Genomic DNA, 67,760 nt, shown 5'->3' with positions numbered 1-67,760 from the left:
GGTTGAAAAGAACAAACCAGTAGTTCTGGAATTTGTGTCTGGCGTGTAGAAAGACATGTCATGGAGAAAAGTCAGGCTTGTTTGGGCAGGAGGTGTGCACTCACTGGGCTGGAACTTAGTGGGACCAAAGTTATGGGTCCTGATCTTACAAATCATCTCTGATGGACTTAAGTGGACACACACACTACATATTTTTGGTGAGTTTTCTCAGAGTGGTTAGTCATCAAATAACCCTAAAAACTGTGGTTCCCTGAATGTATGCGTGTATGTATGTATTTCACTGAACATCTTTTTCGCCAATGAAATGATCCATAGAGTTTCCTTCCTTGACTCTATTCCCACCTCCAGCTGGCAGCAGAAATGGAGAAATCAAAGTATCCAGTACTGGTCTGTCAATCAGACAGACCTGCACAGGGGTTTCCTTCCCCCCCTCCTTTTTTTTTAATGCAGAGTGAGAAAGAGCTGAGAATACACATTTGTATGCCACAGGCCTTCTCTAGACTGTTATTTAAAAAGGACATTCACACACACTGTACTCATCTTTTGCAAAAGCTAATGAGAATGTTTACTGACTCCTAAGCTGTAATTTCAAAGACACGATGGTGGGAAAATTGATCTACAAGTATTAAAGTATTCTTGGTCTTGTGGCATGAAGGTGACAGGGAAAGATCACATATTCCCCTTGACTCAAATCTATTAAGTACTCAGTCTGGCCTATTACAGAGATTTGAATTTCTCTTTCAAAAATCTTGCTGACAAAGCTAGGTGCCACTAACAATGGGATTTCAAAACTTCCACTTAGATGGACTTAGAACAAATTTAAAAGAGAAGTTGAGTATTCCTTTTTATTTGTGATTATCTTGGTAACCAAGAGTTGAAGAAGGCTCCATCACATGGCCAGGGCATCAAAATCACTGCTGCTCCCCGGTACTTACTCCCCAAGTTTTCATACATATTAAAACTTGGCTACTAACATGGTTATTCCATGCTGAGGCCAAATTCAGGATGTTTATAAAGAGATTATTATTCAATAGGCTGAGTTTTGGGAAGGAGTTTGTTTTACCTTGTGGACTGAATTGCTTATAAGAAAATGAGGCTATTTTTGGATCTCTTTTCATTCTATTAATATCAGCTCTGTTGAAGCTCTTTGATTCTTCCACTCTGTTGCTTAGAAACATTTTATTAAATATTGTCAGTGCTTCAGTCTGATCTGATTTAAAATGTTGCTTTTATCTGTCAATGTAGAATGAACTTTTGCTTTGCCATTTTTTCCAGCAATTGTATTCCGTTATTTATAGTTACTGTTTTATTGGCAGAAGAATGATAGATCAGGGTTAGCCAATATCTCTGGCATATCTATTTTAGGGGCATTGGATGGGGGTTGGTCTGGAAAAAGTTTGTGATAGGCAAAAACAGTAATGATGGGGTATTCTTAATATTCTTCATCTCTGACCTTTAGAACATAAGGGGAGACAGATGGGGTATTCAAAATTCCCATTTCAAAGTCCTTCCAACCACTCCTACTGGATTCAATTACCATCCTGGCCTGTCACCATCTACCTGAATTTGTACTGTTAGTGATATTTCTTTGATCTTGTTTAAAAAGTTATCAGGTTCAAACTTACTTGGAGGTTTGTTGAATAGCTGGATGGGCATAAGACCTAGGAGAGGGTGCTTGGGTGGCTCAGTGGGTTAAAGCCTCTGCCTTCGGCTCAGGTCATGATCCCAGGGTCCTGGGATCGAGCCCCACATTGGGCTCTCTGCTCCGAAGAGAGCCTGCTTCCTCCTCTCTCTCTGCCTGCCTCCCTGCCTACTTGTGATTTCTGTCTGTCGAATAAATAAATAAAATCTTAAAAAAAAAAAAAAAGACCTAGGAGAAGCGGGGTATAAGATAGGAAGCTGGTGAAAGCAGGAGCATCAGGAATGAGGAGGAAAAACTGAAAGGGAAAGTGGAGAACTGACAAAACCAAGATTACATGTTTTGCCTCTCCTATCCCACATTTAATTTGGCCTGATTCCCTCAAATTGCTGCATCGTAAAAGGATTAATTGGGCCAATAACTTATGTTAAATCTGAACTGCTAGTCTAGGAAAACTCCAAATGCTGTCTTTAAAAGTAATAACCCAGCTTATACTCTCTCAAAAATGAAACACCGTTTGTTATTAATAGATACATTTCAAATTAATATACTTATATTGTCTACCATTAGAAAGGATTTTAGGGGGTGCCTGGGTGGCTCAGTGGGTTAAGCATCTGCCTTGGGCTCCGGTCGTGATCTTGGGGTCCTGGGATTGAGCCCTGCGTCTGGCTCCCTGCTCAGCAGCTCCCTGCTTCTCCCTCTGCATTTCTCCCCGTCTTGTACTCCCTCTCTCTCTCAAATAAATAAATAAAATCTTAAAAAAAAAAAAAAAGGATTTTAGGTGTTTTAGAATTGTTACCTTAACACTTTACACTTATTTAAAACCAAATGAAATAAAACTTCCCAAATAGCCACTCCAACTAATATACACACATTTCATGTTTATATAGTATTTCACGCTCCCCATTAGAGAAAGGGCATTGTTATGTAATACCATGGACTGACTGTTCTGATTCTAATACTGTGTGTAATATTTAATTCTTACTATTTCAGAATCTCTTAGTCTGCTGGCTGATTGTTTTCAACTTTAGAGCCCTATATATATTTATATACATATAAATATATATATTTAGAGCCCTAAATAATAGTTAGTAGCCAAGTCTAAAACTAATGTTTTATACTTAAAAAGTTCATTACTATAACATACACAGTAGGTCAGACTTCCTGAAAGGATCAGGTGGTATGGGTAAACTGATAATGCTTAAGGAAGAATACTTTGTCCATTCATGAAAAGATTTCTGAGAGCTGCTAAGGGGGCACAAGCTGGAAAGAAAATATTCAAATTAATTATAATCTGATTATGTCAATATCACTTCTAAAAACAAATAGATCTCAAGCCATGATTCAGGCAGCAAAAGCTAATAATAACTTAGTGTGGAACTACTATTTTTGCCCATATACATCTGGGTGGTTGAAGCAATCTGATTGTATGATTAGGCACAAGGCCAAGCTGTAAAAATACTATGCTCCAAAATAGTTATGTGGGAAACCATTGGAAATGTGTCTCAGCCTCTGAGAGAGGTGAATCAGTACTTTTTTTCCCCAACCTGGTGAATCAGTACTTTTTTTCCCCTGATACTTGATGTTCACACTTCATTGGCAAACAAACACACGAACAAACAAACAAACAAACAAACAGAAAAGCATGTTTTCTAGCATTTTATACTAATAGCCATAATCATGATGGATAATATTACAGAACTCTAATATTCTGGGGAGCTCATGATGTTTGATGATTATATTTGCCCCCCACCCCGATCTTTAAGACAGCTGGGAAACGCAAAGGCAATGTTTCTAGACAAAACGTGGGCCATCTAAGTAGAAAGCTATTCATAAATAACAAATCTGTAGATATGTGGGACTTAAAAACCTGAGTGTCCCTGTTAAATGTTTCTCTTTGTATATGATAAGCCTCAACTTTTAAATTTCATAGATAGTCAAAATGTATAGCATGTACTCTTAGTTTCTTTTCTTCTTCTTTATCTCTTCCTCCTCCCCCTCCACTTCCTTCTCTTCTTCCTTCTTCTTCTTGTGTTGTTGTTGTTTCAACTGATTGCCAGTTTCAGTGCCCTAAGATCTAGGAGTCTGAAAAGAATTGTCCTTTGATAACTTTAGTGAGGTACTGCTTATGTAGCCCGACATACTAAAGATAGATGGGGATTTCAAATTCCTTTGGGGCTTCTGGAAATTTCTTCCTCTCTAACTGCAACTGGGGCCATCAGCATGCTGGATCAGAAAAAAGAAAAAAATGTGTATGAATGTAATTTTCATAGACCCAAGATTCTATGGTTACAAACACCATAGACTGATTTCAGGGATGAAAACAGTAATAGGAATGCTTTAAGTTTAGAGAATTCAAGTCTTTTCCATGCATATATAGTCAATTAATTTGTGACAAAACAGCCAAGAATATAAAATGGTGAAAAGGATAACCTGTTTACTAAATGGTGCTAGGAAAACTGGACAGCCATATGCAAAAGAATGAAAGTGGATCTCTATCTTATATCATATACAAAAATGAATTCAAAATGAATTAATGACTTGAACATAAGACCGAAAACCAGAAAACTCATAGAAGAAAACATAAGGAGTAAACCCCTTGTTATCAGTCTTGGCAGTGATTTTTTTGAATTTGACACCAAAAGTAAAGGAAACGAAAGAAAGAATAAAGAATTGGGACTACATCAAATTAAAAAGCTTCTGTACTGCAAAGGAAACATCAGCAAAATGAAGATAACCTATGGAATGGAAGAAAGTATTTATAAGTCATATCTCTGATAAGAGGTTAATATCCAAAACACATAAAGAACTCATACAGCTGAATTTTTAAAAACCAAAAATAATCCAGTTTAAAAATAGGCAGAGGGCCTGAATAGACATTTTTCCACAGGAGACATACAAATGGCCAACATGTACATGAAAAGATGCTCAACATCACTAGTAGTCAGGGAAATGCAAATCAAAACTACATTGAGATATCAGCTCAATCAAGAGATAACAAGTGTTGGCAAGAATGTGGAGAAAGGGAAACCACGGGCACTATTGGTGGGAATGTGAATTGGTGCAGCCACTATGGAAAACATCACGGAGGTTCCTGAAAATTTTAAAAATTGAACTACCATATGATCCACCAATTCCACTACTGGGTATTTATCCACAGGAAACAAAATCACTATCTCAAAGAGATATATACACCCTCAAGTTCATTGCAGTATTATTTGTAATAGCTAAGATATGGAAACAACTTCAGTGTTTACCAACATATAAATGGATAAAGAAATGTGAGAAGTAGGTGGAGGGGAAAATGGCAGCAGAGTAGGAGGACCCTAGGCTTGCTTCATCTCATGAATAAACCATGTAACTATCAAATCATCCTAAATACCCCAGAAATTGATCTGAAAACTGGCAGAACAAACTCCACCACTAACGGTAGAAAAGAAACCACATCAAAGAAGGTAGGAAATGCTGAGCCACCATTTGGGAGAGAAGTGGATTATGGCTGTTGTGGTGAGGAAGCCACAGTTACAGAGAAGGAAGAGAGACAGACTGACACACAGGGTAGCACCAGGGGAAAACAAATCCCCACAGCAATTGGCCTGGGAAGCGAGACGGCCTGAGTTCTGTGAATTCTTGAAACTAGTGGGACTCAAAGCCTAAAGTTTTAAAGGTCATCATGCTTGTCTCTAGGGGAGCTTGGAAGACATTGGGGGTGCTCTTGGAGAGAAGGAAGGGCAAATAACCCATGGACATACAGTGCGGAAACAGCAATCCATAGAGTGCCTGGGGCACACAGTGGGGATGTTATTTATTCATCTTGGAGTGTGTTCCAGAAAGGCAGCATGCATGGAGAGATGCCCCCTGGGAACAAAGGAACTGGTAGGCAACATTTCCCTGTCCTGCACCCCAAAATAAACAGAGGGCCACCTGTGGAAACCAGTGCAGTGCCGACACTCATTACCTGACTGACTTTCATTAAACCCTGCCCCTCCGTGCTCAGTTGGAACTGCCTTTCCCAGTCACACTTACCTCAGTCCCAGTGTAGTGGGTCCCCTCCCCAGAAGACTGGCCCAAACCCCCACCAACAAAACATCTCCTGACCTAGGAGTTTTGTGAGGCCACAGTTCTTGTGGCAACAGCAACAGGTTTCATTCCACAAGCAGACCAGAGAACACCTAGTTAAAACATGCCATATTTAGGCCAGGGACCAAACACTACCCACAACAGACAAAGAGAGCATCTTTAGTCTGTTGGCCTAAGGGATAAAGCAGCCAGGGCACAACACCAGAATATAAGCAGCACACATTGGAGACACTTCAGGGAGGCTTGGGAGTTCTGGAGAACAGAAAATACTTAACTGCAGGGCACTACAGGACCTCTTCTTAAAGCCATTCCTTCCAGAACAGGAGACATAGCTGACTTTCCTAATACAAAGAAACAGGCACAGAGACTAAGACAAAATGAGAAGACAGAAGAATTTGTTCTGATTAAAAGAACAAGACAAGGCCATGGCCAGAAATCTAAGTGAAACAGATGTAAGAAACATGCCTGATGAAGAACTTAAAGCAATGATCATAAGGATACTCTCTGGACTTGAGAAAAGAGGAGAGAACATCAACGAGAGCATTAATACAGAGGTAAGGAATAACATAGCAGAGATAAAGACCTCAATAAATGAAATGAGAAGCACACTCGATGGAATGAACAGCAGGCTGGAGGAAGCAGAGGGATGAATTAATGACCTACAAGAAAGAGTAATGCAAAATAATCATGCTGCACAAAAGACAGGAAAAAAGAATTTCACAAAATGAGAATAGACTTAGGGAACTCAGTGACCCCATCTAACATAATAACATATATATTATAAGAGTCCCAGAAGAAGAGCAAGAAAAGAGGCAGAGAATGTATTTGAAGAAATAATAGCTGAAAATTTCCCAAATCTGGGGAAGGACTCATACGTCGATTAGGAGGCACAGAAAACCCTCAAGAAAATCAACAAAAGCATGTCCACACTGAGCCATCTTATACTTAAAAAATGACAAAATGTAGTGATAAGGGGAAAATATTGAAAGCACCCAGAGAAAAGAAGACAGTTATGTACAAAGGAAACCCTTTAAGTCTACCAGTGTATTTTTCGGCAGGAACTTTCCAACCCAGAAATGAGTGGCATGATAGATTCAAAGTACGGCAGGGAAAAATCTGTAGCCAAGAATACTCTATCCAGCAAAATTAACATTCAAAATAGAAGGAGAGATAAAGAGTTTCCCTGACAAACAAAAACTAAAGGAGTCTGTGACCACTAAGCCCTGCAAGAAATATTAAAGAGGACACTTTGAGTGGAAAGGAATGACAAAAAGTCACAATATAAAACTAGAAAACACAAAAGCAGTAAAAATGAATATTTCTGTAAAAAAATCCATCAAAGAATTCACAAAATAAAAGGATGTAAAATATGACACCATGTACCTAAATTGTGGGGAGGAGAGGAGTAAGGAATGGGTTCAAACTTAAAAGACCATCAACTTAATATAGATTGCAATATGCAGAAGATACTACATACAAACCAAATGGTAATGACAAAACAAAAACCACTAATAAATGTGCAAAGAATATAGAGAAAGAAATCCAAATATATCACTAAAGAAAGCCAGCAAACCATGAAAGAGAGAAAGACAAGAAAGGATAAGAGAAAATCTTCAGAAACAACCACAAACCCAGTAATCAAATGGCAATAAATGCTTATCTATCAATAATTACTTTGAATGTAAATGGACTAAATATTCTAATCAAAAGCTACAGGGTGACAGAATAGATAAAACAAACAAAGAAAAAGCCCCCCAAAACCAACCAAGATCCATCTATATGCTGCCTACAAAAGACTCATTTTAGACCCAAAAAACCTGAAGATTGAAAGTGAGGGGATGAGATACACGAAAGTAAATTCAGAATGAATTAAAGACCAAAATGTGGGACCTGAAACCATAAAAATCCTAGAAGAGAGCACAGGCCATAACTTCTTTGACAGTGGCTATAGCAGCTTCTTTCTAGATGTCTCCTGAGGCTAGGGAAACAAAAGCAAAAATAAACTATTGGTATTACAGCAAAATAAAAAGCTTCTTAAAAAAAAAACAAAACCCTTCTACACAGTGAAGGAAACAATCAGTAAAACTAAAAGACAACCTACAGAATGGGAGAAGACATTTGCAAATGACATATTCAATAAAGGGTTAGTATCCAAAATATATAAAGGACTTGCCAAACCAAACACCCCAAAAATGAATAATCCAATTAAAAATGGGCAGAAGACATGAATAAACATTTCTCCAAAGAAGACATACAGATGGCTAACAGGCACATGAAAAGATGCTCATCATCGCTTACCATAAGGGAAATGCAAATAACAACTACAATAAGATATCACCCCACACCTGTCAGAATGTCTAAAATCAATGGCACAAAAACCAACAGGTGTTGGTGAGAATGTGGAGGAAGGAGAACCCTCTTGCATTGTTGGTAGGAATGTGCAATCTGGTACAGCCACTCTGGAAAGCAATATGGAGGTTCCTCAAAAAATTAAAAATAGGGGCACCTGGGTGGCTCAGTTGGTTAAGCATCTGACTCTTGATTTCAGCTCAGGTCATGATCTCAAGGTTGTAAGATTGAGCCGCATACCTAGCTCTATGCAGGGTGTGGAGCCTGCTTAAGTTTATCTCTCTTCCTCTTCCTCTGCCTGCCACTGCCTTAAAAAATGTTCAAAATGGAACTACTGTATGACCCAACAATTGTACTACTAAGCATTTACCCAAAGAGTACAAAACACTAATTCAAAGGGATACATGCACCCCTCTGCTTACAGCAGCATTATTTACAATAGCCAAGATATAGAAGCAGCCCAAGTGTCCATTGACAGATGAATGGATAAAGATTTGGTATATATATATATACAATGGATGGTATATAATGTGTGTGTGTGTGTGTGTGTATAATTATATATATAATATATATATAATATAATATATATATAATATATATAAGTAAATATTCCATTGTGTGTATATATATATTTATATTTATATATATAAATATTCCATTGTATATATATATGTGTGTGTGTGTATATATATTTATGGCTGAGTAAATATTCCATTGTGTGTGTGTGTATATATATATGTGTGTATATATATATATACACATATATATGTGTATATATGTGTATATATATACATATATATGTGTGTATATATATGTGTATATATATTATATATATAAATATACACACACATATATATATACACATATATATATACACACACACACAATGGAATATTTACTCAGCCATAAAAAAGAATGAAATCTTGCCATTGACAGTGATATGGATGGAGCTAGAAAGCTTTATGCTAATTGAAATAAGTCAGAGAAAGAGAAGTATCATATGACTTCACTCATATGTGGAATTTTAGGAACAAAACAAACAAGTGAAGGGGGGGGCAATGAGAGAGAGGAAGTCAAACCAAGAAACAAACTCTTAACTATAGAGTAACCATCAGTAACCAAACTGATGGTTACCAGAGGATGGGTGAGGGTGAGGGGATGGGTGAAATAGGTGATGGGGATTAAGGAGTGCACTTGTTGTGATGAGCACCAGGTGACTAAAATAAAAACTTTAAAAAAGAGCAAGAGAGATTTGCCACAGAAGGCATTGAGGCAGAAATTGGACTGATGCACCAGAAGCCAAGGAATGCCAGTAACCACCAGAAGCTGAAAGGTATAAGGAACATATTCTCCCCCAGAAGTTCCAGAGGAGCCTGGCCCCTGCTGACACCTTGATTTTGATCCAGTGAAATTGATTCCAGACTTCTGGCTTTCAGAACTGTGAAAGAACAGACACTGGTTTGTATGCATTTTTAAACATTTTGTGTACAAATTGTTACGTGGATATTTGTTTCATTTCTACTGAGTTTGTATTTGGAGTTGAATTACTGGTCACGCGGTAAGTGTAGAAACTGCTGGACTGTTTTACAGTTGATTTCAGACTTCTGGCCTCTGGAACTGTGAAATAAAATAATAAATTTCTGTTGTTTTAAACCACCAAAAAATAGAAAGCTTTCCAAAAAAAAAAAAAGGAAAAAAATGTGAGAAGTAGAATATTATTCAGTCATAATAAGAAAGAAGGGAACCCTGCCATTTGTGACAACATGGATAAACCTTGAGGGCATTATGCTAAACAAAATAAATGAGACAGAGATATATATATAGAGAGAGAATATATTTAAAAAACTGTAGAAATAAAAAACAGATTGGTGGTTGCCAGAGTTGGGGGATCTAAGCACGAATGAAGAGAAAAGGTACAAACCTCCAGTTACAAGAGAAGTAAGCCCTGGAGAGGTAATTTACAGTGTAGTGTCTGTAGGTAGTAATACTTTATTGGGTATTTTGGGTATTTTGAAAGTGTGCATATAGAGTGTTTTTTTGTGCAGCAATCAATAAGCAGAACAAGGCACTACCCCAGCGGGAATAGACACTGCATCTCGTACCACTATGATCACATGGGCTAGCATGAGCGGTCTCACCAAACCTCTGCCATTGCTGGCCCTGGAGGAAGGAAGGAAGGATGGCGAGTCCATGACCCCTGCTTCCACAGGCCACCACCTTCCTAATGGACGTCTAAATATGCTATGTCTTCTTTGCGAAGCCATGTTCTCTCTGCAAGGGAAACTGGTAGAGTATTGGGCTTTTTAAGCTTCTGGAGCTGCCCTCTATCTCGAGGTGGAGGATTCCTCAAACACAAGAAGGGAGTTTAGGTAGTGGCAGAAGACCACCACAGCATGCGCTGCCAGCCAGAGTGGAGATGGGCACATTGAGCTGCTTTCGGCCGGACTCTGCCGGACTCTGCCGAGAGCACAGACTCTGTGCTGCTGAAGAGTGGTGAGAAGGAATCAGGGTCAGAAAGGAGGTGCTGTGCTCTACTGAAGGCATGCCTTTAGGGTCGTTACACCACACAATTTCATTTGAGTCCTGGGACTTTAAGTTAGTATTGAATTTCCTCATTTTGCTGATTTCCTAAATCCTATCATTACTGTGACCTAAGTCCTCCAGGGTATCCCATTTCAAATTAGAATCACAGACCTTTAAGTTGCCATCCAGGGCCTGGGAAATTTGCCTCTTCCTCCCTGTCTTATGTCCTGGGGGCTCCCTGTCACTAGCTCACACTGGATCCTTGCTGCTCCTGGGACACACTGAGCACTCTTCTCTCTCGGCATTTTGTACTCATTCCTCCCCCTACCTATAATTTCCTTGTTCAGATACCCACTTTGGCTTGTTCTCTCTAAATTTCCTCAGGGTTTTTCTTCAATATTACCCTATTATTGAGGCCTTCACCTAAAGACCGCTACATACGGACTAGGGCCCTGTCCTCATCGACCACACTTCATTTTCTCTTTACCCTGCATTGCTGTTTTTGCCTTGGCAAAAATAAATATCATACGATATTTTTGCCTTGTTCACTGCTGCACTTCTAACACCTAGAATAGTTCCTAGCATATAAATTAGCAGGCATTTAATAACACTTGTTAAGTGAATGATTATTGTTCTCATGATCATCACCATTATTCTGTGGTATCATATTTGATTTAGGTATATTGATATATATTCTTTATATTGATTTAAAAGAACATGAATAGAGGAGAATGGAGAACAGTAGAGCTCACAAACAGGCCAGGGTGTCCTTGATCACTGGCTTGGTAGTGTTTGTGTATGATCCAGTGATTTGATAACTTGGCTGGTAAGTTATAGGTGTCTTGCATCTGTTAACTTGCTGGTAAGGATAGTTGCTTTAGACACGTGAGCATGAATTTTTCAAGGTTTTCATATTGCCTTGAGATGGCAAATGCACAGATTTATTGAATTGACAGGCTAAAAGTACCATGTGCATTGACATAAAGATACAAAGAACTCAGCTGTGTTGGCAGTATTTATCTTACCCAAACCTCAGACATGTATCAGCCATCCCTAATTGAGTAAGAAAATTCCCAGAGGCATGACAAATGGAAATGAAAATTGGATTCATGGGTAAATACTTTCATGAATCTGCGATGGTCTGGTTTAAACAAACTCAAGACACTCTAATTTATTGGGATGCTTTTATCAAGTGAGTGTAAAGGGAACATCACAGCAGATAGGACCAGTAGTTCTTTGGGCTGCAGAACTTGTATTTCTATTCGAAACCACACCATAATGATTAGTCATTCATGATAGAAATCAATGATTCTACTTTTCTGACAGGATTTGTTCACTGTTCCCAGGAACTGCCTTCTCTCTTCTCTCAAGAGGGCATTTAGGACTTGAAGCTCTTTCTCTTGGCTTGTTTATTGTGTACTGTTCATTTGCAGAGTGGCTGCAGTATCCTGTGCCAGTTTGGCATCGTGAGGAGGGTTCATGCTCACATTCTCCCAAGAATCAGTGCTAGCTCTCCGGTGACTTTGAATTCCCTTCCAAATGTTGGTTGTGGCTGGAGAGGCCAGGAACTTTATTCTAATCAATGCTAGTTTCTATGGCTACAAAAGTCCCCTGAAAGAGTGACAGAAAATAAGGACAGATTGTTCTCAGTTTCTGAATTCATTGATATAAAGTGTTAAAAAAAATTCACCCTTTTAATCCATTCTTAAGTGGATTATTCTCTTTCTCTCTCTCTCTCTCCCCCTCCCTCCTCCTCTTTCTCTCCCTCTCTCCTGCCCTTGAGATTATGGCAGTTACCACTGGTTGTCACCCAACTTCATCTGTATTGTCTTCCTTTTTACTAGAACCCTGATTTTGCTCACCCCTCTTAATAGTTGAGGATTTCAGGGGGAGGTTGGCCCTATCAACAGGGTATGTGTTTTGGTTGCTATAAGCCGGTGACTGATTTAAGGATGGGCATTTCACTCCGTGCCAGAAATGAGATGTGAGATGAAGTATGCTGGGTGCACTGATGAGATAGATTTTCCTTCCTTAAAACAAAGCAAACTAACAGGAATAAGAAGAAGTGGGCTTTTTAATTTTCTGTTTCCAAATGGCAAGTACGAACAGACCATACCTGCAGTTGCTTTTACTAGTTGGATAATCATGAGGGAACCCAGCTGAAGGACTGAGGAGAAAATGGAACTGTTGAAGCCTGGAGAAATCTTAGTACTCAATTATGCTGATGATTTAGTCAATCTGGGAAACTCTCCAGCGTTCTTGTTATGTGAGATTTAAAAAAAAAAAAAAAATCCTAACATTGTTTAAATCATTTGGAGTTGGGTTTTCTCCTAGGGCAGCCAAAAGCATCCTAATGGAGCCATTTCACTTCTGGTTGTTTGCTCAACATGTCTTTAGAATTCTCCTCTCTTCGTTGGTTTGGGGCCTTTTGAACAACAATAAGACTTCCTAGGAATTAATTAGTTAAGATAATAAATGTGATGGGTTTCTATTTTCAACAGAAGACAAAGTATTGATTCTATTTTTTTTTAAAGATTTTTAAATTTATTTATCAGATAGAGATCACAAGTAGGCAGAGAGGGAAGGGGAAGCAGGCTCCCCGCTGAGCAGAGAGCCCGATGCGGGGCTGGATCCTGGGACCCTGGGATCATGATCTGAGCCAAAGGCAGAGGCTTTAACCCACTGAGCCACCCAGGCGCCCCTTGATTCTATTTTTAAGTTTTAGAAAAATCAGTGTTATTTGAATTTTATTTTCAATATACAAAAATGCCTTGCATATTTTCATATCATAGCAGGCTCTTAAAGTTCTGCTGTGTGAGGGAATCTTTCTTGCTGGTGGGAGAGATTGCATCATGTGAATGGAGATTGATTCTTGAATTCCCCACAAAAGATTTATGCTCAAATAAAGCAGCCAGAGGAAGGTAGCAAGCACAAAGCAGTTTATTAAGGACAGTACACTCTCAGGAGGAGAAGCAGGCAGGCCCAGGGGTGGCAACTGCCCTGAGGTTATAGGGGTCTTTTCTTTTTATGTGAGCCGAATCTTGGGTCATGGACTGGGTTGGTCTCTAATGGAGTCTGCTTCTAATCATTTGGAGGACTCTTCCCAAAGGACAGACTCTTCCCAAAGGACGGACCCTGCAAGTTTTGTACTAGAACTGTCATGGCAGCCTTTCCCCAGGGGAGTGGGAGCTCAAATCATAATACAAATGCATTATAATGAGTCTAGGGGTTACCCTGGGGGCAGAGGTGGAAGAGGAGAGCATATGCTCTGTACCTGTGCCTCTTGGTCTCTTAGCCCCCAGGGTCTTAGAAGCCACAAAGTCAGCATATTGTGCCTTAGGGCTTCTAATGTGTCACCTGTTTATCACTGCTTTTGCCCAAGCTCATGTCTAACTAACTGCCTACTCTATCAAGTCCAAGGACAAGAAGATATTTAATAATTCCAAATGTACTGAGAGAAAACATTTCTGTCATATTGCATGTTTATATACTCATCTATGTGAATTTTGAGGTACTAGAAGGACTTTAAAGATCACATTAATAATTACAATTGTTTCAAATGTTCCATTTTCTTTATGTTCTCCCCGCTATTTCTGCTAATGGCACTATAATTCTCTTAGTCATCCAGGCTTAAAATCTCCAATTTATTTTTGGCTCCTCCTACTCTCTTACTCCAGAAACAATCTGTTGTCAGGCCCTCAATAATGTCATTTTAGAAATACTCTTACATCCCTTCCATTTGCTCTAATTTCACTGCCACTAACTTAGTTCATCAAAAGCCTTCTGAACTGCTTTGCAGAGAGGTTCCATGTTCTCTCCAGTCTTCTTTCTTTTTTCTTAAATTTTATTTATTTATTTAGAGAGAAAGTGGGCGAACAGGGGGAAGGGTAGAGAGAGAGGGAGAGAGAGAATCCCAGCAGACTCCACACTCAATGTGGAGACTGATGTGGGCCTCGATCCCACCACCCTGAGATCATGACCTGAGCCAAAAATCCAAAGCCAGAGGCTCAGCCGACTGGGCCACCCAGGTGTCCCTCCATTCTTCTTTCGAAAGTAGAGATCTGTCATGCTTACTTTTTCCTTAGTGTGTCCACATTGATCAAGGATAAAGCCTGATCTTTACATGCTGGCATACAAGGTCCCAATAGCGGCTCCATCCGACTGACCTCTCAACCTTCCTTGTCACCATTGTCCTCTTCACATTCTATGTTCTAGTCCAAGACAAGGTCCTTTATTGTCCTTTATTGACTTGACCCCTCATCTCACATTGAGTTTCTTGTCTTCATCTGTTCAAATCCTAACTACCAGTCACAGGTTATCTGAAATTACCGTTTTCTTTACAAAGATCTCTTGATTTCTCCCAGTCAAAACTATTGTGCTCTTCATCCCTTGGATTTCACTGGGATTTTATCTCTCTATTAATGAAGGCATTTATTACTTTTTAACCATCTATTATAATTATTTACTATATATCTTATGTCCTTTTTAAAAAAGGTGAAGTTCTTGAGGACAGGAACCAGATCTTGTTCATTTTTGTGTTCATCTTAGAGACTGGTATTTCCTTGATTGTAACAAATACCCAATAAATAGAGTTGAATTACTAATGAGTGACCAGCTTTTTGTTCAATCCTTTTCTTATCACTATCTGATCAATGAAAATGTAATAAAATTTTGGAAAAAAGGGAAATTATTTGGTTCAGATGGTCAGTAATGGACTACATGAGGGAGAATTCTTTAAGAGCAATGAATTCAGAATTATATTAACTACAAAGAGGATAGATAACTTAGTTTTCCATTTCAGAAATATTCCTGTCTGGACGAGAGTTTGAATAACAAATATGCTTCAGCATTATTCTCCAAATTTGTAATAGCTTTTGATCTTTCATTTGAAGATTATTATTTGAATTTTACAAAAAGATGGTTGTTTTGTTTTACTGGAAAACACCACTTTTCAATGAGTCAAGAGTCATATGCATCAATATCAAGATGAAGGATACCTTTATTTAAAAAAAAAAAAAAAATGCCTAGTTCTTCCTGAGGCAGACTTTCCTGCTTATCAAGTTTAGTGTACTGCATTTCACTTGTAAGTATTGTGATGAGATGCATAATTACCTCGTTAAAAATTAACACAAGGGAGATTCTATTGAACTTCTGGAATCTCTAATCTGCTGGCCTGCAGAAAAACAATGCAATACATACCCATGCGTGGGGGAATTCTGAGAAATATTTAGGATTACTCTCCACATTTTCTCACCCTTAATTTTTTCTTGCTGTTTAGCTTAAATTTATACACAGTGTAAAACAGAAGTAGACCTAGATGTTATTAGATCAGAGAAACTGTAAATGCACCCCGTTCATTTCCAATATTGCTTATTGGCTAAGAAGATAATGTAACCCAATTCCACAGTAGGATTTGTTCTGACTCAGTTAGTTTAAGGACAGATTACAAAGTAAGCACTTGAAAATTGGTAAAATTGAATTCCCTAGTACTTAGCAAGAACAATTAAGATTTGATTTGTACAATAGTCTCATAAAAGTAAAAAACACCTGGGCCCACCTTCAATCCATAGCTGGATCTGACAGTTCCTTCATCAAGTGGTGATAAAGAGGTCAAATGGAGCTCAGAGAAACACAGCAAATAAGGAGAGAGAAGTGACTTACAAAGAGGGTTCAAAAGGATTTTTACTCTGCCGTTAAATAATACCTAGGGTCCAGCCTCTCATGACTCTGCAAATGCCAGAAAAGAGGATTTACAGTGAGATTGGGCAGAGCAAGATTACATAAGAAGGCAGCAGCTGAGCCACCCTGCCAGATGCCGGGTCAGTGGAGCACTCTGGGATCCCAGAACTTTCTCACATTCATGCAACAGCAATTATGGAAGTAGGCATTTAGGGGAGCATGAAGAGTGGCCGCAAATGGACTCTAGCAGAGACAAGTTTGGAATCTGGCTCTGAATTCCGCCTTTGCCACTGCCTCTAGAATGTTATTAAACTTCAGGATGGAGGGTAGTATTAGAAGCAGGACAAAGAACTGTTTTATTTGGTTATGAGTGTGTTTCTTTCTGGATGGGGCATCAGGATATGAGAGGGGATAGGTAGATTTTCATGGTTGCAGCTATCAGTCCTTCTGTTGCAAGATCACATGTGTATTGAACTATGACGTGGTTCTGCCATTCTAAGACCTATCCTTTTGATGATCTGTATTTACTGTTTCTGAGAATGGCCAGAATGGCTCACATCATTGTTGACACTTCTTTTTCTTCCTTGCTTGCCTCTGGTGGCCAATAGGATGCTGGTGCTGGGTTGTATGTACACGTGTGTATTGACGTGAACACATGCGCAGGGGTGATGGGGGAAGTGGGGCACGTTCGTACATAAGCAGTTTATCACTTAAGGAAGCAGTTCAGGGCCTAATAGCCCAAGGCCTCTAAGACAAGTTTGCTCAGTGTCCCAGAGAACAAGGACGAACAATGATGATAATATTCTGAAGGCGGTAACTTGTTCAGGGTGTGGGTCAGTGGAAGGTAGGCTTAGGAAGGGGAGAATGAGAATGAGTTTGAGAGGTCCGGGGATCAGAACAGTAAGGCAGAGTCAGGCAAGCGGAGATAAATTGAGCCTAATCAGTTATGAAGTTTGGAAAGAGGTGGAATTAAGGAAATATGCAGCTTATCTTTCAAAGGCCTTTGTAAAATATGGAAGAAAAGTTAACCCTCTGAAGGTAATTCATGTTTGGGCATTTTTGTGTCTCAGTGAAGACATTTGGTGACCAAGAATGGGTGGAGGGGCCAGAGATAATTAAGGTGGAAATATGAGTAAATGCCAGTATGTCTTGGAGTGTATTCAGAAGTTGCCTGTGTAAATTTGAGCACCTGGTTATGAGAAGCAACTGGCTAATTTCAAGACAGGAGGAAAACGAAAGTGTTCATTACCCACAGGGGCTGAGGCCAGGCTGGCATATAAAAAGACCAAGATGCAGGGGCATAAAAAGATAAGGGAAAACTGGGTTTCTTTGGGAAAAGAGGAGGAGGGAGGGAAACAGTGGTGAGTCCTCGAGAAAATGAAGCAGCAGCAAGCTGCAGAAGGCCTCTGTCTCCCAACGAGTGGTCAATAGTGGCTCTTCACATAGACACTGGCTTTCGTGTAAGCGAAATGCATCCTGGCAACACCAGGATGTTCAGGCTCACGATTTCTGAGTCAATATATGTATCAGTTGGTATATTATGCCGGTTGTGTCTCTCTCTGCTGTCTTCTTGATCTTGAAATAATCCCCTCACCTAATGCAACCCATTTTTTTTGCTCCTACAATGAGGTCCATGTGCAGCACTGCCCTGTTTGTGCCTTGAGAGCAAATCGGGGAAGACAAACACCTTACCATTTAGGAAAGGAAAATTTAAACTTGTTAGCTGTTTGGAGATTCTTTTTCTGTCAGAGCTAGTCTGCCTGGGTAAAGACTTTTTTTTTTAAGATTTTTATTTATTTGTCAGAGAGAGAGAGTACACACAAGCAGGCAGAGAGGCAGGCAGAGAGAGAGGGGGAGGCAGGCTTCCTGCTGAGCAAGGAGCCTGATGTGGAACTCGATCCCAGGACCCCAGGATCATGACCTGAGCAGAAGGTAGCGGCTTAACCAACTGAGCCACCCAGGCATCCCATGCCTGGGTAAAGATTTAAGGAGGAGGTAGCACGAGCTCCAGGAACTGGATTCTCTAGAATTTTCTTTTTTCTTTTTTTCTTTTTTTTTTTTATGAGGGAAAAGAAACCTAGAACAAAACGAGGGCAATCTGTACAGGCAATGTATTAACCTTTTGGGATGCATGGACCATCCTGGCCAATCTCTGCACTGCAGAAAGGACAGGGTTCGATTCTGCTCCATCTTCCAGTGACTATAAAGTTCTTGCAGAGAACATGACATGTGATGACATAGAAGTAATTTCAATGTCATAATTCACTTCTCTTGGATTTGCTGCAGATTTTTAATTGGAGAAAATCGTCTTACCATGACACCACTGGAGAGGACCAAAGACTCTTAAGCAGCCCTTTTAAATAGTAGGTTAAAGTGTGAAAGAAGAGAACACGGGAAGAAATTTACAGCTTTAAGCTATATGCTGTTCACAAAAAAAGAAATCTACCCAGAAAAACCATCCTGAGATCATGGGAGTCTGTACAAGTATGGTTTTAGGTTCAAAGAGATTCTTCAAAATGTACTTTTTACCCTTCATTGGCCCCTGTAAATGAGGACATTTAATCCAATCCTAATAAGTCTTAATTAGCTAGAAGACATAGGAGTTTTTATTTAATTAACACTTACTAAAGGCCAGATATCCTTAAGGTTCTGCAGGAAGCACTTTGACAATATGGCAATTTGGGTGTGATTCCTGTTTGGAGAGAGCTCACAGGCTGAAGACTCTAGTATGGTCTTGGGAAAATTACTTTTTTGGTTTTTTAGAATGCAGGATCATCTATTAAGCTAATTTGCCTGTAAGATCGAGGAAGGGTATTATGGAGGGAAGACCAAAGAAAAATCATAAGGGTTTTTACCCTGCTTTATCTAACTACTCTGACCAAAAAAAAAAAAAAAAAAAAGACAGGAAATGTTACATCCCACTGTTGATGAATGACTAGAAACAACTCTGTAAGACTGTGAAATCCAGCATGTGCAGAGAAAACAGAGCAAAACTTAGGTAGAACAGGATAAAATTGAGCATTATAATTAGAGTGTGGTGTGCAAATTTTGTGTTTAATCTTGGGGTTTGAGTGGAAAATACAGAATCGTAGTGTTACTGATCTGGCAATTGTAAAGAACATTTTTTAACATGATTGAAATAAAACATCCTAATTAATATATCACATTCAAACCAACAAGTATTTCAAAGATGCTTCAATGTTGCTACTCAGCTGAAAGTCTGCCACTTTCACTGGTAATAATTTCTTGGAAATGATTTAATAACTCGATTTTTTATAACAGGACACTGCTGATCAGCTTAGAACAAAATGCTTTAAGCACTGAGGTTCGTGTCATTGAGGAGGGAAGAAGGATTAAAACAAGAGATTTTGGCCATTCCTACTGGTGTAGGGTGGTATCTCAATGTGGTTTTGATCTGAATCTCCCTGATGGCTAGTGATGATGAACATTTTTTCATGTGTCTGTTAGCTATTTGTATGTCTTCTTTGGAGAAGTGTCTGTTCATGTCTTCTGCCCATTTTGTGACATGATTATCAGTTAGAATGGCCAAAATTAACAAGACAGTAAACAACATGTGTTGGAGAGGATGTGGAGGAAGGGAAACCATCTTACTCTGTTGGTGGGAATGCAAGTTTGTGCAGCCACTTTGGAAAACAGTGTGGAGATTCCTTAAGAAATTAAACAGGGAGTTACCCTATGACCCTGCAATTGCACTACTGGGTATTTACCCCAAAGATACAGATGTGAAAAGAAGGGCCATCTGTACCCCAATGTTCATAGCAGCAATGGCCACAGTTGCCAAACTGTGGAAAGAACCAAGATGCCCTTCAGTGGACGAATGGATAAAGAAGATCTGGTCCATATATACAATGGAGTATTATGCCTCCATCAGAAAGGATGAATACCCGATTTTTGTATCAACATGGACAGGACTGGAAGAGATTATGCTGAGTGAAATAAGTCAAGCAGAGAGAGTCAATTATATGGTTTTGCTTATTTGTGGAATGTAAGGAATAACACGGAGGACATGGGGAGATGGAGAGGAGAGGTGAGTTGGGGGAAATTGGAGAGGGCGACGAACCATGAGAGACTGTGGACTCTGAGAAACAAACTGAGGGTTTTATAGGGGAGGGGAGTGGGAGGTTGGGTGAGCCTGGTGGTGGGTATTAAGGAGGACATGTATTGCATGGAGCACTGGGTGTGGTGCATAAACAATGAATTCTGGAACACTGAAAAGAAATTTAAAAAAATAAATAAAATTTTTTTTAAAACTGGAGAGTTTTTTTTGGACTAGATATTAGATGAGTATAATTTTCCATGATTTTAATGACTGATTTGTATTAAGCTAGTGCATATACTGTTTGCCATATTTTAAAAATTCACTGATCATCTGGGCATGGCTTGTCCTGGGGAATAGTATGACATTTTTATATTTCTCATACTTATTTTTTTATTTTTAGTTTTCTTGTACTTCCCTTAGGCAACTTCTCTCATATTTCTGTGAGGTCAGCATTCAGCTTTTTGGCTGCTCTGGACCTCTGTCTAGGTCTGTCCTTCTGAAAGTCTCCTTGGAGTCAACATTCTTCTCCTCTATCCTTTAAACACTTCTCACCCCAGGTGCTCAGATCTCAGCTGGTTGTTAGGTAGAGTCATAGGATTAAACCAGTTCCTTCTCTGTATTCATGATGACTGACAGAGGCTAAAAGTGATTACAAGCCTAGGGTATTTGTGTAATAAGAGAAAATGTTACTCTGAAGGAATGAATTTTTCATGATGCCATTTCAGTGGCTTTGAATGAGGATCTTTTAAGACTCAAGTGACCCTGCTTAGGAATCTGCCTCCTGCACATTCCCTCAGGCTGGGTAGGTAGAGAATCTTTTTCCTCAACAGTGTGGCCAGTTGTCTTGATTTCAATACTTGAATGGTAACTGTCATTACTAGGGTTTTACTAAGGCCTTTGATGCTTATGGTAACATAAGAATCAATATCTCATTACGGCCTAGGTGCTGGGCTTTGAAATTCTAAGTCCTGTCTTACCTAAGAGAGACGAATACAAGGCTATCAAGACCACCAGTATCACAGAGGTGGTTTGAATCTTCACTCATGATTTTCTATCACCCTTAGTTTTAGAATTTCTGGAGTACTAGACATTTTAGATACTGGAGTGACTACTTTTTCTTCCCTTGAGACTTGCAAAGACATGTAAAAATCATGCCTTTGTTCTATGTTTGCTATCTTTTGGCTACAGGAACAGCTTGGTATGGATGGGATGTCCAAGAGTTCCCCCACCAACACACTGTGACCTGTTGCTACTCAGACCCCTACTTCTCAAGCGTTTTCTAGAATTCCAATATATGTGGCTGTCCTTCCTTTGTGTTTCAGAAACCAACTCTCTGTCTTCACCGTGTGAATCCTTCAAAAGGGACAGGAAACCATATATCAAGAAACTGATAAATTTGAACATATTTCTGTGGAAAAACACACTTATTACAGTTGGTTCCCCAGGCACATTTTAGTTATCTAATTGAGTTTACTGATTTACAGTAAATGCGTTCTGGGGTGGGATGGGGGTAGATGTAGTTGTAAGAGAGCCACACAGGGATCCTTGTGGTGATGGAATGGTTCCATATCTTGATTATGGTGGTAGATACACAAAATACACACATGCAGATGTGTGCATGTAAACCTGGGAAAATCTGAATAAGACTGGTAATTGTGTCAGTTGATATCCTGATCGTGATAGTATACTGTAGTTTTGTGAAATGTTACCATTGCAGGGCCCTGGGTAAAGGGTACATGAGATCTCTCCGTACTGATTCTTACAACTGCAAGTGAATCTACAATTATCTCAAAACAAAGTCTAATTAAAATGTGTTTGCTGTTCTAGCGTCAGAGTATTTAGGAAGATAAAATTCATACGTGCAACACAGAAGCAAACACACATGTTCTCAAACAGTAGCAAGGTTCATCCTGCCATTGTAGGTACATATACATTTTTGCTACCAGTTGGAGACAATTTTGTGTTTAGGTAAAGGATTGAATCTAAATTTGGTGTCATAAGGCATAGTTATCTTCTTTAGATCTCATACAAAGAAGACAATCATGACTATCTTATAATTTTCCTATCCTGGTGAATGTACATGTTTAATAAAGAAGAAAAATAATTGAAAGTTCATAATTCTATATTTGTATTGATTTTTATATTGAAGTGTTAAAAAAATTATAAGGATAATGTTTAAAAAGGCAATCCAAATCCATACTTAAGGACTTGGAGGAAATAAGCTGCATGCTTTATGTTTTCCTACATTGCATTGTTTTACACTGTTCATGCTGTCTTGGTCCATTCAGGCTACTAGACAAAAATACCTTAGACTGAGTGGCATAAACCACAAAGGTTTGTTTTTGTTTTGTTTTGTTTTATGTCCTGGAAGCTGGAAGTCTAAGATCAAGGCAGTGGAAGATTCAGTGTCTGGTGGGAGCCTGCTTCCTGGTTCATAGACACTGACCTCTGTGTCCTCATATGGCAGAAGAGGTGAGGGAGTAGTGTGGGGTCTTTTTTAATAAGGGCACTAATCCCATTGATGAGGGCTGCATCTTTCATGACCTAATCCCCTACCAAAGGCCCCACCTCCAAATAACCTCACATTGGGGATTAGGATTTCAACATAGAATTTTAGGTGGACACGAACGTTTGGCCTATATGGAAGCATAGCATAATTATGTCTTATTCTTGTGTTACAGCAGAAAGCCTTCCATTTTTAGCTTCAGATAAAGCATTTATAGATCATCTAGCTGTTGTGCTTTTTTAATCATACCGTAAAGGTCTCTTGATCAAAATAATTGGGAGTAAGGTATTTGGTTAATAAAGTATTCTTGTTACTGAGAATTAGTGAGCTTGTTTGAAACACAGCAATTTCCAATTTCAAAGGACTCACAGAATATACAATATATTTAACCCAATCACATAAAACTCACTCTGGAATGAAAGGTAACAAAATAGTTAACATGATACAAGAATAGTACATATATTTAGAATTGGGGGATTAAATTTTTTTCACTATCTGGCAGGGTTTCAGAAATTTATTAATTACAGTAATTACTCTAATGACCAAAAAATTAGGAACGTTACATTCTGCACATTAAAAAATTTAATGATCGCAAATGGTCTACATTGGCTGTCATTTCTCCCCCCCACACAAATAGAATGTATTTAAATCATCTGCAATTTCTAAGGACTTAACACTTTCAAATTTCTTTAGTTGAAGACATTTCTACAAAGATGCCAACTCATAATCTTTGTAATGTTTGTTTTAAAATAATTTCAAACATAACCAGCATTAAAATTTACTTCTTTTAGGGGCATCTGGGTGGCTCAGTGGGTTGAAGCCTCTGCCTTCGGCTCAGGTCATGATCCCGGGGTCCAGGGATCAAGCCCAAAATCGGGCTTTCTGCTCGGCCGGGGGCCTGCTTCCTCCTCTCTCTCTGCCTGCCTCTCTGCCTACTTGTGATCTCTGTCCGTCAAATAAAATCTTTAAAAAGAAATTTTATTTCTCTTAGGTTACACTGATACAATGACTACTATGTGGTAGATGATTTTTTTTTCATAGACTCTCTTCTGTAATCAAGCATTTTACTTCACGCACAGTAACCTGGTTCTCTTGGCAGAACAGCTGAGGTATTGCTAGAGGGGATGAGAGTGGGAAACATCACCGACAGTGGGGATGTTCTGTACAGCCAGGACAGAGAGTTGTACCTCTTTCTTCACACACACTTTTTATTTCTTTCCTTGATGGTTTGAATTAGGAAGCTTCTTACAGCTTTGGGACAACTTTATTCACCTCACCATTTGCCTAGTTGGAAGAATTGTGCAGCCCCAGCAGACACGAGAGGCAATCAGACTTCAAACCAGAGGCTCCGAACACCTCAGGGGTCTCCAGTACACATCAGCGTCCTATGAATCATGAAAAATTTCAGAAAATAGGTGCTGTACAGCATTTGCACTGAACAAAATGTCCCCTAATGCTGTTAGAGTTTTAGGTGCAGGTGATTTTTCTGCATAATTCACTGGGACGCCTAATCCATAATGAACTTTAAAACATGAATAATTGTAAGGAAACCCACTCCACTGGTAGTGAGAAATTTTTTTGAAAAATTCATATGGCTTTATCAATCTTCATATTTTTACCTTACTCATTAGTTATTTAATATCTTAGCAAAATTGTTATTTTACCCTGGGTATCTTCATTTTACCTAATAGCATAAATGCAATTGGGGACAGCTCTAATTCAATTGGTGTTTTAAAATACCTCAATATGCCACCTAACACATATATATACTTCTCTCAGTAGTCAGTTCTAATAGTCTTTCCAAAGTATACTAATAGACTGAGGCAATTAATCTGCTGCTTGGTACACTTCTTCCTTCTGGCTGCCAACCATCCTTTTATTTAGTGAGCTGCCGCCTTAGGACATCTCAGGCTGGGAGGGGGAGCACCTGATTCACCGGACTTCGGCCTCTACTACCCACTGGCAGAAGCTATTCACTCAAAAGGGTGTTTGCCACATGGCACATTAATGTAGTGGCTTCAGGGCGCCCCACATTTTTGTAATCCTTTTACATGAATACATTTACAATTTTAGTGTTGACAGTAAAAAGGCAATTTTATTGTGGCAAGACTAACTCACACTTTCAGCTCCACGTAGCTCAAGGACCAGTGTGGTACCACTTTAACTTGACTCATCACTTAAAACCCAGCCACGGCGGAATATGCTACTGCAGGAGGAAATGAGCTCCCCATTTATCAGAGATTTTCAAGCCATGCTGAATGACTACCTGTAGGCACATTGTAAAACAGATATGTACATCAGGTAACTTCACATTTATTTTCCCACTCAGTGACTATATGCTTATTTGAAAATCACCCCAATTCATATTAATCTTTACCTGGCTCCTTTGATTAAGGTCCATAGCACTCCAAAACCTGCAAAAAATTGAGCAACTCTTTGCTCCGGGTCTGAAAATATGCACCAGTCAAAGTTACCCAGTTAGCACAAAACTTTCCTATTTTCTCTTTCGTAATGACACAATTGTTTATTTTTCCATTAATGCCAGCATAATTCTTAGACTGTTTTTGTTTTTGTTTGTTTTTTGCTTGGGAGAACCTGGGGATGGTTAGTTATATGCACAGCTTATTGGATAATTCAGTTATTTTGTTTGCCTCTTCAGTCTGCTGTAAATTACTTTCTGCCCTTTTTGTCTTGCTTTCCCGTTTGGTAGTGCCCTTTCTTGTTTTCTTTATATGTTATATCTCATCTGAGAGGGACTCCGCTTTTGAAGCTTAGGGATTGTCAAAATGAACCTACTTAGCATGTTCTTGGATTTGACCTGGATTTGGTTGTTGTCTAGGTTGTGTCTAGGCAGATCTATTACTCATACCTTCTGTGGAATGTTGAGTATATGAGTTTCCTGGCCATTTACTCTCTACAGAATGCTTGATGTTACATGTTAAAAATGATTTCTTGATAAAGATAAAAAGGCACTGCTATGAAGTTTGTTAAGATCGAGTTGAAGTCTCTGAATTTGGATAAATTTTGCAGTTTTACATAAAAATTATTTCATTTTTCCTTTTTTTCTCTCCAGATATGTCCTGGATGTAAAAGGTAGGGAAAAGAATTGGTGTCAGATGCCCTACCACTGGAAAGAGTAAATCAGGCCACAGTCAAATGCCCTTCAGGTGGGACATGACACATAATCCACACACCTGCGCAAATCCTTTATTAAAGCAACAATCAAAATACAGGATGGAACACATGGTTTTTGTTTTGCTACTATAACATCAACTTAAAAGTCATTTGTTTATATCTTTAAATTATTTTTAAAAAGTGAACATTCATAGTTCACGAAATCAACAGTTTGACATTTTGCCCAGATTAAGTTTTTCATCTTATTTTCCAATTTTAACAAAGGACATCCAGAACTAGAGCTATAGCAAGCCAAAACCTAAGTGCAAGCAAGCATCTTCTTTGATCCTAACTCATTGTAAGCAGCTCTATGGTGTCTGACAGATACATCTGAAGGTTTTCATTACTGGTTAAATAAAATCAATTTATGCCAGAATATTCTTAGAGCTATTTGTTTTCTATTTTTACATTCCCTAACAGCTTCGGTTTTGATTGTGGTATTCTAAGTATTAGCCCCCTTAAAATTGGTATCTCTAAAAAAATCTCAAAGATCATTATCCCCCTCAGATCATTCTTTCTTGTGTACCAGACACACCCTCAGTCCTTTGGAAAACATACTAAGCAATTCTCTTTTGATTTCCCCCCCCCCCCCACCATTGATTTGTTGAATCCAAACCTGGTTAATCTCTGTAGAAACCCTAAAAAAAAAGTCATTAGGAAAATGAACTTTGTTATCTACTGAGGATTTTTAACTGAATAGGTGAATGTCAAAATGTCTAGTTTCTTGAAGGTATCAGGTGCTCAAAATATGTGTGCGAATATACAATGAAATTTGGTAGGCTGAAAGAGTACCAGTAAATTAGTTTAAAAGGGAAGACTAGAAACAGGGATTATAATCTTAAGGGAATGCCAAAAGGAGCTGTGAAGATAGGTGCAGAAGAGTCACTGAGCGACTGTGCTGATTATAAAATAGAGTATCTGAAAGATAAGTTAAATGTCCCATTTTCTTCCCAAATGAAACACTGAGAGGAAATCCCCTGTTAACAGAACCATAGGGGCCGCCATTAAAGAGTTTTAGCACAGATACAACACTGTATTTCAATCTGCGAATAAAAGGTGGCGGTTTGCCTTTCTAAAACCGTGTCTCCAGAGGCTCGGATGGGTGTTTCTATAGTTAGGCTGATTTGTGTTGGCTGCACTACACTGAGAGGGTGCCTGTTCACAACATGCAAATACTCTTTGTGCCTTACATTTTCTTCATGTGCTAAAGAGCTGAGCAGATCCTAGATCACCGACAAGTAACAATCTAAGCATTAGACTTCAAACATGTCATCAGTCCATTAAATAATTTACATAGCCGTAGTTCAATTCAGTTTTTTTGTCAAATTGCTTTCTTATCTCACCTTTGCCCTTCAGAAGGAAACGTAAACAACACAGACTTCTACAGTTAAAAATGAAACAAACACTACAAAAGGTAAGGGAAGGACGGAGATTCCAGAATCCCTTGTGGGATGTCAGGCCTTTTAACCTTACTTTTGAAAAAAAAGGAATGTTCACAAGCATCTGAGACAAATCATTCTGGATGTAATGGCACAATAATGGTTGGGATGAGTGAGAACATTCAGATATTTTTAGAGCAATTTCTATATGTTATATGTCACATTTGGTTCCTAGAGATTTTAGTCAAGTATTCGTATTTCTTTTTGCCGAGTATGATATACAAAAAGATGAGAACAGTAGATGTGCCCTAAATATATGAAAATATAATATATAAAACAAAACCATTATAAATTACATAGATTTTTCAGTATAAAATTGTTTTTTTTTTCCATTTAGAATAAATACCGTCCAAGTTTACAGGTCATCTAAGTGAATTAAATATGCACATGTATCTGAATCATTTTCAGAATTTCAAGAAAAAAAGTTGTTAGAGTTATGACTCAGAAACCAGAAACTGTTTGATATTGAGAATGACTACATAAGACCCAAAGGACATGGCTTGGGATTTAGTGTTAAGGTTTTAAAACTGCCCAAATGAGCCTGATGCGCATGCGTGCACACAAGCACACACACCTATAGCCATACTTCTATGCATTTCTATGAAGCTGAACAGTTTATCTTTGAAAAATCAGCTGAAAGTCACGAGGTCTTTCTGCATTTTATATTCTAGAAGGAGAGCCTTTCTCATTTCATAAAGAAGCTGTAAGATGGATAGGAAGAGCGCAGAATTTCAGGAAGGAGAAATCTCCATTGTAAACCAACCTCCTTTTAGGTTGGCTATTATTGTGTCAAGAGCTTCTTGATGCCTCAGAAGGGAAAAGTTTGGAAAATCTGTATAATCATCTCCCCAGTCTTAAGAAGCTAAAACCAATCTGGAACATTCTTTGGTCACACATTTCTGCTCCTGCTTCATAAAAAATCTGCTGATTTTACATTTTTAATTCCTAATCAATGTTTAGATAGCGCTGATGCCTTCTCCTGTAATTTCCATGTGGAAATCTGCACATGGGTTTAAATGGAATGAGAACTGAACAGAATGGGGAAAAGTTCACATAATATCACAAAGTGAGCTTAAATCTCTGTTCTTGTTTTGGACACAGATCCATACTAAGAATCTGCTGACCTCCATGACAAGTGGATAATGTTTATATTCTGAGAGTTGGAGATAAAGCTGGTTTGCAACACGAATACATAAAACCCTAGCCGAGAGAGCCCATTGGGAGTCATGGTTTCTCCTGACTGCTGGACTACTAGTTACTTTCCATGATCACCCAAGACACTTCTAACTGGACGCCAGCGGTTCTTTCCTGGCCAAGTGATGTCTGACCAAACTCCAGGTCTTGTCAGATTGCCTTCCACACCAGTTATCTATGAATGAAGAAGCCACCCCTAAAGCCAAACCCACTGTCCTCTGGCTCCAGAGCCGGACACATTTGTTGTAAAATCGGGACCACAAAAGCAACCAATCTCCTGTCTCTGTGTTTTGCTCCCAATGTTGTTTGTCTATTGCAGTGGGGGCCATTCCATCTTGGCAGATTACAAACTTTCTAGAAAGCAGTAAATGTCTGAGCTAGAAGGGATTTTGTGACTCATCAAGCACAACCCCCATATTCTGCAGAAGAAAAAGACTAAACCCTGGAGAGGGGAAAGGAGTTGGCCAAGGTCATTCATCCAGATAGTGACGGAGTGAGGACTAAACATCTGGGTCTGCTCTCAGTACCAGTGTGGCCTGTGTAACCTCCAGTGTCATGACCCCATCACTTGATGTGGCCATGACCCTTACAACTTTAAGGTTCTAAGTGAAAATGAAACACCACTCATTCTCACCATGATTAAATTTCAACTATGGAAGTGATCCTAATGACGGTTTGGGAGAGAAGAGCCACAACTTGCTTAAAATGCTATGATTATTTGAAATCGATCCTCTTTGAGTAAGTCATGCAGCATAAACAATGTGAGCTGAACCCCAGAGTAGAAAGTAAAAACCTGTTAAGTACCTGGAAAGAGAAAAGCACGATGATATTGATTTGGTTCTCTGAGACAGTGAGACCATTTAGATGGTGCTCAGAGTACATCTAGTCTCTCTCCTCTGACAAAAGGAAACTGAGACCCAGACCTGCCCAAAGTCTGGCAGTTGGTTATTGGCACGGTCAGGTAAGGTGTTGGCCTTTACATAGACCAACTTTTTCTTCTTTCCATAACATCATTCAGTCTCACGTATAACTGCTTTCTTGTGAGACTAAAAAATAATTCCACAATCTGGCATGAAATTTGATGACACAGTAACACCATTTTTCTAACCTTTTACTCTCCCCTTCAAGACTAATGAGTTAGCTCTGTGGTTCACAAAAGTGGACCTGGTTACACGGCCTCACAGATCTTTCTTTTGCTGCCCCAGATCCAGTGTTTGAGTCACCCAAAGGCATATGTCCCTGCAAGCCCTTCGGGGAAGCCAAAACTCTACAACCTGCAGGGATTCATCAAATGCCTCTGTCCTTGGAAGCAATACATTTTCCAAATAATCAGTTTTTGTTTGTAGGATGATGTTATGTAGCCATAAAAAGAGCAGTTTTCATGGGTAATATGGGTATATTCAACCTTTTACCATCTCCCTCCATACTTCAGTTGAGCTCACCAAAAGGCTCTCAGAACTGGACAGGTAAACACATTTTTATTTGGCTATTAAAGTGCTATTCCTGGACAAGGGTTTTCTCAGTTTCACAATAGCAGCTTCATTGGAAACCAAAAAAAAAGTGATGTATGAAAGTGGGCTTGGGAAGTGACAAAAATAATGAGCCTAGTAACTATGGAACATTACAACTTGACTTATAGATACCAGCCCTGCTACTAGAGTGACTGATACCAAAGTCTGTGAGGTACATGTTCGAGGGGAAAATAAGGACAAAGTGGCCAAGAGGACTAAACCGGAAAGAGCAATTAGTATTTCTATAACGACTACTCCATTATAAAGGAACAATGATAGGAATAAAAACTGAGAAGAAAGTGCAACAAACCCATGTACGTGCATTTGCTATTGTAGCAGACCTATAATTTTTTTTTTAAAGGAAAAGCAATGCAGTGTGCATTGGACAGGGCTCTTGAGCTCAGAATATCTTATAGTAATATTCTCTTTGCCAAAAGGGCATCACCCATTAAGGTATTTGGCAGAGAAGAGCCTCTAAAATTCGTATCATGTGGACAGACGCCTTCTGTCCAATATTATCGATTCTGCACCCTGATGTTTCTCGCATCCTTTTCTACTGGGGAAATTCCAGTCACATAATACCTGCACTCAGGAGTTTCCCCTTTGAAAATGGCATCACTCCTACCTAAGGGATGAGAGTCTCCTGGTAAGGCTTAGCGGCAAGTGCGTACTACATCTGCACTACAAGGAGCAGCCCCTGATTTTCTTGATATGCATAGCTTTTCATAGTTGATATTAGACATGGCTTTCATAAATAATGCAGGTGTTTCTGTCATGTGCCACCGCTGGCTCTGCAGTTTCCAGGTGAGCTGGTGGCAGGACTCGATCTAATACCTCAACAGGCGTTGGCTCTTCAGATGTTAGCTCCGTGGATGTTATATCCGTAGAAGGCTCTGCAGTTTCTGGGGAATGTTCAGCAGACGGTTCTGTCTCCTCTTCATCTTTGACTTCAAACTGTACACCATCTGCGTCACCCACGGGATCTTTTTTGGACTGCGGGTGCACAGACACCTTGATGGCAATTTGCTGGGGCTGCTCGTGCAGCGACGAGGCGTCCGAGTCCGCGGTGGGCGAGTCACTTCTCTTCAGGGAGTTGGGGATCGTGTAAACCTCATCCCTGTCGGAGGCCTCCTGGCCTTCTGGAGTATGCCGCACAAAATTCTGCCCCTGCTCCTCCAGCCCAACCACTTCCATGATTTCCTCCATGATAGTCCTACAGTTCATAATGAGGGGAGGCAGAGGCACACTCCTGGCAAGCTCTTCAATGTAGCGGGCAAACTCCATGGTTTTGAACTGGGTGACTTTGGCAAGCTCTAGAGTTTTGGCTGAGGTGATGATGGGGATCCGCTTGGCGATCTCAAATGCCTTTTGCAGCTTCTCTGCGCCTTCTGTCCTAAAGAACTCGTTGATAGCTTTCTCGGTCTTCTTCAGGTGGCTGCTCATCATGCAGAGGCGGGTGATGTTGAGGATCATGACGACAGTGAAGGCCACGAGGCAGACAACCATGTAGTAGACGCCCATGTCTCCAGAGGTAAAGATGACTCTCAGGGTCACCGTGTTGTTCACAGTGCCATGGACGTTAGAAGCAACACATGTGTATTTACCTCGGTCTGAAAAAGACACCTTGGTGATGTTCAGGAGGCCACTGTCGTGCATCTGCCATTTTCCTATTGGAAGGAAGAGTGGAGAATTTAACCAAGGACATACAGGTCCCACCAAAGTGTCTATGAACTCTCACGTTACTAAAAACAATTCTTGCTACTACCACTGCTGCTGCTTCTACTACTACTACAAATGATAACGACGATGGACATTTACCGTGCACCAGAGAGTGACACACACTAACTCATTTCATCTTCACAACAACTCCAGTGAGGCAGGTACGAATCCTGGCTCCCTTTCTCAGGATGAAGAAACTAAGGCGGTGTTAGATTAAACCACCTTCCCCAGGTCACCAGTGTGGAAGGAGTAGAGCTAGCTGATGAACTCAAGTTCAAAAGGCTATATCCTTAATCCCAAAATATACTATGTAATTCCACGGCTTTGTGAAAAATAGGAAAAATAAACCATCTGGAAAATCTTGTGCTGTTAAAGAATGCTGTAAATGTAGCATCTGGTTTTCTAACCTGCCTGTAAGCATGGCTCTGCTGGATATAAGTTCACTGGGGAGTTTAACACATCTCAGAATATAAGGTATTTTAGGATCATCTGCAGTAAGTTAATTAAATTATAATTGTTTACCTGGGTTTCTAGTATTTGAGGCTGGAGTTATCCTTGTATGACCTCAGTTAACTAAAATTTAACATATCATTAATTTTGAAAATTTACAATGACTTGTTTATAGTACTTAAAAGCTACAAGCTAACAATGTGAACATTCAGAGGCTGGGTATGAATTACTATCAATTTGTTTTAACCTTGCAAATTATAGACCCATCAAGTTGAAAAGAAGCCTCACATAATGGAGAATGCGTGTTGGTAAGTGCAATTCTTACTTCCTTCTATGGCCTGCAAAGGATCTAGTGTTGCCCTGGCAATGAAGTTCTGAATCAGGAGAAACTCTTTAGTTGGGACTGACTCTCAGTTTGCCTGTGCACCCACATGTCAGATGACCCCCGGGAAACATGATACAACGTTTGGCTTCCAGGTCTTGGGTCTGAGGCTTTCTGAAATCCTACTAGCTCCCTATACTGACCTACAGAGAAAGGAAGGTCCAGATCAGGCCCCTGGGAGTTCTGAGGAGCAGGCAGGCAGGTAGTTCTCCATAAAAGCACTCCAGTTCCCTAAGCCAACTGGAGGAACCTCTCCTGAGAGATGAGGTAAGTTAACATCAGTTTCCCTTTTAAGCATCTATTATTGACCTGTATTGTGTTCTTGTTTCTTCCCCTTCTGGCAGTGACTTTTCATTTTTTTAAAAGTCTGGTATTTCCCAAAAGCAGCAAGCAACATGTTCATGTTCCCTTCCCCACCTTTTTTTTAAATTTATGAGCACCTAAGTGACTATGGTCTCAAGGGACTATGGAAGGAGGCAACAGAGGGCCTTCTTTTTTCCAGCATCTTCTGGTCCAAGGAACATTCTTAAGAAAGGTAGGCAGAGCAGCAAGGTGCCTTCTGAGGGCCTACAGTTCCTCCTCCTTGCTAGCCATGCTGGATCTGGCAGGACGCCTCTCGTTTATGCTGTCCCATTACTTTGCTTTCTGAAAGAACATCTGTGGAGAGTGGTTCCTGGTGTCCCTGAGTAACCCTTTTCTAACAATTCAGCCAGTGTATTTTCCCCAAGAAAACACTGGTTTGGAAAATCTAGTGAATTTTCAGTTTCTTGTGACTGTGTCTTAACAGACAAACCTAAGCACCCAGTCTATGAAACCTCTCATTTAGATTGGGCTGGGGCAAGCCTCCTACCCTCTTTGTTCCCTGAACTTGGATTTTGATAGTTCAGCTGCAGATCTATCCAAATATGGAAATGATCTGAGGCAAGGGGAATTATCCACTGACTTTCTTAAAATTTACATGTTTCACGGAAGTGGACGACAGCAGGCATAGGAAAAAAGCTCTAGTTGACTGAAAGCTTATTAGGGATATGCATGGTATTTGGTTCCAGAGATTTACAGACTATACTCATAGTAGTTTCTCAAATTTACCTTCCTTCTTTTGTTGGAAAATATAAGAGGGCGAGGTGAGGTGATTTGTATGGGGAATGGCGAGGGCCAAATTGTTACCTCCTAACCACCCATGGCCACTCCTTTTATGGAGGAATTACCTCCAAAATAATAGGAACCTGGGCTGTAGGAGAAGAAAAGCAAACAAGAACACTAAACTGAGAAGGCAGGCATCCGATGGCACTATAAACAGCTTTATTCTCATACCTACATAATAACTAGTTCAGTGGTAACTGTATTCTAATTGTTATGGGTCACAAAGCAGGTCTTTGGTAGCCAACACACACACACACACTTCCAAAGACTACAGTGTCAGAAAAGCTAAGATACCAACCTCAAAGGTGATACATATCTGTATCTTTTTTTTAAGGCTGATCCTAAGACTACAGATTTCCTCTCAGTCTAAGCTTGATCTTTGATTAGTAGAAAATAAAGCTTTCTGCATGTTCTACTACCATTTGGAGCCCTGAAAAATAGGAAGATGGCATAAACTGCACACTGAGGGTATCTCCCACATCTTTAGGCCAAGGCACACAAAGAATCTCCATATGGAACACAGCAGCTGGGATCATCTTGAGAGCATTTTCTCTGCTGCACACTGCCATTCACCTCTGTCTATAAATACCTTGCCCTGAGACTCGTTCTGGAAGGGTCCTGACTTTGGCTTTAACTTTAAAGAAACAAAAATAGCCCACAATGACTGTCTCAGGAAACCATCAGGGCTATACATGGAGTGGAGATACAGTGCTGTTCTCATGTATTTAAGATGGTAATTGAGTGGGAATGTCAAACTTATGTGTTGAATTTTCATTAAGCTGCATCACTTCACAAATAAAAACCGAAAATGTCAGCAGCCGATGCCAAGTCAGTTCTACATGCAATGACTTTAGAGGAAAGAAAGAGGCGGTTGTTTAACCACGACTTTCTGAATATATTACCAAAGATGATGTGCAAAATGTTTCTCTAACGCCCTTGACGGTGGTTCACTTATTCACGCCCTGTGCCTCGCTCAGATGGTGGCTCCTCTTTCAGAAAGCCCTTCCCCTACCTCCTCTCCACCAGCTGTGGTCCTGTAAGGGGACCCTCACCTGAAGGCTTCATGACAAAATACTGTCACACACGGTAGGAGGGGGATGCCGGAGTCTCCTCTACTGGAGACCAGAGTTTGCCCAGGAATCTGTCACAGTCTCCCCAAGAAACTCCAGACACCAAAACCACACGTGAAAATCTCCCACGTGCGAACAGAAGTAGTGTGGGGACAATCCCTCCTTTGCAAAGAGAAATGCTAACAGATGTTATTTCTTAGCTGTAACTGCAGTGTGTATTATGTGGCACAAAAAAAAAAAAAAAGAAAAGAAAAAGCTGACATTTTTAGAAGGGCAGTGATCTTTTTTTAATCTTGTTCATGCATTTAGTTAACAAATATTATTGAGTAAATTGCATTTGCACTGGGTTCCACGCTAGACTATGCAAATACAAAGATGAGTAAGATCCCTGACGAGAAAACTATCCAGCCCAAGAAGGGACACAGACAGCTACAAACAACTGTGGATCACTTGGCAGAGACACTGGCCCAGGGGAGTGGGACGGAGCACCAGCTTCTTAGAAAGGTGTGGGGTGAGGGCCGCTGGGGATGCAGCCAGGGTGAGGGCAGGCTGGGGGATACAGACAAGAAGGGGATGCCTCGAGTGTATGAGCAAAAGAGGGAAGCCGGACACTGCTCCTGCAGCTGACTGACAAACACCAAGAGAAGGGGTAGGGTGGAGACAGGGATAAGAGGAATGCAGAGTCAATTATCCCAATGTTTAAGAGCTTTGTATTTATCCTGTGGGAGAACAGGAACCCCTTGCCCTGCAGGACTTCCCCCGACAAGCCAGCCTTATTTCATTTCTTAGAGCTGCCACAGGACCTTCCCACATGCTTTTCTCTCTGCCTGGAAAGCTCTCTTCCCTCCTCACTCCAAGCCCTTACCTCACACATTCTTAGGCCAGTTTAGATACCACCTCACCTCTCATTGCACTCCCTGAGAAAGCCTTCTCTGACCTCTGATTAAACCAGTGAAGAAAATCAGAAAGTCCAGAAGCAGATGCTAATAAGCATGGGAATTTTTAAAAATAAGAAAGATATTTTAAATCAGCAGGGAAAAGAATTTCAGGACAACTGACTATTCATTTAAAAGAAAATAAAGTTATACTCCTATTTTGTGTGATACATAAAAATAAAGTTCCAAGTATTCTGAAGATCTAAATGTAAATTAAAAGTATAAAATTAATAGAGCATATAAGAACATTTTTACAAACTGGGGATAGGAGGGCCTTTTAAAGCATCACAAGAATCCCAGAAACACTAAAGGAAAACACTGATGGACCAGATTTCTCTGCAATTAAAAGTTTTTACACTACAGAATATGTCATACTAAATAAAATTAAATGCAAAAGACAGGGAGAAAACGCTAGAATATTTGACAGTGCTTAATCAGTATAAAACATAAAGAACTCCTATAAATCAAGATAAATAACCCAAAAGAAAAAAATGGGGAAAACATATGGATAGGTCACAGAAAAAATATAAATAGTGTCTAAATATAAAAATCACTAATGATTACATTACAGAGAAACTGAAAGAGATCAAAGTAATTTTTTAAAAGGTAACATTTTAAGCTTTCAGGGTGCCAGGAAAAGTGGGGAGGCACTGATTAGACATGATGCTGAGAGAATGGGGAAAGGGATGCTCACACGCACTGCAGGCAGGAGTTGGCAAAACCTTTGGAAGGTTGATATGGAGGCATCTGTCAAAATTCAGAATGAATATAATCTGTGACCCACTTTTAGATTTCTTGAAATTCTTCAAATCAGACAAGCCTTAACTTGACTGGAAAAATATTAATGAATATAAGAAAACTGAGGTAATGAAAAAAAAAATCTCCTTTTCAAGATAGTTTTTCTCCCAGGGACATAGCTCCAGAACTTTCTTTCCCTGCCAACATCCCCTGGGATAAGCCATAACCTCGGTCCCAAGCCAGGAGGGTGGCTGACCTGGTACCACTATGCTCACTGTGGGGCACACACATATGCAGGGGGGAGGCCGCTCCAGAAAGTACAATGTCATGTCACTGGGACAGTGTCAGGTAGACCGTCCAGTAATGAGAAGCAAGGCAGTATGGTATCATATGGCTGCGGTCAAACCTGTCACAGTGACTGTGCCTCGGTGTCCAGCCACTGTATGGCCCCAGATCAGAGCTATGGCTCATCCAACTTCTGACCAAATTCGTGCTGTAGAGAAATGAGTAGCGTCCGTATACCTTCTGGAACTAAAGAACCACAAAGAAAGTGAGAGCACAACCTACACAGATACTGTAATTATGGCTTCCTTCAAACACCATGTCTACTGCAATCCAACACTTCTCCAGCTTTTCCTGAGGACCATGGAGCATCAGACATCAACAATTATGCCCAAATACTAAGCTCTTAGAATCTCCCCCAGATTACTCATTGGATAAGGATTTCTTCTTCTTTGGTGATATCTTTCTGTGAATGTGGAAAGAAGCAGATGTATAGTTTGTCTGTTAAGTGGTTTGAAAAGATTAAAGCTCTATTCACAATCCCATTTGGACGGAGGCTCTGGAGCCTTACATGCCCATGCTTTTTAGAGGGGGTTCAACTGGCCAAAATAAGTAGGTTACTTTCTTGAAACCAGCTTTAAACATTTTTATGTGATAAGAGTTCCAAGAAATGTTTATGCAGACATAAATGGAGTACAAGGTTCACTCGAATGAGTAACATGTTGAATCGACTCTCTTCAAATAAGACCAAAATGCACATGTGGGTAGTGCCTATAAACGTGGCACTTCTTGACCAATATGTGAAATACAGACCGCTGATGAGAAAGGACCCACATCTTTTTACAAAACATAATTGAGGGTGGTTGGGGTATGGACATTGTGGGGGTATGTGCTATGGTGAGTGCTATGAAATGCGTAAGCCTGATGATTCACAGACCTGTACCTCTGGGGCTAATAATATATTATATGTTAATAAAAATAAATTTTTAAAAACATAATTGAAAACAAATTTAGCACTGCATGGTTGCATCTGTTACAAGGCTTCTGCAGGAGATGACAGCTCCTTGAAACCACTGCAAAGACTCTGGTTATAAACACTGCAGGCTGCGAGGGCTCTGGTACCTCCCCCTGCCACTGCTCCCACTCCCCAATCCTCCCAAGAGACCTCTTCAGAGTGTACTAGGGCAGCTCTAACAAGCTATTTCCTATATCACATGGAGAAAGGTGGCCTGGGATAATGCCGGCTTAGCTCACTTTTCAGCGCAGGAAGGTGGGGGTGGAAGGCCACGCTGTCCAGAGCCTGCAGTTATGCTCTGCTTAAAGGTATAAATAATATCTGACGAGGACCTACTGTCTTTGCCTTTCCTGGCTAAGGAAACAACTGACCCTCTAGCTAATTTGATCTGGTGATCTTAATTTTTTAAAAAAGTGCCAAGCATGTAATTCCATGGAGACGAACAACAGTCTTTTCTGAGAAGAGCTGCAGGTGGTTTTCCAAGACAAGAGCACCCTACACTGGGTTCACATAAATAACTTCCATTTGGGGAATCTCAGCTGTCATCCTGATCTGAGATGGATCTGGAAGGGTCTTCTCACAGCTAAGAGTAGAGCACTCTGAATTCATACCGCAAAGAGAGCACACCTCATTAAAGAAAAACCATCAATGGTGGTTATCAGGTTGGCCCTTAAAATGGCTCAGTGAACCAAAATAACTTTAAATTAAACCACTTTTGTGGGGAAATACATAATGGGTTCAAACAACTGACCTGAAGATCTACTTTGGAACGATTCTTTAGTTAGCTGGGAAGTGCTTGCTTCTTTGGGTTAGATCAGGGTTTCTCAACTTTGACGCCACTGACATTTTGTGCCCTGTAATTCTATCCTTTGCATTATAGGATGCTTAGCAGCGCTCCTCCCTTCTGCCCACCAGATGCCAGCAGCAGCATCTCCCCCTTCCTTCTCCTCTTCCCCCAAGTTATGACAAGCAAAAAGTATCTCCAGACTTTGCCAAATGGCTGCTGGGTGGAAAACAGGTCCCTGCTGAGAACCACTGGTTTAGGCAAGTGTGAAGTTTATCTTGTGCATGATATGCTTAGTAATCTGCACATATACAGCCTTCTCAGAGATAGAAGCGTTACTGGATATCAATGGGCCCTTTGTACCCAAGAGTGATGTTGGGGCAAGGGGAAGCCTCTGAGGAAGAAGAGGGTTCCAGACCTGCTATCCTTGCAGTCACAACCTTGTTTTGAAATTTCCAATAACTTTTAAGGGACATAAAATTTTTTTCTATCAATTAAATGCTTTTAAGGTTGAGAAACTGAGCTAGAGAATAAGAAATTACCCAGAAAATTATTTCCTGTCTTTTCAAAAACACACTGGACTATGAAACAGAGATTTAAGCCCTTGGAATCTATTGCTGTAACAACACAGGACAGTATTACCAGTAACAGTGACAGCAGCTGCCATGGACAACTTGGTGTGCTCCAGGTAACTATCCAAAACATTTCATATACAATAGTTTATTCAAGACTCTCAGCCCCACCTGCTAATAAAAAAGGATTGTCTCTATTTGACAGATACAAAAAGTGATGCTCAGGGAAGTTGAGGCACTTGCTCAAAGACTCTTGTGTGATTCTTCTGAATATATTCATAATTACATCAATCTTGTTTTAAGTTCTTGATAAGTTGATTTTTCATCTCAAGTATTTAATCTACTAAAAGAAGAATTCAGCATCATATTTTCAGAATGTAATGAGCTAGCTACTTCATGCCGATCTTAGAGGCAAAGGATAATTTACCTTGCAGGTGGAAATGGACCTCCTTCTACATGTAGTAAGCAGGGAGGTCAGAAGCTATGGTCTGCAAACTGGCCTGGCACAGCTTGCTGTCCCCTGCAGAAGCAGTTAATAAGCATTTCATAGTCTATTCAAAAAACTTGAAAAGTGGAGATAAAAAACAGTGGAGTGACAAGAAATGCAAAACTTATAACCATGAATTCCAGCTGTGACAACTGTGAACTCTAAGCAGTTCAGCTCAGTTTACTCTGTGCATGTTTACTTTCAAAGATTGTTCTATGGTTCTTCATTATTTTTGGTGAAAGAATGCAGCAAGGGTATGGAGACAAACCCACAGAAAGTCCCAAACCTAACTTGAAGGAAGAATTTCAAATGTAATCACTAACAAGCCAGACGTGTTTACCAAGACCTATGCCAGCTGACTTTCTTGAAATGCTTGTTATTTATCATCTGATAAAGATGCTAATGTGCATTTACATGGCTTAAAATCAGAGCAAGAAAGCACAGCAAAAATACACTGGCTAATTCTTACCTGAAATAACTGGGTCTTTTCTCATAATACTTTCTGACAACTATCTATTTCTACTCACCTCTAGCAGAAGGAAATTTGAAAACAGTGCAGTTTGTGGCCATTTGTGGTTATGCATGTTACTCGAATTCTGAGTTATTTCTGTAATGTGGTTGGTGGACCACCCCCAACATGTCCTTCGGTGAACTACCAAAGGAAGAAGAAAAAAAAAGTCCTCCTCCAGAAATAGATTACACGTTAGCCTCTCCTGATCCTGCAGACTTTAAGTCACAAGCACCAGGGAACCAAGGCAAAGCAGCTGCCACTCCTACCAGTGGCAGGAAATAGCCCCATTCTTTCTAGGACTGGCAGTGCTGGCATGAATAATAGCGATCTCACTTCTTCAGCATAACCAAGAAATGACATTCCTCCTTTCCATGCTAATGGTGGTGTGCTCCTGGATTCTGACGATGTGTGTGTGCACGCACAGGTCGTGTGTACACGAGGTAGCATGCATTCTAGCACATCTGTGACTGTGATGGGGGTGATCACCATGCATTTTCCATCCAGGAAGACTTCTCGCACTCACCCCGTCTGGGTTAGATGCTCTTCAATGGTTTTTGCCTACCAAGACCTAAAGGGTGAGCAGATGCTGGCTGGGCAGAGGAGAATACACACTAGTTTGGCCACACACTGGCTGGGTAATATCCTCTCTGTTCACCTGGTTCCTAATCTGTATGCATGAAGATTAGTAACATCTACCCGTCACATGTATTGTTAAGGATTAGAAATAATATCTGAAACTTGGTATGGGGGCTTATTCAATGGTAGGGATTATTAATGAAAATTGCATTAATTTTGTTAGTTCGGTTTAACAGTAGTCCATTGTATCTAGGTAATGTTCTGGGATATTAGCATCATTTTTCATACTACATTCAATTACCTCTTTGTTGAGTTATAAGGGAAACACCGCTCTATTTAAACTTCTAGACTAAGTCTGAAAACTGAAATTTCTGTCCATAGTCATAATATGGGCATTTTCCCCATCAGAAATGAAGAGTTAAAGACTTATGGGTCCTCTAATAGGCCATTTGAGCACTAAAATTCGAATACTTCATGATGAGGACTCTCATTTCTGCTTTCTTATATCTTGCTTGGTTAGGTGTAGTGATTTGTGTATTACCCTGTGTTACTTATGTTCCGAGGTTACTATCACTATGCATCGTTAACGCAAAAGCTGACTTGGAACATCAAGTACGAGTATAATGAGTTCTTTTTAAAAATCAGCCATGCATCTTCCTTACGGGATTTAAAAACAGCTAACTGGCTTATCAGCAAGACTGCCAGCTGCACTGTGACGCGAGCGCTGGCTTCTGATGGAGCAGGTGTCTGCGCCAAAGGCTTTTGGTGGCTACCCCTGCTTCCAGGGTCTGGGACAGGCTGCTACCATAGGGTCACCTGAGCACCCACAGAACAAAGGGGAATTGAGCCATGTGGGGCTTCCCTCTAGGCCAGCTTCCCAGGACACAGGGAGAGAAGGCAAGGTGCAACGTGTGCTTGCCGGACTGAGTCAATAGCTGTAAGGACCTTTTTTTTTGGTGGTGGGGGGGGTTGTTTGTTTGGTTGTTGTTTTTTTTTTTTGACAGGCAGAGAGGCAGGCAGAGAGAGAGGAGGAAGCAGGCTCCCTGTTGAGCAGAGAGCCTGATGCGGGGCTCGATCCCAGGACCCTGGGATCATGACCTGAGCTGAAGGCAGAGGCTTTAACCCACTGAGCCACCCAGGCGCCCCAGGACCTTTTCAATAGAGGCAACAGGGGATCTCTTTGAAGGAGAAAGGTACTACTTCAGGAATGCACTCAAAATATTATGCCTGAAATTCAGGCCCAGCGTTCTGAGGTTCCCACAGTTGTCTTTCTCTCTAGGACTCGGGGGTTCAGGGCCCCAGCCCCAGCTCCTGGGCACCCAGCACAACCTGTGCTTCTGCATCCATGTGAAAGGTAGATGCAGGTCTGGAGTCCTTGTTTCCTTCACGTCAGTTACCTTGTTATGCCTCACAGTGGCCCAGCCTGTGGAGAGATCTGATGAGGTGGAGGGACTGGAGAGTGTGTATGTTACCATACCCTCACAAGTGTGATATCACTTCCTTTTGACTTGGAGTCTGGGAGGAAGGAACGGGAGGAATGGAAACCAACTGTGGGGGCTAAGGGGTGGTGGTGTCTCATCTTCTCATCACCAGTAGTGAAGGTTCTAGTCACAGCCACTTAATAACAGTAGGACCTTGGGAAATGTGGGTAAAAGAGGGATTTGGATTACACTGTCTCCAAGTGTAATCCAAATTTTTAACCCATAATTTTACTTGGTGGGCAAAGAGTTCTGCTCTCCTAGGTTAAACCAACAGATACACAAGTGACATATAACATACAGTATTTTCATTAAGAGAAGAAGCTTTGTCATACTCTACAACCTTGGATGGCTAACCAAAAGCAATGTAATGAGAGCACTACAAGGAAACCCCACGTCCCAGGGAGCTGGACTGCTAGTGGCCTCAACCATATGTAATTGTAAGAAAACTCCATTCACTCAGCTCCCAAGAAGACATAAGACATTAGTCTCTACTATTTTTCAGAGTACAGAAGATGAAATGAGGGAAAGAGATTAAGAGTGTAGGTTTTCTTGCAGCAGAAACTCTCTGGGGATTACTCATTGGTCAGAGGGTGTGGAATGGGAAGTACAATATGAATGAAAGGTGACAGAAACTAGTAAACTGCTACTTCAGGAACAAGGGTCGTTTTACTCCCCCACCCTCAGCCCCCTACCTCACACAGTAAATGCTTCAGAAAGCACATTAACTCCTTCAGATCAATTAAAGCAGGCTTGGGTTTTCAGACAAGTACCTCTCCTATCTTAATCAAGAAATGTACAAATTCACAATGACCCAACCAATCCTCTCTCTGGCTGAAGACTTTCCTGAAGCAAGCTTGGTGCTTAGGTAGGTGATTCACATTTTTTGGCCAGAAAGGCACTCATTAAAAACCAAACACTCCCCTATTGCCACATGTTATTTCTTGCTCTTGAATCCTCCCTCTGTCTTGGCCTCAGCTGCAAGAGACAATCTAGAAACTTCAGCCAGGTCTTTGGGAGCACAGAGCCACCTCTATCAGTGGCTGACAACTTTGCACAGAGACTTCTTTTAAGAAGTGTGGTCCTGGGGGCGCCTGGGTGGCTCAGTGGGTTAAAGCCTCTGCCTTTGGCTCCGGTCATGATCCCGGGGTCCTGGAATCGAGCCCCGCATCGGGCTCTCTGCTCAGCGGGGAGCCTGCTTCCTCCCCTCTCTCTCTCTCTGCCTGCCTCTCTGCCTACTTGTGATCTATGTCTGTCAAGTAAAGGAATAAAATCTTTAAAAAAAAAAAAAAAAGAAGTGTGGTCCTTAAATCCACAGTCAATGAATTAAACTGATGCTTAACCATAAACTGCTATACTGAATACTAGAGCCAGCCCCACGAAACGAAATAAAACTCCCTTATACATGGAACGTATACTAATGGGAAATCCACTTTACATTCGTCCCTATAACATTTTGTATGCATTATACTATAAAATTCCAAGAAGCCTTTTAAGAGACTTTTATGTTTGCCCTTTGTCTTCTGGGTGGAAGAGTGAAGACTATGAATTAATTACTGCTTTGAATCCTTAAGGATATATATTTCTCTCTCTTGCCTTAGCAAAGAAGACAGAATGAGATCTTTAAATGACTCGAATAAGAGCAACTAACATTCTCAGTGTGGCTTCCAGAGTCTGTTTATATTTTATGACATTTGACACAACTTGAAAGCCTACCTCCTCCTCGCTCCATCTCGTCGTCGTCTTGCAGCAGCTTGCCAACGGAATTATACCACTTGAATTGTGGATCAGGGATGCCATAAACACTACAATTAATCAAGGCACTGTTCCCTTCCTTGACTATGATATGGTCAGTTCTGGCAATGATTACAGGCACAGAGCCCGAGACCACGTCAGTGCCATTGAAAGTGCTATTAGTCACACTCTTAGCAGTTGCTAGAGTGGATACTAGGATTAAAAAGGGCACAGTAGGTAGAAAGCACATAGGCAGATGGTTCTTCAATCGATCCATCTTCTTTGCTTGCTCTATAAGGCAACAGAGATGTTTTGCCAATGGGAATCTTCTATCGGACAACACGCTGTTCAGAGCAGGCCGTGGGACAAACCTGTCCTGGATCCATAGAGTTGGTTCCTGATTAAGAACCTGTTTAAAAAAAAACAAAAACAAAAAAAACCCCCACACACAGATAAATACTAGCATTCAAACTTTAACAACTTTATTTATAAAATGTTAGAAACCCAGGTAAAATACACACTTCTATAATTTTTAAACACACAAACTAGAAGATGTTCCGAATGTTAAGGTATTTTTTTCACAGAGATCGTAACAGTATAATTTTGTTATGTTTGCTATTGAAACATATAGCTCTTAGTAGGAACAAATAAACACTTTGTATGTTAAATTTATATCACATGACTTGGGAGAGTTCTAAAACCAATTCAGGCTTCCTTCATTTAGCACACTAAGGTCTCCTTCTGCCCTGTCACCTGTTGCTTCTGCGGATGACCTGACTGTTCAGCTGGGGTCCTTCTTCCCCTCTTCTCTTTCCTTCTAGCTGATTTCAGCGGTCCTGGCTTGGGTGCTGCCAGCATTTGCAAGGGCTCTACTGGAATCAGTCTGGCATTTTCCTCACTCCCCATTACGGCTTCTACATATGCCTTCCACCCCTCCCTTTCAGGCAACTGCTCATGCTCCTTTGAGCTTCATACCATCTAGCTCCCTCTGCTCCATGTCACTGTCATCTACCAACCTGTGATCACTCACTGAATTCCCTGGTTTCAGTCTTCATCTGTCTCCCGGAGGCAGGGGAAAATCAGTAGAAATGGGGTGACATTGTGGTGGCTACACTTCTTATGTCCAAAGGTCTAACCTTCACCTACATCTCTATCTTCCATTTCATCCACGAATCATGTAGCCACACCCCGGACCTTTCATCTCTCCACACTCTAAGTTCCAAAGTGCCAAGTAGTTCTGAAGTTCTACCATCTTGAGCTGCACCCGACCATTCTTCCAGATCTCTTACTCCCCTCATTGAACTTGCTAGCCCTTCTATTTTCCTCAGTCTCTATCTCCACTCCCCATCCCGACCTGCATGCTCCACTTCTGTCTCAGTCTAGACCCAATCACATGGACCACAGTCCCCAATATCCTCATCCCATCCTTCTGCCACAACTACTGTGCCAGGATACAACTTGTGATCAAGCTGATCACTTGTTATCCTGGCGCCTGTACCCAGGAGGCTGGAGTACCTCCTGGAAAGAATCACACCACCACCTCATTACTACCAAACTAAAAGAACCACCTCAACCCCCGCCAGACCCTCAGTGACATCCAGTAATCTCTGTATCAGTGCCGAGTCCATTCGGTATCCTTTTCCCAAGTTGCCTATAGACTCCTTAAGCTTTTGAATCAAGCACCTTAGCCCAGTGGTATCCTTACCTTTCTCAAAAGACTGCTTTCTCCTACTAGGTTGTGCAGGCACGAATTCCTACTGTGCCACCTTTTGGAAAGAATCCTCTGCGTCTTATCCTAACTCCCTCCCCCACCCCCGCCACTCACTCCTCAAAGGACTACGTTCTGTATTTTGCCTGCTCTTTACTTGAAACAGCTCTTGCTCAAGTCACCAGTCACTGCACGTTGCCAAGTTTTCAGTCTTTCTCTTGCCAGATCTCTGTGGCAATTGCCACTATTATGAACAAAGTTCCTTCCCTGGCTGCCACACTCCGCTCCTCTTAACTGCTCTCATTATTCCTTACTGGTGCCTCTTCTTCTTTCCAGTCCTTACAAGGCAGTTAACTCCCAGAGTTTCATCATTGGTCCTCTTCTCTTTTGACCCTCAGCTATTACCCAAGTTCCATTTTCGTGCCTTTATTTAATAAGTCTCAAATCCCTGTCCTCAGTCCTGACTCCTTCCTGAGTTTCTGACAGGTGTTAGCAACTGTGCACTGAGCAGCTTTAGGAGGATGTTTTGCAGGTACCTCAAAATTAACACTCCCAAGCCAAACTCATCTGCTAACTATGCTACACTTCCCACATCCCTTCTATCAGTTCAGGGCACCATCATTAGCTCAGGTGTGCATGGACAGAATCCTCAATTCCACTGTGACCCTGGGTCCCTCAGAATGTTGCTACAGGTTGCTGATTCCATCTCTTAAATGTTGCTTGGCTTGTTCCATCCCTCGTGTCCTCTGAGTGAGCCTCAGGTTAGCCTCCCTCTCTTCTCCTTACCAGAAACGGTGTCTCTGCCTTCTAGATAATCTGCCTGCCTTTGGGCTTACCCCAGGTCCCAATCCAATCCCTATAACCGTTCTGTGACACAAATTCTATGGTGCCATTTCTTTACTTAGCAACCTTCAGTATTTCTGCTTGTCCATGTTACAGAATCTGAATGCCTTACCCTTTTTATTACTGTTTTATATATTTTTTAAAATAGTTACTGCACATGAACTCTTGGGCAGACATTATTATAGGTCCTGGAGATAGAAGAGTAGATCAGACGTATCTCTCCTGTTCTGTGGATATTATATTCCCATGGGGAGAAACAGACAATAAATAAATATCAGGTAAATAAGAATTTCGGTTAATGATGCATGCTTCGGAAAACACACCATGAGGTACTCAAGTGCTAAGTTAGGCAATCAGTGAGAACTTTCCTGAGGAGGTGACCCCTGGGCTACAGCCACTTCAGGAATCAGCCACACCTAGATCTGGGAGAAGAGCATTCCAGGAAGAACAGAAGCAAATGGAGCACTATAGGATGGTCAGAGGAATAGAAAGGTCCAGATCACCTAGGACTTTGTAGGACACAGTAAGGAGTTTGGATTTACCTAACATTCACTGGAAAATTTTAAGCAAAGGAGTGACAGGATATGATTTCTTTTTTAAAATCAACTTTCCTGGGCGCCTGGGTGGCTCAGTGGTTTAAAGCCTCTGCCTTCGGCTCAGGTCATGATCCTAGGGTCCTGGGATTGAGCCCTGCATCGGGCTCTCTGCTCCGCTGGGAGCCTGCTTCCTCCTCTCTCTCTGCCTGCCTCTCTGCCTACTTGTGATCTCTGTCAAATAAATAAATAAAATATTTTAAATAAATAAATAAAATCAACTTTACTGTGGTATAATTTACAAACAATGAAATGTGCCCATTTTAGGTAAACATTGTAGTGGGTATTGACAAATATATACAACTGGGTAACTACCACAATAAACAAAATATGGAATGTTTCCACCATCTCCAAAAGTTCCCTTGTGCCTCATGTTTACACTGATCCATTCCAGTATTTGCTGTGTGTATCTGTATGGCATGAGGTAAGGACTGAGGTTCAGTTTTCCCCCATATGGATATCCGGTTGATTCAGCACCATTTCTAAAAAAGACTATCATTTTTTCAATGGATTATCTTGTCTTCTTCTCAAAAACAGTAAGTCTACTTCTAAACTCTATTCTGTTCCACTAATGTTTACGTCTATCCTTGGGCGTGTACCACACAAACTGCTCTGTCTGCCTTATTCATCTTGGCATCTGCCATGTCTCAAGTCGTCCCGGACAACAAGTTACTGAATAAATGAATCTCTCTCCAAAGGCAGAAATAATTATGCCGATTCTGTAGACAATGAAACTGAGGAAATAAATAAATCAGGGGTGATAAATTAGCTTCAGACCATACATTTTTTCAGTGGGAAAGACAAAGAGTTTTCTTAGTGCTGTAGACTTCCACACTCCCCCATGCACTCGAGTGCCTTCCTGCCCCAGGAAAGCCAACGCATTTTTCCTCCAGCAGGAATCGTGGTTTATGGGAGATAGCACAGGCTGCTGCAGCATGACACATACCCTGTTATGACTTTGTAAATGTTTTCTTTACTTGGCTAACTCGTGGTTTCCTTTGAACAGGGAAGTTGTAAAGCTGACCTATTCAGTACAGAATGGTTGTTAAGAGCATGGCCTCAGGTTGTAGATAGACTAGGCCAGGATCCTGGATCTAACCACCCTCATTGGCTTTGCTGTGTGTTTTTGGCCAAGAACTCACCAAGTACAGGACAATTATAAGGATTCATGATCAAATGTACATACCGTACTTACATAACCCTCGGCTTGATAAATAAGAATTGTCAGCATAATGTATAAAGCATGCTTTGCTGAAATTATGCTTCTCAAGTGGATTTTTATTATAGCGTTTAGAAGACCTACCTTGTTTTTGGTTTTAAGACCTTATTGACTGCCCTCCCACCACCTGGAAATAATTACAAGGGATTTTCTGCACTGGGTCCTTTTGCAGGGCCTCGAGTCTGAAAATACACTAGCTGCTCCTCTGGGCAGACACTTCAATGAGCATCCTGGGGACAGTATCTGGGGTCACTGGTCTCTGACTCCCCGATGCCTATACCAGACCCAGTGCCTAACTAAATAGCTTGGGGGAGAATGAGAGACAAGACAAAGTATGAGGTAGGTTCCAGTAAGTGTGTGTAGTAAATATACTATACCATTTCTTTTTTCACAATGAGGGAGAATGCAACAAATGGAAGATCAAACTGGGTTTTAAAATGCAGACTCTAAAACTGTTTTCAAGCAAAGGCTGGCCACTTTGGTTTTCTAATTCAAACACCTTGTGCTAGCAAGAATAAAGAGAATGGGACACTGCTGTTCTATTGTATTTTAATAATGCCAGTAGGTACTTTGGGCTAGTAACACAGCAACTATCCAAAACTGTAACTAGCTCCCTTAGAGACCTTCAAAGGTACAGAGGCAGAGATTGTGATCTTAATGCAGGGATTTCAGTTAGCAAACTCATTCTTCCCTCCGCCATCTCACTCCCATCCTTTCCCATTTTGAAAAGTTACCAAAATACAGAAATCACAATGTGTAATTTGTAAGTTGTTTGTGTCGATGCATTTTTGCTCAAAAACTCTGTGAACATTTATTTCTAAAATAAAGCATTTAACTGGTTAACACTAATGAATTAAAAGTTTTCAGTAGGAATTCGACAGATTTCATACCATGCCCTTTTAGGTGTTTGTCTGTTTGTTTGTTTTAAGTATGGTTTATGTGCTGGCCACACTGCTAGGGTCTGGGGCAGGCAGTTGGGTGTGGGAGTGCTACAAAGCTCACTAAGCCATAGGCTAGTCCACTTACAATCTACTAGGGAGAGAGATACAGCTAATTCCAGTACATTCTCCAGGTGCAATGAGCTTAGCAGTGGGTATGCAGAAGGAGCACTGGCTGGTCTGGGTGACACCTGGAGATGTTTGTTGACTGCCTACCCAGCACCCAATCCCAGTGTCACCTTCCCCTTCCCACAGCCCCATTGTTCACAACCATCCCAGTCCTTCTAATCTTCCAATGAGCCTGCAGCTTGTACCAAACTTGTGACACCCCTCCCTGGTATATGATCTTGCATTTTTCTTAGCTTTGTGTTGAGGAAACTTCTTTTCACAATTACAAGCAGAGCCCCTTGATGGCAGAAACGCTGGGCAAATAGCTTTGTAGAATTTTCTGAGTACTGGGCACCCAAAGTAATGCTTACACACTTGCTGTATGAAGCCACACTTGTGTGGGATCCAATGGCAACCGGAATAATTTCACAATGTATTGCCAGAAAAGCATACAGACATCAGGTCACTTTGGGCACTGGGGAAATATTCTACAAATGTACTTTGTGCAGCCTGTCAGATGTTACAGACAGCATCGTGAAAAGTTCGGTTAATAACACTGTAACATTGTGAAAGACATTTTGGCTACCAACGACTAAACCATGAGCACTATAATCCAGCAGTTTTAAAATGCAGTCCTTCAAAATACAAGAACAAAGGCCACAGATTCCAAAACCAGGGTTTAACAAAAGCTACAATGGACAAATTGTTAAGCTTCATGTGTTTGCTCATGGCCTTTGGGAAAACTTTCATAGAATATTTTCTATAAATAAAACAAAAGAGAAAATATTTAGCAGACATCAAATGTCCTTTCTTTACTCAGCCGCTTCCCTATTTCCCAATGGTTGTATTTTATCTTAAAAACATGTAATAAAATGCTTTGTTGGATCTTATTTTTGTTCCTTCACCTATAATAAAACATGACTGTTGGCCATGTATTTCTGGAGTTGGGAGGAAAGGGCCCCTTGTTTAAGGGTGTTTGGACTAAATGAATATACATTGTTGTTTTTTTCTTGGCACAGTTCATGCTGCCATTTCCCCATCAACTATGATGAGTAATATTCTAGTTACATAACTAGATTTTGTCACAACATCTTCTGAGAGTGACCACTATTTTCATTTGTGCATAAATGATGCCATAGACACAAAGGCTGCCTTTTAGTTTAGAACACATTCTTGATAGGTTTCTCCTCATGCAGCAAGGAGAAGATATCTCAACTTCATGGGAAATGAAGAGAGACACTGAAATACTCTAATCATAAACACTAAATTTTTTTTAATTTTTTTAAATTTTTTTAAAAAATTTATTTATTTGTTAGAGAGAGAGCGAGCGAGCACAGGCAGACAGAGTGGCAGGCAGAGGCAGAGGGAGAAGCAGGCTCCCTGCCGAGCAAGGAGCCCGATGTGGGACTCAATCCCAGGACGCTGGGATCATGACCTGAGCCGAAGGCAGCCGCTTAACCAACTGAGCCACCCAGGCGTCCCATAAACACTAACTTTTTAAAACTGGCAGGCAACTGAGGCCATTTTTGTTATAGCCCCAATGTGGACTCCCCTAATTTCTTTAAAGATCAACATATACAGAGTTTTTAGGTAGCTAAGGTGGTGTCTGAATATGAAAAATGAGAATCCAAAGTCCAAAAACCTTGCAGGACAAGAATATTCCTGTAGCAATTACTGCACTCCAGAATCAAATTATGTAAGTGCTAAGTATATTAAGTTTTATCTGAATGTCCAGTTACATTGCAGAAAGATTCATACTGTCTTTGTTTCTTTCCTACAGATGTTCTAGAATCTATATATGTAGAGTTCTTAATGCCTCTAATAACACAAAGGTAACTGCTCACTTAGGTGGCAAATGGGATCATTACATGAAAGAATGGAAGAACATTGTTTTTAGGTTACTTTTCAAAGTACCCAGACAGGTCAGTTCAATCCGAATCAATACACATTAACGGAGCATTTTTCTGTGCCTGGCATACTGCCAGGGATGAGGAGTATAAAGGTAAGACACAGTCCTTACCCTCATTCATCCGCAAATCTAGTAAGTGGAGAGAGAAAAGTAAGGCAACAACTAAAAACAATGTGAAAACTGTTCCATCAGAAAGAGGTCAAAGATCCGCTGAGGGTACAGGAGCGGAGACCCAAGTGGTCTGGAAGGGCCAGGAAGAACACTCTATAAGAAGTGGCCCTTTAGTTTAGACATAGAGGAGTTCACCAGATAGACCAAGGCATTGAAGCTGACCCCAAAGGAGGAAGAGCATATTCAAGAAAATGCTGATTAGAGGGAACCTTGCACATTTAGGGAGCTGCACGGAATTAGGCACCACTTTGCGGTAAGAAGAAGAAAAGAGGGGGAGGAAGGCTGAAAAGGTAGGCTGGTCCGCATAACGGAGGGACTGGTGTGTAATACCAAGGATGGGGAGCACTCACAGGTTCTGGAAGGGGGGGAGTGATGTGGCCAGTTTCGTGTTCAGAAAGATCACCTTGCTCAGAGTGTGGCTGATGACACAGAGGTGGCCAGAGACTTACTACGAGGTGCAGGAAGGAAACAAAGAACAGGGGCACGGACTAAAAGTAGTGGGAAAGCCAAGACGTGGGCAGATCCAAAAGAGGTAGAGGAATTAGAATGTACAGGCCTTAACGAGTGCCTGACCATACAGCAGGTGAAATGAACTCCGGACTTCTGGAGCAGCAGTGCCCATAGTCATACCAACAGCTGTCTGAGAAAAGGAGTATTTCATTCGCTAAGAACCAATGCCTGGCACTGTGGGCGGAATACACATGAACACATGAGTTAGGAATTTCCACCGACAACTCCCTGGGGCTGCACTGCCCAGTTGCTGCTACGCTTGGATGAAGGCCCGAATGCTGGCCGTGTGGCTGAGCAGAGCCCATGGTGGCTCCTACCGTTCCACCAACCTCTCCCCCTGGCTTCAAACTCTCCCTGCTCTACAAGTCCTGGCCGATGAAGGTTTGTGAGGACAAGCGGCCTCAGCGACATTTACATTTATGAACTGTCACAAACTGGGAGCTATATGGCAGCGTATCATGGGAAGAAGTAGGACTGTCTTAAGAAAGTAGTCAGACCCTATGAGGCCTCGTGGCATTCTGGGCAGCCCCGCTGTCTATTAACTGCATGGTATTGGCATAATCCATAGCTACTTAATGGGTAAAACAAAATATATACCCTGATTTGCAGGACTGCTCTTGATGGCCACCAGATGAGCTCTTCTAAGCTCATCCAACAATTTAGAAGGAGCTACAACAAAAGGTCTCAATTCTACTGTACCAACTGCACTAATGTTCAGGCTTCTGCAGAATTCTAGGCTTTGTTTTTGTTTTTTGATACGCGAAAGGCACAGACTCTTCAAAAACGGATCTGTTTTTAAATCACTGTTTTTCAAACCTGAAAAGGAACTCTAGGCCCAGAGATGCCATCTTTGCAATACTTTATTTTTGGTGGTGCGTCATATTAAGAAATCATTCTTGGATCTTCACCACAATTTTCCCACACGGTATGTTTTTCTGATTAAAAGTAAGGCTGATATAAAATAAAGCTCCCAGAAATGTAATCTTCTAAAAAGGAGGAAGATAAAAGGGATTATAGTAAAGGTTTTCCTCTGCAGGTACAATTATCATTAGGCAAGATAAAAACAGGTCTATCATACATTATCTGTTCACCTAACTAGAATATTTGATCTGGAAAAACTCACGTGTGTTTTCATAAAGGTTTTCCTTTATGCAAGATGAGAAAGGGAGGCCCACAGAAGATGAGGAGTTTCCCAGCGTCACACAGTTTAGTGGCTTAGAAGCAGGATAAAAAGCTCACACCCAGACTGGGCCTGAATTACATTACAATTTCTTGGTTCCACAAAGGCCATTTCTGAGTTGTCCCAGCAGCTGAAACATGCGTTGACAGCTGTTCTAATCTTGGGTCTACCCGTGGAAGAGTTTACTGATGTTTCCGTGTGTATTCAGCATCTTCGAATTCTCATTCTAAATGAATAGGCTAAAATAGTTCTGGGCCCCATTAATGCAAATCCTTAACAGATCAGAGGGATGCTTCCTCTGGAATCCGATGGTCCAGGGAATAAATCAAACCCGGGAAATGAATACAAATGGGATAGATGCACTGGTGGATGGCCCCAGCTTAACACCCAAAACACATTACAGTGTAGATAAAAGGGTTACGATGCTGTCTCGGCGTTCTTCTTGAATCTCTGACACCATCGTGTATCAGAATCTATACACCTATAAAACCTAAGGCCAGTCCAGAAGCACCTGTTTATGTCTTTCTCTTCCTGTCCCTATTACAAGATATTTTTTCTGGTGTCTCCCCCCTTTAAAAAATAACTGTGTCCTTTCAAAATATTTTCCCTACTCACTTGGAGTGTGTGCATAGGGAGATTCACATTTTCTTTCTAGTACCACGATTTATGTCACCTGCTAATCTATCACACTACTTCTGCCAACTTTCAGTTCTTTTTTTCATTTCAGCTCGAGCCCGTTTCCTCAGAAGTTCTTGATGTGCTCTGTATAAAAGCCCCTGTATCCAGAGTGAAGTCAGGCAGGGGCTGATGGGCATCTGGAAGGCTGAACACATCAATGAGCAAGAACTCTTCTCCAGCCTGGAAAAATGGCCAGAAGATCCCACGGTATCAGGGAGATGTTTTATTGAGGTGCTGACCCCTAGCTGCCTGCCTGCAGATCCAGGCTGGCCAGCTCTCTGCCCAGACAGAGGAGGAAGACGCATGTCCGCCGTGCAGCACAGGAGACTGCTCTATAAATCAGAAGCCGTATTCTTAACTTGCTTTCCAAAATAGAATATATAGCTGAATATATAGCCCGAGGCAATTGCCAACAATTACATTTTCTTATGGATTCTGGTATACTTTGTAAACTCCTCAGGCCTTCATAGTGAAAGTGCCTTTCTCAATTTCCCCATCTGACTGGACACAGACAGCTTCCCAACCCGCCAGATGTAATACACTTTTGGACAGTTTTCCATCAACATGATATTATGAGGGGGGTGGACTGTTTAGTGCTGGGACAGCCCGTGATAAAGGTATTTCATTGATCATGAGTATGAAGGACAGTATTAATAGAACCCAAACAAGACACAGAGTAATGTCTAAGAGGACTACATCCAGTGTTCCAAGGGATAGCCAGTGTGAAAAGGAACTTGGTACAGGACTCCCTGTAGCCAGAGAACTGAGATCATAATACAGCAAAAGGTTGGAATTGGGTTCCTAGGGTAAGAAATGGGATGGGCCCTGAGGTTAAAGTCAAGGACAGAAATTTGGGGTGAGCTGGAAAAAGGGTACCGGTTTAGCATTTTAGGATGAAAACCCACAAACTCCTTTCCTCAGTTTTGCCATTTACTAGTTAGTAGGTGACCTCTGGGGGTCAGCTGAGCCCTCTGAGCTGCCGACCCATCTCTTGGGCCCCTTCTGATCTACTGTTCTGTGCCCATGACCACCAGGAGTGTGGCTGGGGCTGGCCAAGGGGTGGAATGGTGAGTGCTAAAGAAGAGGGAAAGAGGAGGGAGTTCCTTGTGTACGATGAAGATCTTATTGCCGGACATTCAATTAGGGCAAAGAACTGCCAAGCCATTCGTGACTTGGTGATGACCCGGGAACCAGCTTGTGCATCACACAGCACAGGGTAATTCGTTCTCTGTAGGGAAGGAAACCTCTTGAGTGTTTTCACATCCTAAGCATTATAATGAAAAAGAAAACCTACTCAAGCTCCCAAGGCCTTTGGACCCTCCATCCACACCCTCCAGACACTCTCACCACACTGGTGAGGTGAATGAGCTCAGTTTCCTGCAAGGCTGTACCACTGAGGGGCTGGTCGAGGCGAACCACAGTCCCCCGCTGGGGCCTTAAAATCGTCATTTCACTAGATAATTCACTACAGAGAGGTCTTGAGTCTGCTCTGGCCACTTGGGGATATAATTTTTATCACGAAATTCCACTGACAAAATATGGTTGGTGTTGAAGTATTTATTGACTGTCCTAGGAACCAGGCATTCATTACTTTTTTTTCCCCTTTTTTAGTGACTAGTAGCAATCTATGCATGGGGAAGCTTCAAAGAAAATGAAAATAAAACACAAACACTTTAAATTATTACAATGTACATTTCCAGGGGTTTTTCTTTCAAGGGCAAAGGCCAGAGAAGGCCTGCCCACGGCCCTACGATATTTGGCCCCCAGCAGCCTCTCAATCTTCATTTCTGACCTCTCTACCCTTCCCTCGCTCCCTGCCAGACACACGGGGCCCTGCTAATCCTGGAATGTGCCAGATACACTGGAACCCTCGCACTCACTATTCCTTCCATCTGAAGTCAGTCCCCAGGATGCCTGCAGGATCACTTCCTACATTTCCTTTCTCATATGTCACCTCATCAGCAAGGCCCTCCCTGGTCATCTTACAAAAAATTGTGTGCTCCAACCCCCAGCCGTCCTTGTCCCCTTTACCCTACCTCTTCCTTCATACTGTGAACCACCCTGTCCCTACTAAGATGTGAGCTCCTAGATGGACGGACTTCTGCTGCTGACCTTGTTCGCTGTCATATCCCCGTGTCTAGAAACTCGCTCTGCTTATTGCAAGGGCGTGGATAGCTGCTGAGTGAGTTTATACTGGTTCTATCTCCTCTCAGCTGGACATATCACTAACTCACAAGGCATTGACATTTGCCCTACATTTTCTGCAAATTCTACCCATTTCTTAGAAATTCTAGGTAACTGGGTCTAGTCCTTGCCATGAAACTAACCTTAAAATATAAACCAAGATTTCTTTAAAAGTCAGTCTTCAGAAACACATCCTTTCTTACAGAGAGCCCTGAGAGGCTGACGGCTCCCAACAGGGCCCAGGAGCGGACGCTGAGGGAGCCGGTCTATCAGAGGACTTGGGGCAGCTGTCTGGCACGAGGAATGTATCTGGGGACTATTTTCTATGCCTGAAATATACATTCCTTTTATTGTTCAGTTGAAAAGCAACTGCCTACTTAATTTATACATCAAATGTTGAAACCATCCCTTAAACTCCTTATCTTTCTGCTTGTTTGATTGAGGCCATTCAAATTCACGGTAGGAACTGGATTGCCCAGGGTTTCTTCTTTCAGCAGAGTAAAGTTTCATCTATTTGAAAAAATATGCTCAATAACTGAAGAGGGTAGTTAGAAAAGCCTTTCCTCCTTCTTTCTTTACCAGCTTATTATCACAAAGTGGAATTACATAATGAGTATTTCTCTGAATCCCGTATGCCGAGTGTTTTTCATAGACACTAGGACCTGGATCTTAGTGGAAAGCAGATCAGAAGAGATCCTGTAACTCAAACCCTATCTGACTTGTTATTAAGAGCTCAATAACAATGGCCCTTAGGCTTACCTAGCACTTATGGTTTATAAAACACTCCCATGGATGGTACCCCATTTGAGTCTCACACTACCCTAGGACACAGGCAGGCCCTTGTGGTTCTTTCTGTTCACACTGACGGTGAAAGCAGCAGAGGCTGAGCCGCCAGCCCAAGAGGAGAAGCCCCTCACAAAATCTCATCTACTCTCACTCCCTGGCTAACTCATGCACAGTGATCACCAAGTGAATACCAGAGCTTGGCCAAACTCTCTAAACGTCATGAGCACCCAAAGCTGTCAGAATGGTTATTTAAAATTATTTATTTTGAAATAGTTATTATTTTTAAAATTATTTTAAAATTTTGGACATAAAATCAATTATCTTTCAAAATTTGGTTGAAAGCAAATCTTAATCATAATCTTCTAGCTTGACTTTAGTGCATACCCTAAGATCAACCCTTCCCCCAAATTAAGTGTTTTTTCAGTGCGACAATATGGAAAATTACCTTATCTAAACAAAAAAACAGAAGAAAGTTGAAAACATGGATTCGGTGACTGCCACACAGAATTTTAAAGGAAGCTTTGCTACTCTCTCAGCGCTGATGGGAACAGGCCCTGAGCACACTTGCCAGATGTTCTTAATGATGTCTCACCTGTGCAGTCAAATTCAGCTAAGTGATAAAAATCCAGGAGCCAGTTCTATCAGTTAAGCTGAACTCAAAGTACTTATGAGGCCACTATTATGTTTAGTACCAACTGTTGTGAGCTGAAAAAAAAAAAAAATTGTGAGATCAGTTCTTTACCCTAATGGTGTCTGGAATCTTGGTGATAACCACATACCAAGTAATATATAATTAAGCACTAAACTGGGCAAATACCACAGAAATTCAGAGGAGGGCCAGCTGGAAAGGTCATAGAATGTTTCCTGGGGTTGGTCAAATCCTGAAGGATGAATAAAGGAGACAGGATAATTTTCTCAGCAGGAATAATGGCTTAGTTTAGACAAGTAGGAATAGAAATAAACATGGCATGCCACTTAAAAATAAAAATCTAATCTAAAAATCTAACCTAATGTTCGAGTAGGTTTTTGCAAGGCTTGTGCAATGGGTCTGATGTGCATCCTCATCTCAAGAACTCTGGGATATCAGAGTATCCCTCCAGAAATTCTAATTAATAAGGGGGCCTTAAGGGTTGCTTGGGAGAAATGATAAAGAGGATTCTGGGACGGATGATCCGTCACTTAGAATGTAAAACTAACACACCAGTTAAAGAAGGGGAGACAGCCATAGCACAGAGGTAGAGATAAGATGCCCGAGGAAGGCAGGAGGGAAGCAAAAGTCCACTCTATGTCCTGGGTCCGGCTGCACAGGAATAAATGCTCTGCCCTCGGTGAAGCAAAGTACTGGTGATATGCAACTATTTTCTAGAAATTATTTCAACTTCCTCAAAAGTGTTTCAAGATGGAAAAAACCAAGTTACCTTTGGGAAGCCTCATGAGCAAGACTCACTCAGACGCCAGATAATCCAGCGTTGTTGAAACCCTGAAGGAATAAAACCTTCCCTCCAGCTTGGGACTGACAACAGGAATGGCACAAAGGTGGGTGGGGAGAAGGCAAGAGCAGAAGCCCAGGTGTGGTTACTAAAGGCAATGCAGCCCAGCACCTGTCTTTGGTAACAAAGCAGAAATTTACAAAGTGAAGTTCGCACTAGCAGCTGAGAAGCAAGATATCTCAAGGGTTACTAGATGTTCAAACCATCCCGTGGCTATCCTGGGGTGTAAAGGCCCAGAAGAAAGTCCTGGATGAAGCTTGGAGCCAAATACTAATGCAGTCTTTACTCAAATACCTCCCCCTGCTGAAGACCTAGGAAAGTGGGTTTTGTATCTTTAAGAAAACATAATGCCTACACATACATCTACTTATTTCTTTACAGGGGAGCTTGGCCACTGGGAAGAAAGGAATTAACTGGTCAACTTGGAATAGTTTCCACTTTCACAAATATAGAGTTCTTGCTATTTCCAAAAGAGTAGAGAAAGATACAGACCCCGGAACGATGCATCCCATCTTGTCTAGGAGAGGTACCACTTTAATAAACCGATGAAAATGAAGTGAATTAGCCCCAGCCAGGGCTCTCCAGGGCTAAACTGGGTGGGACTTGTCAATGAGTAATTCTGGAGCACTTTATTCCAACCCATTTATTTCCTTAAGGAGTACAGCCTTCCTGGCACCATCAGCCAACTCAAATCCTCAATGGAAGGAAAGATTTTGAATTATATTTAAATACCTGCTCAGCAAACTTCCTCTTTTCCACGGATTACAAAGAGTCAACTTCAGCCCAGCCTTTAAGACAGTTATCTTCCAACGCAGAATTAGGGAAGTCTACCCCATATCAATATCGTTTCAGCCTCACTAGCATCCCCAAATACTTCTGCCCAGAAGCTGATGAACCATCAGAACCATCCTTCTTTCTTTCTTCCATGTTTCCCTTACAAAGTACGTGCCCGGCAAGAAAATGCTGATTTCCTCCTCCACACACAGCTGTGAGTTTGGGCTTCCTGCTCCTCTGCTGCTTTAGGTCCCTCTGGTTAAGCATCTGCAGTGGAAGTCAGTGTCTCTGGTCCTGCCAAGTTTTGTGCTCTGCAGAACCCTAGAGAGAGGGCACCTTCCACACTCTGCAGGACCTGACACACAAAATCTGACTACATGGAAGTCACTTCCAACGTCTCCTCCTTTCCTTCCTTGCCCACACGGCCACACGTCCCTTGTTGGGCCCAGCTTTATGTGCTCATCATCTCTGATGGGCACCCCTCTACTAGACTCCTTCCTCACTGCCCTGCCCCTAGTCTTGCCTGTCTCCAATCCACAGACCACGCTGTTGCCAAAATCAGTGGACTCCGAAAGATCTGACTTAGAACATATTCCACTTCTTTGTCAGTGGTATGAAACTCAAGTCCTTGGCAGGACATACATGACCCTTCATGCTCTGACTCCTACTGATCTCTTTAACTTCATCTCTGGAGCGTCCCCTGCCTCTCTTCTTTCCTGACTTCCTCGCATGTCTCCGGCTGGCCATGCTGCCCTTCATAACCTTACACATCCGGAAAACCCCTACTTGGCTTTTAAGTCTTGGTTCAAAAGCCCTCCTGGACTCCCCAGGTAGACCCAGACTCTCCTCCTCTCACCGTTCTTTATCCATACCTTCATTTTTCCTCCTGCCATTATTTTTGTGCACATCTGCCCCACCATTATGCTCTGAGATCATCAATATTTGTTGAATGAATCAACGAGTTAATTAATGAATGGATGAGAGAAACTTATCTGAATATACAGCTTTGGAGACATTGGTGTATGGGCTAGTAATGCAGTCATGAGGAAAAAGAAATTGCCCAGAAAGAACACAGTAGACCACAAGATGAGAAGACCAAGGTTAGAACTCAGAGAAAAGAGAGACAAACCCTCTCTTTGAAAAAGAGCAATAAAAAAATAAAAATAAGCATGGAGAGAACTAGGGGGCACATATCCCAGTAGACCAAGGCAGAGGAGATTCAAGAAAGAGAAATGATGTGCACTTAGCTAGACCTTTAGCGGTGAACAATAATTATTACATCCTTTTATAAGGACATTTAGGTATAAATCTTATAAAGTTTACAGATGGGAGCTAGACAATATAGATACACAGTTTTGTTTTTATTAAGATGATTCTCAATCAAGTCTGTTTCCAGTTTCAGATTTTGCCAACCCAAGTCTTCCTTTACCATGCTGTCTGAAAAGTGTTTTTTCTCTTACCAATTTTTTCTAACATATACTTTAGCTTCAGTTCAGAGCCACTCTTGTAACACTAAGGTAGATTTCTTCGGTTGAGGTTTTCCAGACACAGAGATGGCAACTCGACCAACTACAAGTTTTTCTAGGACAGAAATTAAGCCCTTATATTGAAGAGTCAACAAATATGTTTGGAAAGAATGACTGAATTTCTTACAGAAGTTAGGTCATCTAGTATCATAGCTTTCATCCATACCCTGGCAAATACGGAGCCTATCGTGAAGATTGCTAATTGATTTTGGCCATTTCCCAGCTGAGCCTGTACAAGCCCACAAACACCCCACAAGCTACAGCAACCGGTCAGAGCTGGCCCAGGTGACATTACATCATCTCAAGTGAACTGCACTAGAGAAAGCTCACTAGATTTGAGCCTTCATGGCTCCCTGGTTATGTCTGCATGGTATACAGTCAGCAGAGCAGCTGTCTGCTAAGAGGACAATGGGTAGAAACAAAGGAATCAAAATGTGACTTGGCCCTTCTGCTTTATTTTCTATGATCTTCTTCTATTACAAATTGTGAAAAAGAGTCTCTTAAGCTATTAATTTCACAGATGTATATAAATGCCATTTCAGATCAATTCAGAGAACTGAATTATATATCATGTGGGTTCTAGATTTCTGTCACTGACCACCTCTGGCTGGACACCCTTTGTCAAACAGTTGTTATGAAACTTGGGGTTTAGCCATATATTGCTTTTTTAGGAAGAGAAGTCTGGCAGCAGTCTGTTCCTCCCATGTTCCTGTTTGAAAATGCTTAGCTGGTTTCCCACTGCTTCTCTATATGTGACAGGATAAAATCCAAACTCCTTTGCATGGCACCATCACAATGAAAGGACGGTTTCATTCCCCTTCTCCTGCCTCTGCTCAATATTCCATCACACCAAGTCTTTCTTTGCATAATGGTTGTATTAGCTTTCTATTGCTCCTTTCTATGACACTAAGTCGTAAACTTAGTGACTTCAACATACAAATGTATCATCTTTCAGTTATGTGGGTTAAAAGTTCAAAGGGGATCTTACTAGGCTAATTGGAGAACTGGCAGTGCTGTGTTCCTTCTGGATGCTCCAGAACAGCATCTGTTTCCCTGCCTTTGCCAGCTTCTAGAGGCTGCCCGCATTCTTTGAGTTGTGGCCACCTTCCATCTTCAAAGGCAGCAATGGCCAGTCAAAATCTATTTCACACGGCCTCACTCTGACACTGACTTCGGCTTTCCTCTTTCACCTATACAGACTCTCGTCATTACACTGGGCCCATGGAATGATCCAGATAATCTCTCCATCTCCAAATCTTCAACTTAATCACATCTGCAAGGTCGCAGAGTGGACATCTTTGGGGGCCATTATTCTAACTACCATAGTAGTGTTCCTTCTGCCTGGACAGTTAGAAGACTTCTATCCAGTGCTCGCTTCGGGAGCACATATACTAAAAAAAGAGAAGACTTCTACCCAAATTCCTTAGGCATTCCTTAAGATCCTATGGAAATACCACTGTTTTCACGGGGGCCCCCTCTTCCTCCAACCCAAGGGGCTCATTTCTCGTCTCCTTAGTCCCATGTACAAATACCGCTCCTGGAGCACATACCTTGCATTATAGTTTACTTGTCCCCAAGTATGTCTGTCTGACTAGATTCTGAGTCACTAGTCTTATTCATTTCTGCAGCCCCTGGGGCCTAACTATTAAACACTGTGGGGAAGAAAAATGAAGGTGATTATTTTAATAAGTGAAGACCTCAGGTAGAGGCAGAGGCAAGATAGTCAATTCACAGGGCTTCTGTTTTGAGTAGAGTTTAGAAACTAGTTCCGACAGCTCTTAACTGGGTCTTAACACATTATCAGTCAAACTCCTGAATTCTTTAACCATTCCAGGGAGGCATTATAGCAAACTTAAACCATTCACATCTAAGGATATTTTCTTTTTCTTTTCTTTTCTTTAGGACATTTCTAACTTTAATGTAAGTCACCATGGATCAAAACATGTCAGTTTTAAGTGTCCTCCTGGGCGTGGCTGGAAAAGGGGCAAGCTGCACCCCGAGCGCTCGGTTAGCTGAGGGAAGTGATTCTCTCTGAATGATTTCTGAATTCCCAAAGATGATGCCCATCTAACACATCTGACTGTACTACGTTGGAGGTTAAAAGCCACTTTGCCACAATATTTACTTGGTATTTCAGTATCTAGAAGTTTTTCACTTAAAAAAATAGAAAAAAAAGTTCAAAATTAAACAAAATTTAAATAGCCTTATCTACCCAACTATTCAAATTACAAGCCAAATGAGAGGTTGAATAAATTATGGCCATGTGAATGCTGGAAGATCTATTTTTAAAGGCCAATAGTTTGCTGTGAATACCTCATGTCACTGATACCACCATACCGTACAGAAATCTGAAGATATGGAAATAAAACGAAAAATTAACTGTGCCTAGCAGTTGAGTTGAAAGAACCCAACAGGCACCAAAAAAGAAAAAATGATCACCTGTTTCCTAATTTGAATACAAAGTCTACATTGTGATTTTTTCTTCAACAGCAATAGTAAAAGCCCTCTTCGATCTAAATCCTGTCAGTTTGGGTCATTTTAGTTTAGGAAACTCCATTCTTTTGTGGAATTTCTGAAGCAATAAACGACGCTTAAACATGCCTTTTGTTCAATCTTTTTTTCCTAATCTTGAAAAAAAAATGAGATTTTTTAGATCCAAAAGGGGGCTTACTGATCCATATTAAAGCTCACATTCACAAAGAGGGACGCTGAAGCCTTGCTGCTTCTTCTAGGTCAGGAAGAAGCCAAGGCTAAGGAGAGACATCACTGACTGCTGCTTGGGAACACAGCCTGAGAACACAAGACTTGCTCTACAGATCAGCTGTGCATGTATGCCATGCTTCAAGGCCGCACTTTCAACTTGGCGCATTTTTACAGAGAAGGGAAGTGCAATTTCTCAGTGTTGGTGTTGGTGTTTTTTCCTAACTTCTAAACTGTTCTGTGACTGTATTTAGAAGTACATTTGGGGGAATGAACACCACCAACTAACCAACTGGGCTAACATGGAGGACTTCAGGCCTAATTTGTAGAAATACTAATCATGTTGTTGCTATTGTTGTTGTCCGGACATTTCAAGCCTTTCCTGTTCTTAAATCTTGGTTATGTATAGGCTAAGCATAAAGCTCACTGGGGAAATGACACAGAGGATCTGGAATTAGAGCTGGAGCCATCTCAGACCAGAACAAACATTAAAGGCTATTCACAAACCAACGAAAAGTCAATGCACCTCCAAAGTCTATTAAGGTCTGTCAAGAATGCAAACAAGTTTTGTAATAAGCTTAATAAATAAAACAACTGAACCTACTAAGTGGTACTTATGGGAACAGACTTGAGGATATAGCCTGAGAGGTAGAACAGGTTCCCACTAGAACAAGGATTGTTCACCTTGCTTGGATTAAATCCAATAATCCTAAGAGTGGTGATGGTACTAAATGTTTCAGTTAGAACCAACAGTAGAAACCCCAGTGGGATCTACAAACTTCATTTTTCTGTAAAAGTGAAATGCCAGTAAAACTACATCGTTCTAACATTCTCCCTTCTCAGTATAAATCCTCTTCCATCTTACATTTCATCCTGAACAATTTTACTATGTTCACCATAGTAGCAACTGAAAAAAAAATGTGTTTCATCTAGAAGCAAAAGTGAGAAACCTTTACAAAAAACACTGAGCTTCTCCAAAGCTAGATTTCCAAGTTTTTAATATAAGCTAAGCTAACACAAAATAAAGACTGCTACAGTAACCAAACTTTTCTGCTAACAAGTATCCTTAAAAACAATGACAGTTCAACCATAATAGATTATTTTCTACAGTGAGCAGATAATAGACCTACATACTTCTTCTTCTTCTTCTTCTTCTTCTTTTTGTTTTTTGCTAGCTTGGTTCATAAATCTTGCAACTTGCAAGCTCAAGGTTTTTTGTGTTTTTTTTTTTTTTGGAGGCAAAGACAAGTTAATAGTCGAGCTTAAAATAAATCGGCTTTGCAATTACTTTTTTTTTAAGCCGATGAAGCACGTTTCCCCATTCCACGCCATGAAGCAATGCGATGTTAACTTGCTATGGAGTCAAATGCGACAAACTCCGAGAGCTCCAGTCGCGAGGCGGCGGCTTGCTGCACCCACAGCTTCCCGCACTCCTGCAGCATCAGGACGCAGCACTCTCCAGGCTGGGCGCAGAACCCGAACTCGGGGCTTCCGGGCCACGGGACAGTACACCCTACCCCCGTCCCGGGGAAACTGAGGCACGGTGACCCGAGCGATGTGGAGTCCGGCGAAGGCCACCGCCGCTGCTTGGCGTTCCCTTGCCCCCCGGAGGTTTGGGAGGCTCCTCGGCAGCACACTGTAGACACCGCGCTCTTCGCCGTAGGAAGATTATGGCACTAGCCTGAGACGTGGCTGTCCCCAGCCCACCGCCCCCCGGGTCCCACCCCGCACGGATCTCGAAGCATCCTGCCACCCGCAGGAGCTCGCTACTGGGACCTCGCGGCGCCTCCTGCACGACGCCTCATCCCTGGGCTCCGGCAGCCTAAGCGCCCGAAAGTTCCTCGGCCCCAGCGGCCGCAGCGACCTGGCCGCCCACCCCGTGCCGGGCTCCCTGCCACCCTCGCCCCTCCGCCCCTGCTGTCCGGGCGCCCCTGCTAACCTGACGCCGCCGCGCCACTCAGGTGGCCGCCTTGCGCCCCTCTCCATGGCCAGTCTGCGAGCTGTCGCCGCTCCACGCCCCGCGCCCGATGCCCGGGAGCGCCTACTGCGGGCAAGCTGTGTCCGCCCGCGCCGGGCACCGATGCGGGCTGCGCCGCGGGCGGCCGGGAGTGCGGAGCTCCCCACCTACAGCAGCCGGAGCCGGCCGGTGCCGAGCATGCCCAGTGCGACTCGCAGGGCGGCGCGGAGGCGCGTGGCCGCGCGGGGTGTCGCCGCCGGGTTTTCGCAGCAGCCACCGGCGCGGGGCGGAGCGGGCGGCGCCGGGCGGACCTGTGAGAGCCGCGGGGTCCGCCCGCATAGGAGGGGGGCGGGCTGGGTGTGCCCGGGAGTCCCTCCTTCCGCCGGCGCAGGCTCTGGGGCCGGCCTGGGTCTCCCGGGCTCTGCTCCAGCACGCCTAGGGTGTTCCTGGGGCCGAGGGCACTCGTTTCTGACGCTGCGGTGCTTGGGCAGCGTGACTGATAATTGTTGGGGAGCAGGGCGCTCCCCGGGCTTCCAGCGCAACTCTTCTGAGCGTCGCGTCGCAGTGTCGTTCTGGGTTACCCTCCTGGGACACGGGAGAGAGCCGAGCGTCCAGCCTCCGGACGTGCCTACTCCAAGGCCACCTGGGAGGCCACCTGGCCATCAAAAGCTTCGCAGGCCTTCCCGGGTGACTGTGCTGTCACTTCCAAAGACCACACAGAAGCGAGAAAGTACAGCAGGATGTTCCCCGGTGGCTTCTGAGTGGTGGGGTTCCACGGGATTTTTAATTTTCTTTTTTGATTATTTACAGTTTTTAAGTATTCTGTAACGGACAGTCCAGTGCTTTTTAAATAAGATATGTTATTCTAAAATTATTTTTTAAAGACGCCCGCAGAACTTCGGCAGCACCATTGTACGCTGTAAGCAGCGCCTCTCACCACCACTCCCCCCTCCCCCCTTTTTTTTTTGACTTGAGGGAGACAATTTCTGGGGCTGGGACCAGACTCCTCCTCCCTGGCTCTTTTCGGGCCGCCCCCTGGCCACGCCCCCAACCTGACCCTTTTGCTCCAGTACCGCCCCCTTCTCGTGGTTGCTGAGAAAACGCGGAAGGGTGGACTTTCGACTCTGACGTTCCCCGTGGCTCCTGTGCCAGACTGGGCATGTTCCGCCGCCGGGTCAGGGACCGCTGACAAGGAGAGAGAGGCGTCTTTAAGCAACTCCCAGTCTCTCTCCTCCTTCTCTCCGTCCTTGGCAAACTGAACTAAGTAGCACCTCCGACCCCCTGCCCCGAGCTCCTGCAAAGTGGGTCAGGATTCGACTGAGCATGCTCCGGACAGTGCCAGAATGCCGCACGCGGCATTCTGCCCAAGGTTGATGGAGCTGAGCTCGCTAGTCACGACATCGAAGGTCAGGAGGCCGGTGGAAGCAGGGCCCTGGAGGTGCGCTGTAGCTTCGACACGTGGACAGGTCACCCCTAGCCAGGCCCGCGTTGGGGGTGGTGGGTGCGTGGGATCTGGCTTATAGGTGACTCAAAGCCTGATTTTTCCCACAAAGATTAAAATTAGGAATGCTAGTTTAACATTGGCTTTATGGCATCTTCAATAATCACGAACTTTTCAGCCCCTCTTTCTTTAAAGAAACCGACATCTTTTTTAAAGTATTCTTTACATTCGCACTAGAACCCTAAATTTTCACCTCTTAACATTTGCACTAGAACCCTGAATTTTCTCGTTTTATCAAAGATTAAATGTCGTCACTTTCAAATAATACCACAGTATCATACTACTTTTTTTTTCCTTCCAACAATTTTGTGTTCATTGTGACTCCTGTCACCTTTTTTTTCAAAATTCCAGAGAACGAGCAGAATGCTCTCCTGCTGTCTTAAATAGGCTTGGGGCAGGTGTGGGAAACTTGCTTTTAATGCTCTGTCACAGAAGAGAAGACTGAAGTGGAGAAAGATTACAGGGAAGAGATTTTACAGGTTTGAGGTGAATAAACTCAAAAACCCAGAGAGAGCCTTGCAGTGAGCCCAGGCATGTTAGTGGGATAGGTGTCTGTTTTCTGTCTGAGGAGGAAAATGCGCAGATGGGTCAGCTGCTCAGTGAGGTTTGGTGTGATAGTGGGAGACACCCTCAGTAAGGGTTGGCTTCATTTCAACCTCTCCCCCTCATCCCTCCCTGTTTCAGCTTCAGCATGATTGGAGACACCGTTGTTAGTGGACGGTCACTCCTGGGAAGAGCGTGTTTCCCGCTAGGCTCTAATTTGTGCTGGGTCACCCTCATCCCTCAGCTTTGAGACCCCCAAGTTCCTGAGCAGTGCTCTTGTTCGGTGTAGACATCTACACCACAAAGAGTCTGGCTGGGGAAGAGGTGGGAAAGACGTCTCTCTAATAGTTCATACTGCCATTCCTTCCCCACCGAAGCTTCCTGGTCCCCAGTCTTCCGTGACATAAACCTT

General features: G+C 41.8%; 1 protein-coding gene across 1 annotated transcript; it reads right to left on the bottom strand.

The window, feature by feature from the left end:
* Positions 1-30,098: 30,098 nt before the first annotated feature.
* Positions 30,099-44,433, bottom strand: MFAP3L (microfibril associated protein 3 like). The gene is made up of 2 exons (XM_080797332.1): positions 44,013-44,433; positions 30,099-31,821 (listed from the first exon to the last, which is right to left on the bottom strand). Exons 1-2 carry the CDS (start codon positions 44,305-44,307, stop codon positions 30,890-30,892), a joined length of 1,227 nt encoding a protein of 408 aa, XP_080653458.1. The 5' UTR covers positions 44,308-44,433; the 3' UTR covers positions 30,099-30,889.
* Positions 44,434-67,760: the final 23,327 nt, after the last annotated feature.

Source organism: Martes martes (assembly GCF_963455335.1).
Source record: "Martes martes genome assembly, chromosome: 2".
In the NCBI taxonomy this organism is placed as follows: Eukaryota; Metazoa; Chordata; class Mammalia; order Carnivora; family Mustelidae; genus Martes; species Martes martes.
Note: the sequence above shows the minus strand (reverse complement) of the source record. Positions and strands in the feature narration are given on the sequence as shown.

What these genes read in the sequence shown, in the direction of transcription:
- MFAP3L (XM_080797332.1), bottom strand. Translation starts at nt 44,307, where the DNA reads ATGGATCGATTGAAGAACCATCTGCCTATGTGCTTTCTACCTACTGTG. An exon ending in CGAGATGGAGCGAGGAGGAG is followed by an intron (nt 31,822 to 44,012) that starts GTAGGCTTTCAA and finishes TCCTTCCAATAG; the next exon opens with GAAAATGGCAGATGCACGAC.